Source organism: Glandiceps talaboti, chromosome 20 (genome assembly GCF_964340395.1).
Source record: "Glandiceps talaboti chromosome 20, keGlaTala1.1, whole genome shotgun sequence".
In the NCBI taxonomy this organism is placed as follows: Eukaryota; Metazoa; Hemichordata; class Enteropneusta; family Spengelidae; genus Glandiceps; species Glandiceps talaboti.
Window position 1 is genome coordinate 16959211 of NC_135568.1, and position 72089 is coordinate 17031299.

Genomic DNA, 72089 nt, shown 5'->3' on the forward strand with positions numbered 1-72089 from the left:
ACAATCTAAAACACAACGACCCCTTATCCACAATTTTGAAAATAGCATGACCCTCCCACTGCCAATTTCAAAAACAAGGTGACCCCCCCCCCTTTCAAATCCACCCTCCCTCCCCCCAGGCCGAAGAAACTGACAGTCCCTAATAAATATCACACATGAATTTAAACGAGCGATAAACGTACATGTACATGCAAATATACAGGCAAGCATGCATGTATAAATACATATATACGTACGTAAGTACACGTACGTACGTACGTAAATGTATACGCACGCACACACATACACATACATACATACATACATACATACATACATACATACATACATACATACATACATACATACAACTAATGTCGATTACGCTTTGACAAAACTAAATTCAGCAATGGAATTTCTCACCAATAGCTGTTGCTGTTTCTGCATCAGGATGTGCCAAACCATGAAATGCTGTTGGTGCTATGCAGATTGGTGAATCAACTTTAGAACCAAGTATTGTTGTGGATATATCTATTGTTGAAGCCCCTCTTAACACACGTGGTTGTAGGAAATATCTACAGAAGAAAGATACGTTATCGGTAACGAGGTAGTCAGTGTAATATATGTGAATCAAATCTTTGCTAAGGAATATTTTTCACAAGTAGTCTTCTTCATCGTGTTTACTTGCTGAAGGGAACAGGTTCTGTGGTAATGCATTACTGTGATGAAAAAATCAAGAAATAATTTGTTTGTGTTCATTATATAACCTCAATCTCGATTGTGATACCTTCATTGACGTGCGGTAAAGTTAATGGGCGTCCATACATGGCTTTCATATAAAACAGTCGTAATGCTTCTGATTTGTAATCATATGTGAAGTGTTATCGACTTGTCTTTGGTGGTGACAATTATTGACCAAATTCAAGTTGTAATCTTAGTCGCACACAGTCTATCTCAGAGGTACCAGAATCTCAGGATACGTATTCAGTGGATAAACTCACAAGCACTCAAAATATTACTTTTGGTGAAGAAGATGTATGCTTAAACCAACAATACGAGAGCTTTGGATTAGTTTTCCTTCACAGTTCAGACTAGTTCTCCGTAGTAATTCTACTACAACGCAGATCAGTTACCGTAAGTTAAAGACGTGTTGCTCTCCTCTGCCCCACTAGATTTCTCCTCGTATCCATTGGCCTTCCAGCATACACCCTACATTCTCATTTTATTCAAATTCAAAGCTTCATTCCGTAATACAAATATGGTTAGTAAATAACGTGTTTACAGTAAACTTCAATACCTTTCCTTTTTAGGAAGTGTTTATGAACTACAGTTAATTTATTTCAGACTAGATAAACGGTTTTGGAAATACCCTTTTCCACTATAGTTGAATTCATTAAAAGTTGTGATTTATCACTTGTAGTGACACTTGCAACATTCACTTAATTACAAGTAATAACATGGCCTAGCTTGTATTACTACCTCATTAATCAATTAGACCTCACACGGCCAGGTAGCCTAGATACAATTACTATTTGTTTATAATACAATTATATACTTTGTAACAGAAGTGAGCACATATGTAACAATGTGATTATACTGTAGTTACGTTTTCGACCTTACAGTGTGGAAGGATACCCATGTCATTTAGTGCACTAAAAGCTAACATCTTTTATTTAGTACCCCATCCCCACTTTCCGACGTTAGAACGTAATAATTTTGAGTAGTTTATAGTGACTATGTTCCCCATATATCCTAGGTACTTCGTCCGAATCTGAGGAACGTATCTTGGGTACTTATAGTATAACTATAGTACCAGGTCGGGGATTTATCTCCTAAAAACGGATCGAGACGGATACGTTGGAGGTCAGTAAAAGGATAAGCGAACCCTCTTACCTTTTGTAGGCAGTTCTGTTATTATGAACTGTATCTTCCGCATAAGCACCGGAGCTGTAATACACCCACGCTTTAAACGACATGTGTCGTTTGGCGTATTCCTCGAAGTCATCGACACATACCATGTATTTTGCATCGCCCATGGTCCTGTTCTAGATGTTGTTTGTATATATATACGTATACCAACAATACCTGATGCAGTGTTTCCGTATATGTGGACAGCAATGCGTAAACTAAATGTAAAGTTAAAAAACAGAGAACTATGCACTGGATATTAATTATTCATTAGGAATGACTTCCGGCGAAAATATCCAATCAGAGACAGTCAGAATTGAATTGAATTGAATTGAATTTATTTTCACCGGAAACATAAGATAATAACATTACAGAGAGGAAAATACAAATACAATAAAAGAAAATGCTCTGGTGAGGACCATGGAAATAGTTTACTAGAAACTAATCTAGTCCATGGTCCTTATCCTGTCAAAATATAGAAGGTAAAGATAGGTGTGTCTTTATACCTTTTTTAAATTCATGTCGCTTGTGTATATTCTTAAGTTTGTTTGGTAGGGAGTTCCAATGTTTGGGTAATGCATATTTGAAATTCTTTTGACAAATTGTAAGATTAACTTTTGGAATGGGAATGTTACAACTGAGGGCTGATCTTTTAGGGTAGCTATGGGATAGACGGTTAGTAATGTAGTGGTTAATATTATGAGCATAGCGGTTATTTTGTAAGTCATAGACAAACATGCATGTTTGGAATTTGCACAGTTTATGGATATCTAATATGCGGAGTTGATTGAAAAAGGGCGCAGAATGTGTTTGATAATCAGAGAAAGTGATAAGTCGAGCTAGTTTCTTTTGCAAGATTATAAGTGGTTCGAGTAATGTACGATAGGTGTTACCCCACATTTCAAGACAGTAACTAAGATGGGGGAGGATTAAAGTGTTGTAAAGTAAAACAAGGGTCGACCTTGGGGCATAATGGCGAATACGAGAGATGATTCCGATTTTGGGACTTATAGTTCGGGTTACTTTTTCGATGTGAGATTTCCAGGTGAGAGCTGGGTCGATGGAAATACCTAGATATGTGGCCGATGATACACACTTAATTGGTGTGTCGCTAATACTTAGGGTTCCCTCGATGTGAGATATCCTCTGGGGAGTTTTGATAATCATATAGTTAGTTTTGTCAACGTTAATTGTTAGTTTGTTAGCATTGCACCAGTCGTTAACTTTTTTAAAATGATCATTTATAACATTAAGATTGATATTATTAGTTTTCATGAATTAGAATAGGTTAGTGTCATCTGCAAATAAACGAAAATTGAAGGCGTCAGTAGATTTGTTGATGTCGTTAATATATATGAGGAAGAGGATTGGTCCAAGTATTGATCCTTGGGGTACCCCACACTTAATTTGTTTTGGATTGGAGTTGATACCATTTATGCTAACGACCTGTTGTCTATTTTTAAGGTAATTTTGAAACCAAAGGAGCGGAACACCTCTAATGCCGTAATAATATAACTTTTGGATAAGAATATGATGGTCAATTGTATCGAATGCTTTTTTGAGGTCGATAAAAATGCCAAAGGTGACGAAGCCCTGGTCCATTTTGTCAGTAATATCAGATATGAGGTCAGCAAGGGCAATTTTCGTATTAAACTTGTTGCGGAAACCGTATTGAGTACTGAGAAGAATGTCAAATTTATCTAAAAATGATACTAATTGGTCTTTAACGATTGATTCAAATAGTTTGCTAAGGACTGGTAAAATTGAGATGGGCCTGTAGTTGCTAACATCAAGGGTCGATCCTTTCTTATAAATTGGGGTGATTTTGGCAAATTTGAGGGCGTCAGGGAATATACCTTGGGAAAGTGAGCTTGTATTACTTATTAAATTCAATATTATTAGGCGATTTTTTCATTTTACAGAATAAACGATATTTTGTTCTTGTTGACTTTAATAGTCCTTTTGTTAACCAAGGCTTATGAATTTTAGTTTTCTTTATTTTTGTTCTTTTTAAGGGGGGCGTGTATTGTAATAATATCATGGAATAATTGATAAAAACATTATATGCGTGGTTTGGTTCGTCACAATCATATACAGGCTGCCAGGAAACATTGTCTAACTCAGAAAGGAAGGTCTCACGATTATATCTGGAAAGGTCGACATTTTGAAAGGTAGTATTATGATTGAAAATGTGAATAATGTTTGTAAATATAGCAAAGCTTGGATAATGATCACTAATGTCGGTAGCTATAGTTCCAGTTTCAACGAAATGGTCTGTAATGTTTGTGATAATGTGGTCTAGTGTTGTGTCCGTGAAAGTGGTGATTCTGGTCGAAGTGTCAATGGTTTGACTAAAGTTATAACTATTCAGGAGAGTCATATAATTAGTACTGGTGTGTGTGTTTTCACTAACATCAATGTTTAAATCTCCCAGAATTATACACTTCTTGTCTCTAACAGACATATAACTTAGGCACTTCTCCAGGCTATCTAAAAATTCATGAATTGGTGTATTTGGTTTACGGTATATTACACCGACAACTATCTTCTTCTTTTCAATAAGTGTATCAATGAAAACAGACTCACAGTGACAAATATCAAATGTGTTGATGCGTATAAAAGACAATGAGTTATGAATATACATGGCTGTTCCACCACCTTGTGAATGTGGACGGTTGCAAGTGATAAGTTGGTATGAGGGAAGATTGTATAGAGAACATTCAGAGTCATTACGTAACCAAGTTTCAGATAATGCTATAATGGAGAAATTCTGAGTATGAGTCAAAAATTCTACCATTTCATCAAAATGTTTTCCTATGGATCTAATGTTAAAATGGATTGTGGAAAAAATATTGGTAGTAGCAGGGTGGTGACATATACCTCTTATTGTGTTGAATTGTGTAGAATAATATGATAATAATGATATTTATAGTTTTCCACCTCGGACCGTAATCTTAGTTACGGAGTTCAGAATATAACCCATTTGCATTACATTTTCATGGTGTTGGTGAGAGTCAAAACCATTCCATACAATGTGTCACTAAAATAGACGTTGCATGCCGCCCATGCCTTTTAGGCCACTGACACTAATCTAGTTGCGTCCACAACTGGTAACCTAGCTATGGCCACGAACAGTCCCGATCTTGTGCAGTGGAAAATGATAATGCTTCACCTTGTCTTTGGTATATTTTGACAGTAAAACTTGGAATTGATATGTATATGTTAGGCATTCGATTTACTGATAGTAAGGTGATGTTTGTGGAGCGGAGTAGCCACTAATGCGAGAACTTGGGATTGAAAGCCGGGGATTTAGGTGGACAGCCCGCCCAGTTAAATGGGCCCGTGGAGAACACTGCCTACCCGTAAACCGAAAGGGGTCGCTACGGAATCTGTGCATTCAATAACACAATACATACTATAGCTATAGTATTTTCAACACCATAATGTGCAAACGAATCGTTGTCAAGTAAGGGGTCGTTATGTAGGCTTGCGTAGATCATCTGAAAAAATCAAAACTGTACACAACTAAACATTTCTAAGTAGAAACATGGAAATAGTCACGTTCTGAGGTTGGTGCGAGACTGCAGTTTGTAGCGCCGAATCGTAGAGTTGCGTTGTCAAGTACAGGGATAGTGGTACTGAATCGACTAGGGTAACGATTGTAGTTTTCGCTGCGTAGATGATCTGAACAATACAAAACTGAACACAACTAAAATGTTCATAGTAGAAACTTGGTTGTGCTTTAGAATAATGAATGAAAAACATAAGAAAAATCAAACTCTAATGATGTTTGTAGTCGTACCGAAACGACCAAGGTAGTGGTCCCGAAGCGACCAGGGTACTGGTACCGAATCGTCAAGGGTAACATAAAAGTGGTACCGAATCGAAAGCCTGTCAAACACTTATCCATGCTATCTTGTCAGCCAAGCTGGATTACGGAAATGCACTCCTTTATGGTCTCCCTAATAACGCTATTGCTCTGCTTCAACGTACTCAGAACACTGCTGCCAGAATAGTCACTCGGTCAAAGAAATTCACTCGTATCACACCAACTCTCCGTGACCTACAGTGGTTGCCTGTCCACTTCAGGATTGAATTTAAGATCCTTCTCCTGACTTACAATGCTCAAAACAATAAAGCCCCAGGATATATCTCAGAATTAATCGAGGAATATAAACCACAACGCTCCCTTCGATCAGCTAAAAAAAGCCTGTTAGTCCAGCGTACATTTAACAACAAAACCTATGGTGGTCGCGCCTTTACAATCTGTGCTCCAAAGCTTTGGAATGACCTACCACAGGATATACGCCAGTCCACAAGCCTGGAAATCTTCAAAAAACGACTGAAACATCACATGTTTATGCGAGTATTCTGTGTAAATTGAACACCATCTAGCGCCTTTGAACAATTTGACTTTTTGGAATTTGGCGCTATATAATTTTTTATGATGATGATGATGATGATGATGATGATGATGATGACCAGGACCGAATCGGTCTGGTCCCGAATCTTCCAGAAAGCTGTTCGTCATGTTGCACGTCACTGTTCTGTCACTTTCTACCTAAATACTCGTAACTTCATGTGCTGTGACTGTGATCTGCATGTATTGGAGTGTGTTTTGACTTGATGTGGTAACCTACATCATGTTTCCGGAATTGTAATAGGCCTACACAGTAGTGTATTATGAATGCAACTCTCACATGCTTGATGTACTTTGGCGAAGGTCAACAACCCGGGGCCACATCTAGCATCTCGGACGCGATATTGACAGTCAGGTTTGGGACTTTTCTGAATTAAGTGTGTAGTGTGGGGGCATATGGCAGATTTTTGGGTTTCGTGTGAAATTCATGTTAATTTTTGCCAACATATCTCATTGTGTTCCCCATCATCTGAGCAATTAAAAAATATATGTTGGCAATTTTTATTTCAATATTAAGGGTAATTTTTGCAGCAGTTTCATAAATGATGTAAGATCATGGTTTTTCTGTATATTGATGGCAAATTAAAATGTGTGAACTGTACGATTGCTTTATATCTGTATAAATGTACTTATGGGCATCCTGTAGACTATAAACTTGTAGACAGTTGTATAATTTTGCATTTAATCACAAAATGATAAATTCTGGCTTCTTTATTTGCATATCATTTGCATATTATGTATGATGCTTCCAGTTTATTTGATTTCCTGTATTGTTTGATGTTGGTGATTGCTATTCTTTCAAAAATGTACGCCAACCATGAATTATTTCAGTTACTATGATATGAATACTGTGGTTGGTTTTTATCTTTTAAAGCACTAGTAAGTCCACACCTTGACTATGCTTCCCCTGTGTCTTCCCCACATATATACGAGTAGGGATATTGCATTTTTGGAAAAAGTGGTGACTTGAATTATGAGGACAGTTACGCATATTGAAACTGACAACTTTAGAAACTAGATGAATTGGAGCTGATTTGCTTGAAGTGTATACACTTTTCCATTTACATATTCTCCTTGATCCAGTTATATTTTTCAAAGTATCTACTTCGACAACAAGGGGATATAGATTGAAATGATTTAAAGACAGATCCGGATTGGATATACCAAAATATTTTTTCAGTCGACATGTTGTAAACATGTGGAACAGTTTACCAGAAAGGGTTATTGTTATTACTACACCAATTAAATCATTGTAATTACTTAGTAATTATTTTAATCCAGATTGGATATACGTAAATATTTTTCCGGTCAATATGTCGTAGACATTTGGAACATTTACCAGAAAGGGTTATTGTGACTACATCAATTAATCATTTTATAGTGTGTATTGATAACACCTCAGAACAGTAAGGGGTCTATAAAAGCATCAATGGCTTCCTTCCCCATGTACATTCATGGGTACATGCATCGTAAAAAAATAAAGGCATTCATTTATTGCATAGAACAACCCTTGCCAAATTATATGTCCTTTTGACCAATTTCGGCGTATTGGTGTGACGTGTTATCAAGTGTACATACACACATTAAAAATATTCCTTTTCAGATCTGGCATCTGGTTTTAATACGTATCTACACATGTAGTATTGAATCCTGGACAGGTACATTCTACACAGGATATAGAGTCCAAGTTTAGGTCTACACAAAATTTGAAATTTTACCTCTCAATATTAGCATACAAGTTACATAAATTGGACCTCTTGCAAATATTAGATAGAAAAGAAACATCACTCAGTAAAACACCTTTAGAAACCTTCAGAATGTTTTACCCCCACTTTTGACCAATTGAGATACTTTCTGGAGCAATGGAAAAAGTCAATATGGCAGCTACTTTAGAACGTTTTTGTTATTTGTTCTGTATGCAGTTCTCCCTCTACGTTCTGTAGAAATATCATATTAAAAAGTAAATGAATCGTTGTTAAAGGCATTTCATGAGTGCTTATTAATTTCCCACTTTGCAATGGTGTCAAAATGAGATAGGCTTAGTCATCAAGTTGGCATGTGACTACTTATTCCCAGCAATGAAGGTTATTTGTGTATGAGACGTTTACGTTGAGGATTTGAATGTCAGATTTTCTTTGAGTACTAAAACACGTGGAATGATAGCTAACAATGCAATAAAATTTGATTTAAGATACTATTTTCTGGTGGGTTGGGGTTGGGTGGTACATTAGAATCTGTCTCTGCTGTTACTTTCAACCTTTATTCATGACTGACCAAGAGGAAGTTTGTTGCGTAATCGAATGGAAGAGTGCCTTCACGCTGAATAACTAAACTAAATATGCATATATTCACATTGTTCCTTTGAAATATTATAAAAGATATTCTTCAGATACTGAATTTATCATCTTTATTTTATACTACACTGTCCCTGATTTTGTTTTATTTTAGAATTTCGATGAAATAACGTAATCAAATGTAACAGCGGAGAACACGTCTATTCATGTTGTTCCTTTGAATTGACATGTAACGTTACCCAAATAGCTATACTAGTAGAAACGTAGACAATGCATACGACATAATGGCGCGAGTAGTTTTGAATAAAAACAATTGGGTCTATTCACTTGAATACATAACTTTGTATAGTAACCATTCAATTGATGCTATGCTATTTATCAACAATATGTTTATATCAGATGTAAACTGAATGCCTTCAATAAAGGCAAAACTTTAGATTGCTGTTCCTTCACGCCTTGTCAGCATCGTGTGAGGACTACACGGAAGTTTCCGTGGCTTACAACCCCGTAAATCATGTTTTCACTAAATTTCCAAAGTAAATTTTTCGTATTATGTATTAATCAACCCATACAATGCGTATTTATATTGATTAAATGTTATAGCAGGAAATTTGTCAAATTACGGTCAATGCTAATGATTGTAGCTGTATCACAAGTCAGTTGTGATGCTTGAAACAACATAACATTTTCAGGACTGAAATTGTATTTTACTTTATATTCATTATCTGTGTCAATATTTCGTATATATATCAATCTGACCTTGCAAGTTCTCAAGTTAATGATTGTGGGTACATACGTACATGTACGTCTGTGTTGAATTTACCGAGGCTGACAAAATAGGTTCATAATACTCGAAACAACAACATTTTGAAGACTATAATTTCAGTTTATATCCACTATGTGTGCCAAACGTAAGGTGATCGAATCACCCTTTGTGTTACTGTGGCCTCCAAAAACACAACGTTGAACCATTGTCGACTAACGGTACTGCTGAAGTGATCCGCTAGGCTGACATAATATTATAACAAATGTAAACAGCACCTTTGGCTTTGCTAACATGTGAGTGCTCAGCATATTCCGGAAATCCGAAAAAAGTCGAAGAAAGCAGGCTGGGAGGTACAGATTTACCCCCTCCCATTGCTATATTACGCATTCAGTAAATCGACATTTGTTCATACATTCCTTTCATTATGGGACAGTATGAACATATTAGTGTAAAGAAAGAAAGAAATTGCAGTGACCCTTAAACTTGAACACGGACCATTTCACGCTCGTACAGCCATATGTTGATCAACTGAGCTAGTACAGCCGTGTGCACAACCCTGCCCTCGGCATGTGAATGTTACAGGGGTGTGCAAGGTTCCTTGTTTAGACAAACCACCCGCAAACATTTTAATATACAAGATTAACTAACCGGATAAAAACATTTGTCACTCAAGGAGCATGTATGAGCAAATACTTAGCCTATCGAGTCACGGATAAAAATCATGACAGTCACAAACCATTAGCGGTCCAAGTGCAACAAACCCGCGGGCTTGCCTGGCGAAAACGGGTGTCATAAAAGTTGTTTGCATCTCTAAAGCTGTTTGAAGCGTTACTTATAATAGCCTAATAAATTGATAACAACTGATATAAGACGGAGATAAGGTTTGCCTCAATTGCAGTCCATGCAGACGGCCGAATAGAGGTTTTACAGCTGTTTACTTGTGTTATGTAAGAGCCCATCATCACATGTGTAAATATTGGTATTCTTTGATAACAAGTCCACTTGCTTGGCTAATGGCTTGTCCCAGTAATGATTTTTGCTGCAAGATCAGTCAGATCATTGGTGGTTCAAATAATATTAAAAGAAGTTACTGTGGCTCATAGACTATAGGCACAGCTTGTTTAACGAATGTTTCGTTTATAGAAATTGTAACACTATTTACACAGAAAAAACACCTATGCATTCATATTTTATTTTCATGATAGTTGATGAAACAGTCTTTCAGTTCAAATTTCCAATGAACAGATATGACGAGAAAGAAAATGAAAATAGATACCATTTCCCAATAAAGTGCAGCTCAATCAAATATCCTTTGTTGATCATTAAATGAGAGACAACCATTTATCGTTGCAAATCTGTAATGGAAGAAGACAAATATATTTCAGATGAGTTTTATGTCCAAAAACACTACATGGGGACTGGCATTTACAACCCACCAACCACGTGTTGCCATCTAAAAAAAATGTGATATAATGTTCGACAAAAGTTCTGTCACCTATTTTTAGGTTTGTAGATATTCAGTACTTAATGCATGTTTCACATTTTCGGATTCTCATACTATATTCAGGAACTACTTGAAAGAGTGTGTAGTTGGAAATAAACAAGATGAGAAGTGGAGATAAGAGAAGAGAGGAGAGTAGAGGAGGGGAAGGAAGGGAAGGGAAGGGGAGAGAAGGGAATTGTGGGATGGGAGAGAAGAAGGGAGGGAGACGAGTCGACAGGACAATAGGGAGGAATGTAGAGAGAATAGAGTAGAGGAACAAAAGAAAATAAATATTAAATACAAGAGGAGAGTGAAGCAGAGAAGGCGAGATAATGTAAGATGAAGAGAGACGGAGAAAATAAAGAGGAACGCTAGGGGAGAGGAAAATCTAGAGAGAGACACACAGAAAGGGATGGGAAAGAAAAATATTTATGCTCGCCCATTATTATTAATATGACAATTAATGTATTAAAGTAGTGTATTGTACGTTACTTACTAGATCAATTTATAAACCTCGTTTCCCCATCCACCACCTTCACCGTCAGTTTTACAGGTGTTGTAGTGACCATACTTGTCAAAGGTGTTTTCAGCATCAGCACTTGATGCGCACCAGCCGCCATCTTGAACAGCGAAATAGTCATAGCCGAGGTCATTGGCCACTTGTGCACATTTCTCAATGGGGTTAGCACGTGACGAGTATGCACCATTTAATCTTGGGTCTGTACCTTCCAATGTCGCTATGGCTCTGTTTGATGTGTCTTTGTAGCAGCCGATGGACTTGTATTGACTGTGGGTGGACAATAATTAGTATGAGCAATTAAGCAGTTTAATATCATTTGAAAATGTCAACAATTAAAGATGGGTGATGTAAAATATAAGTTACATCTACTAATCAATATAATGAATACATTTTACAAATACAGTCGTTCTTACCGTTTGCAATTTATTCTGTAAACATTATTCGCCCATGGACCACCCTCCCCATCATCTCCACATGCACTCGAAGTCCCATACTTGTCATAGGTTCTACATGCGATGGGACTAGATGCACACCATCCGCCATTTTGGACAGCAAAGCAATCGAATCCCCTGTCAGTTGCTACGGCAGCACACTTCTCTAGAGCATTTTGACGGGTCTTGTAGCTTGATCCGTCGAGTCTTGCATCAGAACCTTCCATTGTCGGGATAGCACGACTGCCAGGAAGTATCTTAAAAACAACCAATTGAGCTGTATTCTGAATATGCAAATAGGTATTATAATTAGAGGCTAACAAAATTGAATGTAATAAGGCGTAATCAAAAAGTTGTTTGGTTCTGGTTACCCGATCCCACCTAGTTTTTCACGCTGACCCTAAATTTTGTTTTACATATTCGAGAAAAAAAATAAAATCGCGAAATCTCGCAAGAAATAGTGGACGCGGAAACTGACATCAACTTAAAAAGACAATATAAATCTGTTTCTTCCAATCTGTAATGGTTGTACATCGTATGAGATGAAACCAATAACATAGAGATCATATGGAAAACAGCGGAAAACATAACTACCTGAACTAGACACTCACAAATCATGTCAAATGAAATAAAAAATATACCTACACACCTCACCTATTCTAAAATTGAGTGTAATTCGAACGACACAATTTTTGTTACGCCTAAATAGTATGTATGCAGTGAAGGTATATAAGTATGATAGATACAATGTTGTCAAATATTTCCAAATAATTTGGGCAATTTCACCCCTTTTCCTACATTGTGATGTGGTCAAATTACAGATTGCTCGAAGGCTACATAATACATGAATAGTATGTCATCCATGTTATACATGAGTGTAAGATTTAATGACCATGTAACTAACATTTCTTTCCATTGTTTTCAGTAACACCTAATATTCACTTGGAATGAAACTATGAAAGTTATGAACAGACTTACTGACAACAGCTGATTGGGCAAGACTTAGGGATACGCCAAATACGACGAACAAGACAGCAATCTTCATTGTTGCTATTCAGGTGATTATTGGCTGAAATTATCTGGCTCTATCGAACAGAGAAAACAAATTATTTTAGTGACGAAAACCAAGAGCACATAAGTTTAAATTAATCCATATTCTAACAGTATACATTGTGCCATTTGAGTCTACATCTGTTTTAGACGAAAGAGAACAACCGCCATCCTCCGGCAAATTTTTTCACATTAGTTCTTCTGTGTAGACACACTGTTTGTATACCAAATTTTGCAAACAACTTTAGTAAGCGAGGTCTCATATACTCGATTGCCTTTGGTGAAATTGTATTCTTCTTGTATAAGGAGTTATCCGTAAATCGCTAGTGTTTTGTACGATTGAAGCAAAGACTATTAGGGGAATGGACGGGACAGTGCCAGTGTAACTTCGTATGAATGATGTGTTGAAAACAGACTTACTAGTATATTGAATATACACTTTTTTCAAGGTAAACCAAACTACTGTAACAATTCGAACGACTACAGACAGTGCGACGAAATTTAAATGAAGTTAATATTATTCCAAAAAATAATTACAGAAACTACAGTAACAACGCATGATGCACACACTGGTCTTCTCCATCGTTTTATACAAAGCTGAAGCTTGGACACTGAAAGTGAAGTCACAAAAGCGCATTGAATCGTTCAAATTATGGGCCTCTTGAGTCTTGACGGATGCTCAATATCCACTGGTCAGCTAGATGAATGAACGAAAGCGTCCTCGATGATATAGAACGACCACCCAGCCTTCTAAATATGGTACGTAAAGCGCAGCTGACATATTTCGGGCATATCGCCAGAAGCTAGAGATGTGGAGAATTTGGAAAAAAATAGTGTTGTTTGGAAACTTTAAGACGGAAGGTGCTCGCGGAAGAGAAACGCCACCAACCAAACGGGTCGACAACATCAAAGGCCTGACCAATATGAGCCTTGACGATGTACCAAGTGGCGCAAATTCGTGCAACATGGAAGGAGGTACGTGGTCACGAGTCACAAGCAGCCAAATCGGTTTAGTAAACGATGACGACGACGACGACGACGACGACAGTTCATTTGAAATAGCAAAATAGGCTGGGGTTCCACTCAATTAAATCACCCATGAAGAACGATCAACGGTGGTATTGTATTAGAAAAACGTTCATAATTTAACTTACCTGATAATGTTCTCAGAAGTGACGTGCAGGACTGGAGAGGTAATGATAACTTAGCTGTGAGTACCGGTGCTTTATATCACTCTGAAGCACCCTTACATTTTGAATGTTGACCTGAGAATAGTATTCATTTCAAAATGTTCTGAAAATATACACGACTCATCCGGTCATCAAATGTCATCAACTGTATTACGAATATCAATATCAAACAACACAGTCCTTAGACAGAAAGTACAGATTATTTGAAGATTGAATTATACAAAACAACAAAACTATAAGTAATTTGGTCAATCATTCTTAACTTTATGTCACTTTGACTTTGACTTCCACTGCACTGATTGTATTTTCAAAATTTTCATCGTGCACAATGGCATCAAACTCCGAACTGAACATAGATATTGAGACTTGTGATAACTTTTGCATTCGCAAATCCCATTCCAACAGCATATCGAAGTTTCAAAACGTCTGAACATTTTCGATCTGAAGCCTTCCTCATATATATTCGCAATAATGTGTATTTTCAATGAGCTGTACTTCGTCTTTCTTCATCTCTCAGCCTATCAATGCCATCTAGAAATAGCTGCACATTTTCAGCCATAATCAACGTATGTCGGAACTGAAATAACTATAACATGGGAGAAAGCGATGCTTTTGTGTCGGGGGAATATAACATAATTTGTTGTCCATGGCAAACATTGTGTACACATCTTTTTTTTTCTTTTTCTTTTTTTTTTTAGAAAGAATACACATTTAAGAGCTAGCAATGAAACAAAAATTAATATATTACAATTACAGTGGAAAACAAGGTTTCAAAACGTCTGAACATTTTCATTCTGAAGCCTTCCTCATTATATTCGCAATAATGTGTATTTTCAACCAGGAATGTACATTTAGTCCAACTCATCACCTTTAATCACGTAACTGTTTGTGTTTTGGAATGCCTGAATTGTTCAATTTCATAGACAACCTTAGATAGATCATTAGTTGCAGTATGTTTACACATCATCAGGTAACCAATTAAAGTCAAGTTTAAAAAAACAGCACTGTTAAAGTTTTGAGGGTTTTACTGTGCGCGTAGTTTGCTGGCCCACTTCAGGCCATTCTTTCCTTTCAAGCAGTAGCAGGGGCACAGGCTTGGCGGCCATTTAGTATGGCCTTATTCTTATCAGCAAAGTCCTAGTACTCAGTAAAACGGGCGCCTTTGCCTTTGCCGCCAACCCTGTGTTTCTCAGTCTTTTTGTTGTTGTTTGTAGTTGGCAATTGAGAAATAATGCTGATATGTATGAGTCTGCGATTTTTGTTGTTACTCTATCAAATAATACAATCCTTCGACAGAATGTAGGCACTATTTGAAGTGTGAATTGTAGAAATCAACAAAAATACAAGTAATTAAGGAATAATGCTGATAATCTTATGGCTGTGATGTATCTTGTATCACATCTTCTTAAAACTAGACAGCTATTTCCTTGGAAAGAAAAGAGTCTTTGCAATGCCATGTTTTCGTAAAATGAATGATTTTGATCGCATTATTATGATTTCAATAAAATGTATTTGCCACAACAAACACCACATCTGTGTGATTGTGGTATGCTGAGTTTCAACAAATGTAAATATCAGTTCAACACATTATGTGGATTCTTTGCCCAATTAGACATAACACATGAAAGCGATAAAATATAAGCAAAAACTTACTTTATCATTGCATTTATGAGTTGATGACAACCGTTAATAACATAAATTTTGTAAAGTACAATAGCTGTTTCCATGGAAACATAAAAAAGGCTTGTGGATGCAATGCTTTTCTACAATGTATACTTTTGAAAACAATTATTAGAATAATTTAAAAAATATGTTTTGTCTAAAAAATCATCATAGCTATGTTTTTTCTTTATGCTGGGGTCACGATATCAGCCATTTCATGAGCATATGTTCCCATGGTAACCAAAATCACTAATTTATATGAAATGTTGCTAATTTGATATAGCAAATGAACAAATACCAGATTTCAACTGAATGACTACAGAAAAGGCAAAACAATAGATGGTTGGATTTACACATACTGTTAGAATGCCAAAATCTAAACTATATGTAGATTATACATATTGTACTATATTGTGGTTTTTATTATATTAAACACGTTAAGTTAATGTTCAAGTACCCTTGGATTTTAATGTTGATGCAAAACTATTATTCTTTTGACAATGATCTAAAAATACGTGACACATCACGATTAATGTCCTCACCAGTATTTAGCAATATCAAGCAACACGAGCCTTTGCACACATCATTCAACCGTCCATCCATCCATCCATCCATCCATCAATGCGCGCGCACCCGCCCATGCGCGCACACACGTACGTACATACATATATACATACATACATACATACATACATGTGTATGAAGTTCTTCCTAGGAAGAATATGACACCATCGAATTATTAGCCGGGGTACATGATAAATGCCATATGGGCAATACACGCCTCCTACGTCGGCGTGTATTTACCTGGACGGCATTTATTACTTGTATACATACATACATACACACACACATACATACATACATACATACATACATACATACATACATACATACATACATACATACATACATACATACATGTGTATGAAGTCCTTCCTGGGAAGAATATGACACCATTGAATTATTAGCCGGGGTACATGATAAATGCCATACGGGCATTTATTACTTACTGGATGACATTTATTACATACATACATACATACATACATACATACATACATACATACATACATACATACATACATACAGAAAAACTTACTAGGGTACAACTCCTTTTTGACTGGCTTGTTTGTTTGTGTAAGTGTTTATGTGTATGTATGTATATATGTATGTAGTATGTATGGATGTATGTATGTATGTATGTATGTATGTATGTATGTATGTATGTCTGTCTGTCTGTCTGTCTGTCTGTCTGTCTGTCTGTCTGTCTGTATGTATGTATGTATGTATGTATGTATGTATGTATGTATGTATGTATGTCTGTCTGTCTGTCTGTCTGTCTTTATGTATGTATGTATGTATGTATGTATGTATGTATGTATGTATGTATGTATGTATGTATGTATGTCTGTCTGTCTGTCTTTATGTATGTATGCATGTATGTATGTATGTATGTATGTATGTATGTATGTATGCATGCCTGTCGACACATCTAAAAGAGTATTATTTCACTTCAAATGAAACCTGCAATATATCTTCCGTGTGGTAATGACAACTCACGAAACAATGATAAAATATGACGCTGTGCAGTCAAATATGCCAGTCAATGTCATTGTAAACACACACTCTACACTTAATAGAGTCAAATTTATTTCTACTTATTTTTTTTTATCAAAAGTGATATTTCAAAATGCATTCATCTTGCAACTGAAATTATCATGGCTTGATCTTCATAATTTAATCAGTGAATGTGCCATACGCATTTTCTGTCGACATCTGCATACAATGATAAAATAGGACGCTGTGCAGTCAGTGAATGTCATTGTAGTAAATGTTAATGTGTTATATACGTCTGTTTTTATCCATCTGTATGTATGTTTCTCTGTTTGTTTGTCTGTCTATCTGTCTATCGACATGACATCTAAAAAAAGTATTGTTACATTTCAAATGATACCTGCCACCACCTCTCGAATGGGTAATGACAATAACAAACATACATCTTGTAGACTACACTATTTATCATGTGTAATTTTCATTTCTTGTCAACATGAATAATTCAAACGTATACATCTTGCACACAAAATGTGTCAAAGTTAAAACAGAAAGGAAGTGAAAAAAGTGTGGTGTTATTAGTATAATAAATATTTTTTTTGAAAGTTCAATTGACCCAAATTGACAACGTGGCGAGGGGAGTAGTTCAATTTCTCAAAACAGCCAAAAAAACACCAACAAAAGAATTATACTAGTAGTGACCTATTTCGTGAAAAATGTTGCCTATAGTCAGCTTTCAACACCAACATGAAAATAGTATAACACAAAATCATAAATTGTAGTTCAGAGGCAATTTGTTTTTTCTCTCTCCTGACCCCAATCCTCACATATCAGGAGGTTAATCCCTCACCGTTCAATTAACGCCTTGCTTTTACATGCGCGGAAAATCTGCACCCATAACCTATGGAATTTGTTTTCTTTCACACTAGAAGAATGTATAAATCTCCAATACTTGTAATTATACATGTTTAGTACTATCATTTGTAATAGAACCTGTACCATCATTTTTCCGTGACCCCGACTGCAATTTTAAAGAAACATGACACATTTCACTACTTGCCCTAGTTTGTTTTTACTTGGTTGAATCGTTAGCTCTTCAGACGACTTTATTGTAGACGGCAAGTAGATGCCAAATCGTAAACAGATGTATACGTTTTGACACGATCGAAGCAGTCTGCAGTAATATATATAGGGCATGCCAAAAGAATGGTAAAGAATGATGCATATGTACATGAGTTGGCTCTCGTATAACTCAAATAACACAGCGCCGCCAAGGGTCTACTTGTCAAATGAATATCAAATTATGTTGTGAAGAGGCAGACGGTATATGACAAATTGGGCTTATACAATCCGCAATTGTAACGGGTTTAGTGTTCAATGTCCAATACAAATATCAAGTGACACATGAATAGTTATTTGGTACATTGGTGTTTTGAATATTACGAGTCGACTACTTGCAGACCAGATTTAGTCCAAAGAACCCTTTCCGAAAATTCTCATTTTCTCATTGCAACCCTAGCTACAACATATTTTTTCTCAGCGTCTCCTGTGAGAGAGATTATTCTTGCAGTTGAGCTTTGGGAATCCTACGTACTCGCAGAATGTCATCAAGAAATTTAAAATGAATTCTTGTATTGCAACTATGAGTGTAAGTAATCCACGACCAGTTTCTACGGTGACCCCTAGGCCACAATACAAAATCTTAATTCTTTGGTTAACTTTTCTAAAGTACACACTTTCAATTCTTTGAACTAAACTTTACTTTCCAAAGAATGAACTTTGAATTCTTGAAAGGAAACTTTTATTCTTCGAGAGTAAACTTTTAATTCTTTGAATAAAACCTTTCCTTCCAAAGGAGACACTTTTAATTTTTTAAATAAAGCTTTTTCCAAAAGAACGAACTTTTAATTCTTGAAAGGAAACAATTTTTTTTCATGAATAAACTTTTAATTCTTTGAAACAAAACTTTTGTTTCGTAAGAACAACTTCTAATTCTTGAAAGGAATCTTTTATTTTTTAGTGTATATCTTTTGATACTCTGTACAAAAATTTACATCCCAAGATCAAATTTTTTGCATATTCTGTATTAAATTTTTGTCTTTCAAGAACAAAATATAATACTATGAACAAAACTTTCATTTTCAAAGAGCAATCCTTATTTTCTGATTTGCTAATCACTCTTTAATTCAAGTAAATTTGAAATTTCATGGTACCAGTAACGGTTAATTTCAATATGTGAAACTCTCTGCCTACGAGGGCGCAATTTAAGTTTCGTCAAGTACAATCTTTCTCTGCGTGGGTGTAATATAAACTATTTGTATGCAAACTCTCTTCTGAGACGACAATTTCTTTTACACACTGCCAACTTTTTTAATGGCAGCGGAAGTGAAGTTATCCCACAATTCCATGGACCAGTAATTGCAGCATTACACATACCTGGTCGGCGACATCAGCTAAGACGAGAGACAGCCATGCTATGGTGCTATCAGACCTGATTGAGGGGGCCCTGTCTCCCTGGCCCTGCCTGTCACACTACTATCTGTGGATTGAGATAATATTACATGAGAGATACGATGGCGTCGATGTCACAACAAGATCCCAATTTACCATCCTTCTTTCCTGAAGTCCCTATCTTTTCTGACGTCGACGTAATCGTATTTCACTGGTATTTCTCATGTTACACCACAGTACAACAAGTACAACGATGGACGCATGATAAGAAATGTGAGAAATCGTAGCCTAAGTCCCCTCGGCTTTGTCCGTTCTCAAACACACAGGCAGTAATCAGTGAGCGAGGGAACACTAAATGGTACGATAATATGATAAGTCTACCAGTGGAAATTACGACTCCCTTAGGATCGCGTAGACTGTAGTGATGTTATTACACTGAACCTGATTGCATAAACATGTAAATGTCGTTGACCTTGTGTGTCACATGTCTGTCATCAATACTAGTATTATGATCAAATTAGGCTGTTATAATTGTGCAACTACATATTCCAAAGACAGGCATTCACAAAATAGATTCATTTTATGGAAACTTATGGGATGGGAGAATCGGTGCGTGGAAGGATACCGGCCAATACAAAAAAACAATTCCACAGCATAGGGTTTTAAATACTTTCTCAGCTCTACGTTGTTGTTTAATAAACTTATGACATTGATATTTCTGTATTTCCATACACATTATTGTTGCTACAGTTCTTTTGTTCCTATAATTTAACTTCCTCAACACATCTTTAGAGGGTGATTTGACATTAGTAATTTGAAGTACCCCCCCCCCCCCTTTCCGGCTACACATATTCTAATGTGTAATTGTACAGTCTCCGACTCCATTCAGATATGTACAGCATGTGTGGTACACTAAATAAAAATCATAGCAATGAGAGATTTCTGTACAAATATATGTGGGCTTTGCGAAAAAGGTCTCACGTTGGGCTGTACTTGAAATACTTAGCCACCAGGGTTTTAGCTTTCAATCGTGATTGTGGGCAGAAACAGTATCCCCATGAGAGGTAGAAAGAGAGAGAGAGAGAGAGAGAGAGAGAGAGAGAGAGAGAGAGAGAGAGAGAGAGAGAGAGAGAGAGAGAGAGAGAGAGAGAGAGAGAGAGAGAGAGAGAGAGAGAGAGAGAGAGAGAGAGAGAGAGAGAGAGAGGAAGGGAGGGAGAGGGGGAGAGGGAGGGGGAGGGGAGAAAGGGAGAGAGAGATAAAGTGAGATAGATAGATAGATATATATATAGATAGATAGATAGATAGATAGATAGATAGATAGAGAGAGGGTGAGGGATTACAGACTAGAGAGAGTCATCACCGAATATACAATATAAGTCGCGAGAATTTTTTTAATTTACTCGGTAATCGAACGTTTAATTCGATTGAAATCATGAGTGTAATATCCCCCCCCCCCTTCAGACCATCGGAATTTTCACCCCTCCGCCAAGAATCCTCCATTGTTTTAATACCCTCCCAATCCCCTCCCGCCGTAAATTTTGGCTCCAGCCAAAATAAATTCCATGGCATCTGCCGATGAACTATGCACTGAAATTTAGACAACTGTGTTTTCATAATAATAACTGCACGTTATTGCTACATTATTTCTTTTGTCCCTTTCAAGTCAACTTTATATAACCACATACAAGGTGCCCTGAATATGTGTATTGCTTCATATACGTTATGTACTATTATTGTTCTTAAACTTCTGAAATTAAATAATTTTGTATTTCTATACACACTTTATGTCGCAATGTTTTTTTGTCACTTTAATTCAACTTTACAGAAACACAAAATATTATTAGTATGAGAAGTAATTAGAAATGTTTATCTCTTTTCCTCTAGCTGCGATAGAATTAACATGACAAGTTCGAATTTTAGAATTCATTATCTTTCCGAATTTTACAGACATGCATACTTACTACTAACGCTGAGTGAGTGACGTCTTGCCTCATTCATCAATGATAATTTGACATGTTTTGACAACCGGTCATGTCAGACGGGCCCTTAAGGGCGGAGTCATAATTTACGGCAGGGAGGGCCTGGAGAGAAAATATTTTGGTAAAACATATTTGCAGCACCCCCGTTTGCGATCCCAGAAAAATGTCTTGTTCCCCCGAAGTGAACCAAAGAAATGTTGAAGGCTCCCCCTACACATATTTCAATGTGTGGTTATACTGTTCCCCCACCCAACTTCCAGCATCCTAGAGATATACAATTGTATAGTACTAGTACACTAGATTAATATAAAAGTTGGAAATCAACTTCAGCGTCCACAAACCAAGGAGAGATTTCGTTACATAACAGATGTGGGCTTTACAAGAAAAGGTCTCACATTCGGCAATACTTGCAGATACTTAGTCAGCAGGGTTTTATCTTTCAATCATGATTTTGGGCAGAAATAGTATATCCCAATTATAACTAGTGGGCGGATGAGGGAAGGAGTGTCCCCCTCCCATGGTGAGCAGTTCGAACTCGTAGGGGACCATTTAGTGACATGAAATTTCGAACTATACACATTATCGATATATAGGTAAAACGAAGTGTACAATGTAAACGACTGCTCCTGGGACAGACAGACAGACAGACAGACAGACAGACAGACAGACAGACAGACAGACAGACAGACAGACAGACAGACAGAGGAAAAGAGAGAGATTAAGACACACAACACATTCGAATAGCTTCACCCACCCCATCACTGAATATAGTAGCAAAGACGCAGAAATTTTCAAATTTACCTAGTAAGCAACCGCTAGCTCCCGAGGCTTAATTTGGTTGAAATCATGAGCAGATTATTTCATGCCCGCTCTCAATCAGAATTTTCTTGGCCTCCTGTCTAACTCACAAGTTTTTCATGGCTCCCTTAATTTCTCCAAAGGCCCCCCTGCAACTCATTCTGACCCCCAGCCTTAGAGGATATCGGTTGGGAGAGTATTTCAAATTACTAATGTCGAATTACTTTCTAAAGATGTGTTTAGGAAGTTAAATTATAGGAACAAAAGAACTGTAGCAACAATAATGTGTATGGAAATACAGAATTATAATGTCAGAAGTTTATTAAACAACAACGTATCATGTGTCTATTGTTGTACTTGTAGGTCACCGTACTGTGGTGTAACATGAGAAATACCAGAGAAATACGATGATGTCGACGTCAGAAAAGATAAGGTAGGATGGTAAATTGGGGTCTTGTTGTGGCATCGACGCCATCGTATCTCTCATGTAATATTATCTCAATCCACAGATAGTAGTGTGACAGGCAGGGCCCGGGAGACAGGACCCCTCAATCAAGTCTGATAGCACCATGGCATGGCTGTCTCTCGTCTTAGTTGATGTCGCCGACCAGGTATGTGTAATGCTGCAATTACTGGTCCAAGGAATTGTGGGATAACTTCACTTCCTCTGCCATTAAAAAAGTTTGCAGTGTGTAAAAAAAGATTTTGTCGTCTCATAAGAGAGTTTGCATACAAATAGTTTATATTAAACCCACGCAGAGAAAGATTGTACTTGACGAAACTTAAATTGCGCCCTCGCAGGCAGAGAGTTTCACATATTGAAATTAAACGTTACTGGTACCAAGAAATTTAGTTTTGACTTGGAATTTCAAATTTACTTGAATTGAAGAGTGATTAGCATAACAGAAAATAAGGATTGCTCTTTGAAAACAAAAGTTTATTCACAGTATTATATTTTGTTCTTGAAAGACAAAAGTTTATTACAGAATATGCAAAAATTTGTTCTTGGGATGTAATTTTTTTGTACAGAGTATTAAAAGATACACACTAAAAAATAAAAGATTCCTTTCAAGAATTAGAAGTTGTTCTTACGAAACAAAAGTTTTGTTTCAAAGAATTAAAAGTTTACTCACGAAAAAGAAATGTTTCCATTCAAAAAGTGTGTTCTTTGGAGGGAAAGGTTTTATTCAAAGAATGTTTACTCTCGAAAAATAAACGTTACACTTCAAGAATTCAAAGTCCATTCTTTGGAAAGTAAAGTTTAGTTCAAAGAATTAAAAGTGTGTGCTTCAGAAGGAAAAGTTGAGCAAAGAATTAAGTGTTTGTATTGTCGCCTAGGGGCCCCCGTAAGTTTCAGTCTTGTAGTGAGATTGTTGCCTTTTGTGGTATGTACCTATTAGTGCGGGGGCATATGGCAGATTTTTGGGTTTCGTGTGAAATTCATGTTAATTTTTGCCAACATATCTCATTGTGTTCCCCATCATCTGAGCAATTAAAAAAAATATGTTGGCAATTTTTATTTCAATATTAAGGATAATTTTTGCAGCAGTTTCATAAATGATGTAAGATCATGGTTTTTCTGTATATTGATGGCAAATTAAAATATGTGAACTGTACGATTGCTTTATATCTGTATACATGTACTTATGGGCATCCTGTAGACTATAAACTTGTAGACAGTTGTATAATTTTGCATTTTAATCACAAAATGATAAATTTTGGCTTCTTTATTTGCATATCATGTGCATATTATGTATGATGCTTCCAGTTTATTTGATTTCCTGTATTGTTTGATGTTGGTGATTGCTATTCTTTCAAAAATGTATGCCAACCATGAATTATTTCAGTTACTATGATATGAATAGTCTGGTTGGTTTTTATCTTTTAAAGCACTAGTAAGTCCACACCTTGACTATGCTTCCCCAGTGTCTTCCCCACATATATATGAGTAGGGATATTTCATTTTTGGAAAAAGTGCAGCGTCGTTTCACCAGGATGATTCCGCAGCTTGGTGGCTTGAATTATGAGAACAGTTACGCATATTGAAACTGACAACTTTAGAAACTAGATGAATTAGAGCTGATTTGCTTGAAGTGTATAAACTTTTCCATTTACATATTCTCCTTGATCCAGTTGTATTTTTCAAAGTATCTACTTCGACAACAAGGGGATATAGATTGAAATGATTTAAAGACAGATCCGGATTGGATATACCAAAATATTTTTTCAGTCGACATGTTGTAAACATTTGGAACAGTTTACCAGAAAGGGTTATTGTTATTACTACACCAATTAAATCATTGTAATTACTTAGTAATTCTTTTAATCCAGATTGGATATACGTAAATATTTTTCCAGTCAATATGTCGTAGACATTTGGAACAGTTTACCAGAAAGGGTTATTGTGACTACATCAATTAATCATTTTATAGTCAGTGTGTATTGATAACACCTCAGAACAGTAAGGGATCTATAAAAGCATCAATGGCTTCCTTCCCCATGTACATTCATGGGTACATGCATCGTAAAAAAATAAAGGCATTCATTTATTGCATAGAACAACCCTTGCCAAATGATATGTCCTTTTGACCAATTTCGGCGTATTGGTGTGGCCTGTTATCAAGTGTACATACACACATTAAAAATATTCCTTTTCAGATCTGGCATCTGGTTTTAATACGTATCTACACATGTAGTATTGAATCCTGGACAGGTACATTCTACACAGGATATAGAGTCCAAGTTTAGGTCTACACAAAATTGAAATTTTACCTCTCAATATTAGCATACAAGTTACATAAATTGGACCTCTTGCAAATATTAGATAGAAAAGAAACATCACTCAGTAAAACACCTTTAGAAACATTCAGAATTTTTTACTCCTACTTTGGACCAATTGAGATACTGTCTAGAGCAATGGAAAAAGTCAATTACTTTAGAACGTTTTTGTTATTTGTTCTGTATGCAGTTCTTCCTCTACGTTCTGTAGAAATATCATATTAAAAAGTAAATGAATCGTTGTTAAAGGCATTTCATGAGTGCTTATTAATTTCCCACTTTGCAATGGTGTCAAAATGAGATAGGCTTAGTCATCAAGTTGGCATGTGACTACTTATTCCCAGCAATGAAGGTTATTTGTGTATGAGACGTTTACGTTGAGGATTTGAATGTCAGATTTTCTTTGAGTACTAAAACACGTGGAATGATAGCTAACAATGCAATAAAATTTGATGTAAGATACTATTTTCTGGTGGGTTGGGGTTGGATGGTACATTAGAATCTGTCTCTGCTGTTACTTTCAACCTTTATTCATGACTGACCAAGAGGAAGTTCGTTGCGTAATCGAATGTAAGAGTGCATGCCTTCACGCTGAATAACTAAACTAAATATGCATATATTCATATTGTTCCTTTGAAATATTATAAAAGAAATTCTTCAGATACTGAATTTATCATCTTTATTTTATACTACATTGTCTTTGATCTTGTTTTATTTTAGAATTTCGATGAAATAGCGTAATCAAATGTAACAGCGGAGAACACGTCTATTCATGTTGTTCCTTTGAATTGACATGTAACGCCACCCAAATAGCTATACTAGTAGAAACGTAGACAATGCATACGACATAATGGCGCGAGTAGTTTTGAATAAAAATAATTGGGTCTATTCACTCGAATACATAACTTTGTATAGTAACAATTCAATTGATGCTATGCTATTGATCAACAATATGTTTATATCAGATGTAAACTGAATGCCTTCAATAAAGGCAAAACTTTAGATTGCTGTTCCTTCACGCCTTGTCGAAAGAAAAATTCTGCGGTACCAGACATGATATTGCATATCCATTAGTTACTACATCAATAAATAAAACGTAGCTTTGGAACTCATTTTTCATATCCTCTTCTGTAAAAGTTGAGTTTGCTGTATTTTCAACCCACTGTAACTTTCACTAGAGTTTAGTTCACTATACGAAATGTCATATTTGACCATGTCTTTCCACCGGGGTAAATCTTTAGCAGAGGATGTGTAAATGTGGGGAATATGAGACGAAGTGACACTTTTGACTTAATTCACCTCCGGTGACCTCTCCCCTGGGGCTGTGAACAGTCAAAAGTATCACTTTGTCTCGTACTACCCCTTGACAGAGATGGTAGTTAGGTGGGTCACAGGTAGGGTAAAGGTGGGTAAATTTGACTTTTCGTATAGTTAACCTCAACTGAATCTCTTCTTTCGTGCCAGTAAAATCAGGCAATAATTTTGAAAAAAAATATTAATCAGGTCTACCACTCAATTAGTTGTTTTGTCAACTATTTTTGTCCTTGTTACGACGTCTACTCAAATAAAACCTACCTAAGAGTACCCATTCATTCTCATTCAGGCTACCAGCCTACCATTCACAGACACCACCACGATCTAGGTTAGTGTAATCTGTTCACCTTATGAGATTCGCCAAGTTTTATTACAAAAGGGCGATGGATATATTCACTTGTTTCAAAGATGGTAAATGTAATTTGCTAGTTAAACTTCAGTAATTGTACGTGTATTAATGTCGTACAGCTCGGTGTAGTTTTAGTGGAGATTCGACTAACCCTGGGCTTCGCATCACCGTTTCATAGCTGACCCCCACAGGCTACCTGTTCCGAATATATGCATGAACCGTTTATTGTTTCGATACTGAGAGGTATGACATGCAAAAATATACATGTACTAGTATACAATGATATTTTCTCTATTTTATCGATTAAGTAATATATCTATTGCGATCAGAAGTGCTTATTTTTAATCAGCTCACACATCCATATAACACCAGAGGATTAGTGCATTCTTAAGTGTACATTCTTAAGATCTAGCCTAAGTACTGACAATCATTAATTATCACTAATAACTCATTACAATTACAAGCTATACGGTATTATCAAACTTGATGACACATGCACCTTGTTATCATTAATGTATGTACTAAATTACATTTTATTTAAAGTTTGCATTCTTAAGATATAGCCTAATTACTGCAAAACCATTAATTATGTAAATAACTCATTAATATTGCAAAGGATAACAATAGGGTTGGATAGGTAACTGGATAAACATTCTGCTAATGAACACCTATACATAGTTTATCCACTTGCCTAACCATCTTTGCAATATATATCCTCATTTGGAAGTTGCTATGGGTGTGGCCTTGTTGCTAGGGCCAGGCATATGTAACACTGTCCAATTTTTGTATGTTTATCCACATATGGCCCTTAATTCTATGTTTGCCATTGTAAAATCTTTAAAATGATTGGTCTGCAAGTCTGTTAAAAATTAAAAATATTTTTTTTTAAAAGATAGTAAGTTTATGAGTACCTGTTGGTGATACTTTCAATTCATAATCATATTTTAATATTATGCATGACGTAGAAATGGCAAGTAAAGTCAGAAGGAACATTTGAATTGTTTGTTTTATTGAATTTGCCCAAATTTCAGCGATAAACAAATAATTTTCATTCAGATATGCACTCATGGGTTTCCTAACCCTGCCATAGAGGGCGTCAATTTAATTTTTTTCATCTAATTGAAGACATTTAGGGTCGTTTGGGTCATGAGAAACATAATTAAGGCTGCCCTTATATATACCTACCAATTACTGTTATCTTTACAATATACATAATGTCAGATCTTGTGTTGCAGTAGATGGTTTTATATCAGATCATTTTATAAGTAAAGTATGTTTAATGCAAGGGGAAGTTTTATCTCCTATATTATTTTCTATGTATATTAACGACTTAGAAGTGGTTTTCTAAACAATGATTGTATACCTCTAGAGTGTAAATCTCTAAGTTTATTCTTGTTGATGTATGCTGACGATTTAGTTTTATTTTCGGAAAGTGTACAAGGATTGCAACAACAGTTAAATTACCTTTTGGATTACTCGATAAACTGGAATTTAGATGTCAATATTGAAAAGACAAAGATTATGGTTTTCAGGAATGGTGGTAGACTGAGAATTAATGAGCAATGGGTTTACGATGGACAATTTGTTGAAGTTGTTGATAAGTTTACTTATTTAGGAATGTTGCTGAGTTATAATAACAAGTTTTCTTGCACGGAAAAACAATTTGCGGACCAGGGTAGGAAGGTACTTTTTGCATTACACCGTAACACCTCTTCACTATCCCTGAACCATGAAACTTTGTTATTTTTGTTTGACTGTTACGTTGGTAGTATTCTCTCATATGCGTCAGAAGTTTGGGGATTACACAAGGGTCAAAATATTGAAAGAGTTCACCTTGATTTCTGTAAACACATTCTTGGAGTAAAAAAGTCGACATGTAATGTTATGGTATACAGTGAGCTTGGTAGATACCCTCTTAAATATACCAGAATTTACAATATGATAAAATATTGGAGTAAATTGTTAGTTTCCAGTAACTGTATTTTGAAATCTTGTTATGAATACATGTACGACAGAGTTGAAAACTACAGAGAAGTTAACTGGGTTTCGTTCATAAAGCAGGAACTGCTATCTCTAGGTTTTGGTGAAGTTTGGATAAATCAGTGTACAAATGAAAGTCATCTTGAAATTATAAAGCAACGCATTTTTGACCAGGCACAACAAAATATCAGAGCTCAAATTGAAGCTTCACCAAAGTGTATATTATATAAGCATTTAAATGATTTGTTTTGTATTCAATATTATTTATGCAAATCCCTACCACTGCATTTAAAGAAGTTAATCGCTAAATATAGATTGTCGTCACATAGTTTAGCCATAGAAACCGGACGCTATCAAGCTACAGCCAGGAATTTGAGAAATTGCCCAAAGTGTAACAATGACATTGAGGATGAGTACCATTTTGTTCTTAAATGTCCTTTCTACACCGACCTTTGCTCCAAATACATTAAACCATATTATTGGAAGAAACCATCTATGTTCAAACTTGTACAGTTATTCTCTGTCCGTAATGTAAAGCAAACGTATAACTTAGGACAATTCTTGAGACATGCAGGAAATTTAAGAATACTGTAAGGTATTATTTGCAATATATATACTTCTGGGGTTTTTGTTTTTGTTTTTTCATTCTCCATATGTTTTCCTGTGTACAGTCATGTATATTTTTCTTGTTTTTTTTTTGTACGTTACTGATGAGCAGTAATGCTCAAGGTGAATAAATAATGTTCTGACTGTTGCTGTGGACATGGTCTTGTTGGTAGGCATATTTGCATACATGTTTTGATATTTTTTTTTGCCTGACTAACCAAAAATGTTGTTATCTTTACAAAATATACTGGCATTGTTGGCTGTTGCTAAGGCCATATCAATGGAGGTTGACTATAATCACGGATTTATGGGTTTTCAATGCCTAACCAATGGTTAAGAAGAGGGTCTTGGGGCCAAATTTTATTTTAGCTCCCTCAGACTAATTTTGAAGTTAAAAATTGCCAACATGTATTTTTTAATATGTGGTCCTATTATGAACGTAACCATATATGTTTCATAAAATTAACATGCATTTCACACAAAAAACCATATGCCCCTGCACTATATTGTGTTGGAGAAATTGAAATATATTTTCAATGACTCTTACACTAGAAACATATGACTAAATTGATTGCATTCAGAAACGAACAAAACATTGGTACACTGGGAAACGTTTCGACTTCAGTATATGACACTGTTAGTAAACAAACAAACAAACAAACAGACAGACAGACAGACAGACAGACAGACAGACAGACAGACAGACAGACAGACAGACAGACAGACAGACAGACAGACAGACAGACAGACAGACAGACAGACTGACAGACTGACTGACTGACTGACTGACTGACTGACTGACTGACTGACTGACTGACTGACTGACTGACTGACTGACTGACTGACTGACTGACTGACTGACTGACTGACTGACTGACTGACTGACAGACAGACAGACAGACAGACAGACAGACAGACAGACAGACAGACAGACAGACAGACAGACAGACAGACAGACAGACAGACAGACAGACAGACAGACAGACAGACAAACAAATATGAACAGTGGAAAAATAGACGAAAATGATTTAAACTGTTTTAACAAAGGGTCCCGCTTAGGCCTAAAAATGTGTGGTTCAATGATTAACTTCATTTTTAAAATAGGTTGGGTAGGGAGATTCTTTTATTTTTATTTTTTTCTGTGTGAGTATCTAGTTCAGGTAGTTACCGTAGTTTTCCATATGGTCTCTCTGTTATTGGTTTCTTCTCATCAGATGTACAGCCATTACCGATTGAAAGAACTTTTCATATTGTCTTTTGAAGTTGATGTCAATTTCTGCATCCACTATTTCTCGTGAGACTTCACACTTTTCGCGCTTTTATTTTTTCTCTCGAATACATAAACAAACTTTTAGGGTTGGCAGTGAAACACTAGACGGGGTCGGGTTACCGGAACCACAAGTACACCTTTTGTGTTAGGCTTTATGACACTAGCCAGGGTGCATTGAGTGTATACATGTTTACAGTTTTCAAACATATTTTATACATGTTTACAAGTAATTGCAAAATTCAGAAACGAACAAAAACATGTAGTCCCTATATGTGATAAATGGACTGTCATTTATTGTGGCTACAGGTAAGAGTCCCATAATTCTGAAAGGTGTCACATGACCAGACAATAGTAAGCAGCGACCCTTGACCGCCACTATGTCAATGAATACAAATACCTTCACACGTAGGGAGTCAGACATATTGCTTTCAGTACATTGAAGACATCAGGTAAGTTCGTCCTATACGTGCATCTAGTTAAAATATTCAAAGCGTAAATGAGTTCCAGCTAGTGAGGTTAAATTTTAGAGCCTATTGCCTGAGAGAAAGTTATTTATTGCAAAGCCTTACGGTCTGTATCAGCGCTGATACGTTGTTATTGTATTTATCTTGTTATTGTATTTGCCAACTGTTCTGCCGTTTAAACTATATTTAGGTCATTATGCCATGCACTGGCCAGGTTCAACAACAAAGTATGGAACATATACTCTGGTCGATACGTCAACGTTAAGGTAGGAGGCCTAGGTGTCAAATTCGAATTACGTCAACGACGCAACTTTCGGCGCAGACTGAAACGGGCGCTCCTGTCAACATTCGAACGCGAAACAAACCCGTGTTTGGAAGTGAAGTGAAGTGAAGTGTTATATGTTTTTCGATCGCTGTACGTACTCCTGAATTGGAGATTTGGGGTGAACGGAAGGTAATTTCGTATGAGTTGCAGAAGTCCTTGCGAAGAAATTTAGCTTAAGTTTACAACCATGACTTAAAGATGAACTGTCTTATAAATTTTAGACTTGATGAAATGTATCAACAACCACACTCCCTATATTGCCGGTCAAGCAAACACATTGACGTGCGAAACAGAAAGGTTGGATTCGGCCATATCAAAAGGATACTTCTTCTTCACTGGGCCATGACCGTGCAACTGGTCGTGGACAATAGACAGTGAAAACAGTTAATTCTTCTTCACTGGTTAATGACCGTGCGACTGGTCTAGGACAATAGACAGTGAAAAAAATACTTCTTCACTGGGCCAAGACCGTACCATACCACATACCACATAGTGAACCTTATAATCAAGTCAATTCTCACCACTCATCCGAATGTACCGATAGAAACATCTATGGTAATATCACCATATATACTCCGCTATTTTTCCTTTAGTGCTCAGTAAGTCGTGGAAGACCTTTTCAACGGTTCTATTAGTTCATGTATTCATTCCCAATGGAACCATAATACATCCCTGTGTTAGAATATACATTCACTGTGACTGACCTCATTTACATAGTTGTGAATTATTCATTATACCTAATATGCAAATATACTGTTATAGTGCCCTCAGGGGATCACTTTGAAATAAAGTACACCTGGATGTATTGTCTTCTCCAGTAGTGTTTTACAAGCTCACTGTGGTGTGATCACTTTTATTCATCCATTAATATCTCCTCCATCATGAGTAATCCCAACAACCCAACAGGTTATGGGCCCAGTGCAAGTGTCCACGGACGTTATGGGAGATTGATTTTCGATGGAGATGAGCGAAAATTTGAACAGTGGAAGGTAAAGTTTCTTGGGTATTTGAAGTTACAAAAACTCAAGGATATTATCATAACGCCAGAAGGAACGGCTGTTGATGCAGACAAAAATGAAGAAGTCTATGCAGAGTTAATTCAGTTCTTGGATGATAAAAGTCTGTCTTTAGTTATGAGAGATGCGGAGAATGACGGTCGTAAAGCATTTAAGATTTTGAAAGAACATTATGCTGGGTCAACCACACCTAGAATTATAACACTGTACACTGAACTCACGTCATTGGTTATGCAACCTCATGAAACACCAACTAGTTATATTATTCGAGCTGAGACCACAGCGGCAGCACTCAAAGATGCAGGTGAAAATGTTACCGATAGTCTATTAATTGCTATGGTATTAAAAGGCTTGCCAGATAGCTATAGGCCATTTGTTGTAGTTATTACCCAAAGTGAGAAGACATTTAGTGAATTCAAAGTTGCTTTACGAAGTTTTGAAGACACTGAACGTACTAGATCTTCTACTTCATTTGATGACTCGATCATGAAGACTGTGAACAGTAACAATCCTGTAAATCAAAGTTCATTCGCAACGACCAAGGCCACAAGTGATATTATATGTTATAGGTGCGGTCAGAAAGGCCATATAGCTCGGAAGTGCGAGAAAAAGTCAAGTAGATGGTGTAGTGTCTGTCGAAACTCCTCACACACGAACAGAACATGTCGCAGAAAGGGGAAAGAAATGTATGGTAAAGACAAAGTTAACCAAGTCACAGAATCAAATGATGAACATACTTTTGCATTCCATGCAAATGTGTTTACTGGAGGCGTGAATAGCGTGATGAATGATAAACTGTTGGTAGATTGTGGTGCTACTGCACATATAATTACTGATGAATCGAAATTTATCAATTATGACGCATCATTTAGACCAGATAAACACTTTATCGAACTGGCAAATGGAACGAAGTCTAATAATGTTGCTCTCAGGCGAGGTGATGTGAAAGTTCCATTATTGGATGTTAACGGCAAAAACAGCTTTGCATTACTGAAAGATGCCTTATACATTCCATCATACGCCCAAGACATATTTTCGGTACAGGCAGCAACTGAACGGGGTGCAAGCGTGACATTTCAGCCTGATTCAGCGGAACTAAGACACAAGGACGGTACAAAGTTTAACATTGAGAAACGTGGTAGATTGTATTATCTGCCAACACATTGTGATACTGTTACTTCTAGATCTGATAATGTTAACTATACTTGTGACTTGCAGGGTTGGCATGAAATACTAGGTCATTGTAACCATGATGATATTGTAAAAGTTGAAAAACTTGTTGATGGTATGAAAGTGATTGGTAATATTTCTAAACCTGATGATTGTAATATTTGCATACTGGGGAAAATGACAAAAGGTCGGAATAGAGGACCCCGTGCTCGCTCAACTGTCCCATTAGAGTTGGTTCATACAGATCTGGCTGGGCCCATCGACCCAATTTCTAAGGGAAATTTCAAATATGCGGCGATTTTCACAGATGACTATTCAGGATTAATGTTTGTTTATTTCCTGAAAAGTAAAAGTGACACATTAGCTGCAACGGAACAATTCCTAGCAGATTCTTCCCCGTGGGGAAACGTAAAGACCCTAAGGTCAGATAATGGTTCCGAATTCACTTCAAGGACATTTAAGTCGCTTCTGAGAAGGAACAAAATAAGACATGAAACCTCTGCCCCCTATTCCCCTCATCAGAATGGGACCGCTGAGCGGCATTGGAGAACGTTATTCGAAATGGGGAGATGTCTACTTATTCAGGCTAACCTGGATAAAGATATGTGGCCGTATGCAGTAATGGCGGCAGCCTACATACGAAATAGATGCTATAATAAACGTATAAATCAGACGCCATATTTCGCTTTTACTGGGCGTAAGCCAAATTTAGGCAACATGAGAGTATTTGGATCAGAGATTTTTCGAGATGGAAACAATGTAATTATGATTTGATGCATATATCTTGTATTTAAGTTTTGTAATGACAAATGCATAAGATACAGGAAAATGAGATCAAGAGGGGGTGTTAGAATATACATTCACTGTGACTGACCTCATTTACATAGTTGTGAATTATTCATTATACCTAATATGCAAATATACTGTTATAGTGCCCTCAGGGGATCACTTTGAAATAAAGTACACCTGGATGTATTGTCTTCTCCAGTAGTGTTGTACAAGCTTACTGTGGTGTGTTCACTTTTATTCATCCATTAATATCTCCTCCATCATGAGTAATCCCAACAACCCAAATACAAGATATATGCATCAAATCATAATTACATTGTTTCCATCTCGAAAAATCTCTTATTTTCTTGTGATGTTAAATATACATATAGTCCTGCCAAATTAAAATTAATGGATTTATAGTTTGTTTTTCAGTAGATGTATTCAACCAAAAAAAAGATTATCTTTCAGCTGTCTCTCCAACTATATAGTACTAATATTCCCCAAATTGAGAAATGGAAGAATTTTCACTATGGCACAGCACTAAAATAAAGTGTCAACAAAAGAACTATTTTTCCTCACTACATACTGACGTTGTATTCATAGTATTACTACATACTGATTTTAAATTGGATGGACATTTTAAATGTTGACCAATTAAGTAAGGGGGATGACAATTTCAATTCTAGAATTTAGACGGACGTGCTGACCCCATATTTTTTTTTCATTGATTAATAGCTGGAATAATACATTGTACACATGCAGCATATACAAATAATCTATCACCGACGTTTATCCTTTTTTTTGAAGTTTTCTTATATTTTTCTTTAAAAATCGTAAAGCAGCAGGGGATAAAATAACAGCATTTTATGAAAAAATATAAATAAATTACAAACAAATATGTCTGGACATAATATACATTGCACTAAAATATGTAAGTTCATTAAGTGCTCAAGGGATAATATTTAACTGTCAAAAATTGTGATGTAGTTAATTGTTGTAAATCTACTTGTTTTGACCCAAAACAATATGTGTAAATACAAGAAATGGTCATTATCTTGAAAATAAAGGTAGTGACATAGTATTTTCTTTGCATTTTTTAGATATCACTGCTTAGGTATGCAAAGTATAAGAAAAATATATTCATTTGTTTGAATTTGACACCCCCCCCCCCCCCTTAACGCGCGTCTTTGACACGGCAACGCGTGTCTACGTCACTGATTCTGCTGGGTTCGAAATATGATGATTCAAAACGTTCAATATTGACATTACTTTCCTCGCCTTTCTTTGATATTACTAGGGCTGGTATAATTATTATATATCATCCAATATGTCTCATCATTAAGCCTGATAAGGGATTTGTTACTGCTCGTCGCTAGACAAAGGCCCGCGTATATTCCTGAGGTCAACGAGGAAAAATAGTGGGGAATAGCATCTAAAACAATTTTACCGTATACATGTTTAATAGTAGCTGTTTGCTGTAGAGAAGATATGGACTTCAAAGCTAATGACATTGATTTGAATGAGGTCAAGGACCCGGATGAGAGCTTGACCATTGCAGTGAACACTGGAGAAGAAGATTTTCAAGATCAAGTCCAAGATGACGTAAAAAGAAAAGAAATGGAATTGAAGTATGCAGTAGATGATAACCCACCCTGGTATGAATGTATCGGGTTTGGATTTCAGGTATGTAGTACCATGACTACACAATGGCTGGTCATAATCAGGCGAACGACCTCGCGAAGCCATGCTTCTGGGGGAAAGTACTTAAGTGACCTTTGAAGAGGTGTCATTTTGAATAAATTTACACAGAATTATGAACATGTTCTATCGTCTACCTATTGTTGTCTTAATAATTGTGACAGTGCATCTTCCAAGAATAAATATTTGTTTTATTAGTTTCCAAGTGAGCAAAGACATCGAAGAGATTTAAAAATATCTTGTTTTTTGTTCGCAAGCGTACAGGAACACCGTGACGTGGGTCATGAAAGGGTATCAAGCTAGCTGCACATTTCAAGCAGAGCAGTGGTATTCTGAAATTAGGCTCAAAATTAGCACTTTGGTACAGTCTTATTAAAATAGTTTGTGGTGAAATATTCAAAACAACAAAACAAATAAAGTGAATAAAAGAAATGTGGCCGATTCCTATATCAGAGTTTATGTCATGTTTATAGCATTAAATACAATTATACAAGTTGAAGCATCGTGACCAAGTGAAGGCTACTGTATGACCAGTGAATCTTGCAAACTGCAGCATGGCACACGAAAGTAGCACCTTATGGTGACATCACATTGTTTTCGAATCAAGTATGGGGAGAAGTTGTAAATAACAAAATCAGAATTATTTCACAATGTTGTGAATCATATCGCTTTTGTCTTGCATTGAGTCTTGCATTAACGCTGGAAGCAGCGATCGTGTAATTGATTAATTGATCGATCCATCGATCTATTGATTGATTGATTGATGGATTGATTGATTGATTGATTGATTGATTCATTGATTGATTGATTGATTATGTGATTGAATGCTTGATGGATTGATTTATTGTTTGATTGATGGATGGATTGATTGATTGATTGATTGATTGATTGATTGATTGATTGATTGATTGATTGATTGATTGATTGATTGATTGATTGATTGATTGATTGATTGATTGATTGATTGATTGATTGATTGATTGACTGATTGATTGACTGATTGATTGATGGTTTGATTGATTGATTGATTGATTGATTGATTGATTGATTGATTGATTGATTGATTGATTGATTGATTGATTGATTGATTGATTGATTGATTGATTGATTGATTGATTGATTGATTGATCGATCGATCGATTTTTGATTGATTTTTGTGGTGATATAAAACTATATTTCCTTCTTTCTCTGGTTAGTTTCATCAGCTGTATATAACTCTCTCATTATTGACTAAATAATGACATCTTATCCATTCCTCTCCTCGTATCTAAATTAAAACACCATTCATCCTATAATTACCGAGGGGACCAGTTACACCGAAATTGCTTTATCTCTTCTCTTCTTGGCGATTATCACACCAAACAAACACTCGGCGATGTGCAAACTACTTTCTTTCTTCCTAGTTTGTGCATGACTGAGTATTTGTCTGGTGAGATCATCTCCCAGAAGGAAAAATTGTCATGGTAACCTTATTTTACTTCATTTACACGCTTGGTTAAAGTACTGTAACTGTTTTATTTTTTTCTTCAAATTTTACAGCAAAGTTTGGTAGAAATAAGCGGATATCTTTTAATGCCGTTCCTTTTGATGAGTATACTATGTGTACCGGATGAAGACAAAGGACTTTTGTTCAGCCATCTCTTCAGTGCCATGTGTTTTGCTGGAGCCGTGGGAACATTTCTTCAGTGTACGTTTGGTACAAGGTAAGGAATGAATATACAATTGACGTCATAGGTCATGGGTCTTTTCTCATGAATATAACGCGAATGTAAATTAATTAAGTAATTAAGTGCCTATGGTTCAAGTTATATATTTATATAGTACTAGCTCTAGGTTATATATTTATGTATTGCTAAGTTAAAGTTATATATTTATGTATTACTAAGTCCAAGTTATATATTTATGTGTTTCTAAGTCCAAGTTATATATTTATGTATTACTAAGTCCAAGTTATATATTTATGTACTACTAAATCCAAGTTATATATTTATGTGTTTCTAAGTCCAAGTTATATATTTCTGTACTACTAAATCCAAGTTATATATTTATGTATTACTAAGCCCAAGTTGTATATTTATGTATTTCTAAGTCCAAGTTATATATTTATGTATTACTAAGTCCTAGTTATATATTTATGTATTTCTAAGTCCAAGTTATATCTTTATGTATTACTAGGTTCAAGTTATATCTTTATGTATTACTAGGTCGTAGTTATATATTTATGTATTTCTAAGTCCAAGTTATATATTTATGTATTACTAAGTCCTAGTTATATATTTATGTATTTCTAAGTCCAAGTTATATATTTATGTATTACTAGGTCGTAGTTATATATTTATGTATTTCTAAGTCCTAGTTATATATTTATGTGTTACTAAGTCCAAGTTATATATTTATGTATTACTAAGTCCAAGTTATATATTTATGTATTTCTAAGTCCAAGTTATATATTTATGTATTTCTAAGTCCAAGTTATATGTTTATGTATTACTAGGTCGTAGTTATATATTTATGTATTACTAAGTCCAAGTTATATATTTATGTATTATTAAGCCCAAGTTATATATTTATGTATTTCTAAGTCCAAGTTATATATTTATGTATTACTAGGTCGTAGTTATATATTTATGTATTACTAAGTCCAAGTTATATATTTATGTATTACTAAGTCCAAGTTATATATTTATGTATTATTAAGTCCTAGTTATATATTTCTGTATTACTAGGTTCAAGTTATGTACTTATGTAATACTAAGTCCAAGTTATATATTTATGTAATACTAAGTCCAAGTTATATATTTATGTATTACTAGGTCCAAGTTACATATTTATGTATTACTAGGTCCAAGTTATATATTTATGTATTTCTAAGTCCAAGTTATATATTTATGTATTACTAGGTCCAAGTTATATATTTATGTATTACTAAGTCCAAGTTATATATTTATGTATTACTAAGTCCAAGTTATATATTTATGTATTATTAAGTCCTAGTTATATATTTATGTATTACTAAGTCCAAGTTATATATTTATGTATTATTAAGTCCTAGTTATATATTTATGTATTACTAGGTTCAAGTTATGTACTTATGTAATACTAAGTCCAAGTTATATATTTATGTATTACTAGGTTCAAGTTATATATTTATGTATTTCTAAGTCCAAGTTATATATTTATGTATTACTAAGTCCAAGTTATATATTTATGTATTACTAAGTCCAAGTTATATATTTATGTATTACTAAGTCCAAGTTATATATTTATATATTACTAAGTCCAAGTTATACATTTATGTATTACTAGGTTCAAGTTATATATTTATATATTACTAAGTCCAAGTTATATATTTATATATTACTAAGTCCAAGTTATATATTTATGTATTACTAAGTCCAAGTTATATATTTATATATTACTAAGTCCAAGTTATATATTTATGTATTACTAGGTTCAAGTTATATATTTATGTATTACTAGGTTGTAGTTATATATTTATGTATTACTAAGTCCAAGTTATATATTTATGTATTACTAGGTTCAAGTTATATCTTTATGTATTACTAAGTCCTAGTTATATCTTTATGTATTACTAAGTCCAAGTTATATATTTATGTATTACTAAGTCCAAGTTATATATTTATGTATTACTAGGTTCAAGTTATATATTTATGTATTACTAAGTCCAAGTTATATATTTATGTATTACTAGGTCCAAGTTATATATTTCTGTACTACTAAGTCCAAGTTATATATTTATGTATTACTAAGTCCAAGTTATATATTTCTGTATTACTAAGTCCTAGTTATATATTTATGTATTACTAAGTCCAAGTTATATATTTATGTATTACTAGGTCCAAGTTATATATTTCTGTACTACTAAGTCCAAGTTATATATTTATGTATTACTAAGTCCAAGTTATATTTCTGTACTACTAAGTCCAAGTTATATATTTATGTATTACTAAGTCCAAGTTATATATTTCTGTATTACTAAGTCCAAGTTATATATTTATGTATTACTAGGTCTAAGTTATATATTTATGTATTACTAAGTTCCAGTCATGTATTTATGTATTACTTGTACTGTTGTAATCAATCTTCTCAAAGAGATGTCAGTTTGCAGTGTTTCATTATGCTGTGTTTCTGTCGCGTTTTGGACTGTGTATATCATATCCCAACAGATGTGGTTCCCAGTAAAACATATTTTCCCGCACGTGCAAATAACACATAAATGAAAGTAATCGAATAAAAGTACTCAAACATAATTACGTTATGTCGTTTATTACAGATTACCAATCGTACAGGGTAATGCCTTTTCCTACTTTGTACCAGCTGTGGTTATTATGAATCTACCACAGTGGAAATGTACATTGCCAGGTAAGAGAGATGGATGAATAGATGGAATAAGCGGATGGAATGGAGGAATGTGGATGGATGCATGATTATATGGAATATGGATAACGAGTGTATGGGTGGGTTGGTGGGTGGGTGGGTGTTCGATCGACTTTACGTTATTTGTGAAGATTCCATGTTTATTTTTATATTCAATTCAGAGAAAGAAAACGTCAGACTAACTTTGTTCATTGTTTTGTCAGATTTGAAGAACTAAAATGACGAACAGCTCCCTTTACAAAATAAAAATAGTGCCTCAACTTTTATTTGAGTAACATTTTCAACATACATTTACTTTTTACAACATTGGTGACATAGCAAAGCATTAGTTTAGAATTTTAAAGGTTGGACAAACCTGTCTTGAGTATGACAACAGTGTCGACAAGCTAGACTTTGATTCAATCAAAAATATTCCCAGTCCCATATTCTGCTACACAAATCATAAACGAAACAAGCCTAACTACATTCGTTGGGGGCGCTCAGATGGTCTACACTACACAAACTTCTGTGTACTGTATAGTGTGTACACTACAGGAGAGTCACCAGTCTGAGAATGAAATTACCCACGTTTGATTATTATTTCAGAGCCTGGCTTAGTGAACGGAACTAGAAATTCTTCAAACTCAGACGTTACGTCATCGGACAGAATTAATGAGGTAACATTATACAAAGAAAAATCATCAAATGACTCGTTTTAAACTGATCCCTACGTTCTGTCCGACTAACAGTTCTTTATGGTCCAGACACCATGTCACCTCGACCACAGTCAAAGCTGCACTAGCCTCAGCTGAGTTTTACTTGTTCGGTCAGACAATCAAAATTCACTGAAAAGTGTTAAAATACAAATAACTAAACATTGTACATGTTGATTAGAGGTTGATTTTATCCATAAGTAGTACAGTAACAGGTTGAAATCATGATTGCATTTGGTCGCTCATTTTTTGGTGCGGACCAAAATAACTTTGATTGGATTTATTGTACCATATTAAGTGTATAGCTATGCAAAATGTGTTTACCAACAGGTATAATACTAGTACTATTCAGGGTGTATGATGTTACAAGTAAGTCTTTATGACAAACCAAACAGTTTAAGAAATCATTTCAGTTGCAGTTAGTATAGCTTTAACGTAAACTACTTACTCTATTGATAGTACTTTCTATCTTTGTCGACACAGTCTAAAAGTATCATGTAGAGGAGATATAGCGGTTTTTGTTATGGGTTATGTTAGCATTTCGTACTTACAGATATGACGTTTTGTAGAACTGCACTGAGCATGCGTCACAACAAACTAATTGATACATCCTTCGTATTGCCCTCAGAGCTGTTGATTTATATTGAAAAAAAACAACAGAAAAATATATCTAGATTGAATTGTATTGTGTGAATTTGTGTGTTGATGAATTACAACAAACATGATATGGACCCCAAAAACATATGAAACATTTTATTTTTAACATTCGGAGTGTCTAGCAGACTACGAGTTCAAATAGTACGAAGAAAAATGTGTGTGTTATCCTTTCTACAGTGGGATGAGGGGGGGGGTGGAGGAGTTCATCAGATATTTTAAATGGAGGCCTATGACAAAATTAAATATCTCGTGTTGACTTTGGAAGACAGAATCTTTGTTTACTTCTACAGCTGCAAGGAGCCATTCTAGTGGCAGGCTTGTTTCAAACTCTTCTCGGACTTAGTGGATTCTTTGGTTTTCTACTGCGATTCATCGGACCTTTAACAGTGGCACCTACTATTTGTGTGCTTGGCTTGGCCATGTCCTCGTCAGCTATGAATGATTCCAGTAAACATTGGGGTATTGCCTTTATGTAAGTTATACCTACATTTCATTATATCTGGCAAATGTTCCTCGATGTATTTATTGTTATAAAACTTCCAGAACAAAGTATGTACTAGTAACAGTTCTCAAACAAAATTCAACAAATTAAATATTCTATTAGTCAAGGTCGGTAGCTTTAGATCATCACGAAAGGCATGTACGTCACAACTTTGAAGTCTACTAGCGGTGAGTAGTGATATTACAATGTTTTTAAACTGGCGAGCAAAATTACTGGAACGACTGATAGGTCAGTCAAAATTCTTGGTCAGGAATATTTTTTTACAGTCAATTTCTTCTCTCATAATATTTTATTATCCCTTGAATACATGTTTGAATCCTTCATATTATTTATCTTCAGGACACTGGCTTTGCTGTTTTTATTCAGCCAATATTTAAGTAAAATAAATGTTCCATACCCTACGTTCAGTAAACGCACTGGTTGCATTAGAGGTTACTCCAGGATATTTGCTCTCTATTCGGTGAGTGTAATTTGCATATACTACGTTTTGACATTCATCATACCAGATTTAAACTGAATGCCTCCTGTAAGGGCAAAACCATAGATTTTTAGGCTTGCACACATTATTCGAATATAAAATTCTAAACTATAGCTATTATACATGATGTACCACTTAATTGAAAGATGAATTGTATGAAACTAAAAGAAATTTGAAGCGTTAACATATTGTCTAATTATTTCAAAAAAAACATTGATTATGCAAGTGTACCATTTAGATTATAAGTTACAACATCAAGCTTAAAATGACACATGCACTTATTTACCATTGACCATTGATACATATACAAAATTATCTGAAATTTGAAGTTTGCATTCTTAAAAAATAACCTTACTACCGAAAATTATTAATTATGCAAATTAGTCACACAATTAAAAACTATATCAACAGGCTTTATAGAATGCGGCTTTGTCATGTTTGATGTGTGTGCCAAAGTATATGGAATTTAAAATGTGCATTCTAAAGACATTGCTTAATTATTAAAGATCATTAATTATTCAAATTACTCATTAAAAGTAAAGGCTATGTCAACAACGTGTGCGCATTGTTATGGATGGCATATGCACCAAATTATATGAAATTTAAAGCTTGCATTCTTAAGATAAAGCGGAATTACCGAAAGTAAATAATTATGCAAATTATTCATTAAAACTGTAATCTACATCGACAAACTTTATAGGACATATGCGCTTAGTTATGGTTAACTTATGTACTAAATCATATTGAAATATAAGTATGCATGTTTGAGATATAACCTAATTACCGAAATTCATTAATTATGCCAATTATTTATAAAAGCTTTAAGCTGAATCAACAAACATTATAGGATATGCACTTTGTTATGGTTAACATAAGAACCAAATTATATTGAATTTGAAGTATGTGTTCCAAAGATATAGCCTAATTACTCATTGGATGTTTACCAAAATCTAATCAGTTCTTCCCATTAGCATAATAAGGAAGATATGTAGCAAATTGCATTATAATTGAGCCTGCCGTTTATTTTAAATTATGACAAAGACAGACAGACAGCCAGACAGACAGACAGACACGCACACACACACACACACACACACACACAAACACACATCGTCATTTCAATGCATCCCCTTACAGGAGTTAAAAATGAATCGCATTTCATTAGTCGTATAGTATTTTGATAATGTGATTTTATATTGAACGTTGAATTCTTCTGTGTGTACATGAACACAAAATTAGTTGAGGTGGCCACTTACATACGAATCGTACACATGTATCTGAAATGGAGAAAATATTGTTATTTTCCAAGACAGGGTCAACCATCATCATACATCATTTAAGGGGCATTTTTCAATTATTGCACAAGATTTGCAAATGAAGACTGCTTGATTTCACTCAGAGACATGGAGGACTGGTGTTATATAGGTGAATCGTCCAAAGGGAATAAAATAGTGGGAACATGCAAAGATTATTTATCAATATTAGACAAAATTGTCAAAAACATGTATATAAATATCAAATTTTGTAGTTTCAAATAATTGGTAATTAATAGTGTGTTGGTTGTGTTATTACCTGAGTAGGTCTAATGAATCCATATTTTCGCGCTTACTGTTACAAAAATCTAACAAACATTTAATTAAACAACAACAACAACAACAACAACAACAACAACAACAACGACAACAAAAATATACACAATTGTGTTGACAAGCATAAAAGTCATATTTGTCGCCAAATACGGCAAGTTGCTGTGCCCCCTCCAGGCGACAAATGGTAATGCGAAAACTGAATCTGTTGATTAAAATTTCTCATTAATATATATACAGTATGTTTAAAGACACAGTCAAGCATATGTAATTACTGATCATTAATCTAAGTCATATCTTACGTGTAATTATAAGCCTAAAGAGTGAGATATTTAAGCAATAAACCACCCTCTGGGGAAGGTATATCACTCAGTTTTGACCAGTGAACGAAATATATGCACGAGCGATTGAGTTCACTGGTCAAGACCGAGTGGTATACCATTCCCAGGGGTGGTTTATTGCTACTAATTTATACAAGTATATTGAAAATATCAGAAACAAGATAAGAACTAACGTTTTCTAGTTTCATATGTGCCCCATGTGACTTATTTGTATACATAACAACAACGCTGCTTTAAACATGATATGGTAGATCTTGGCCTCAACCATGACATGAACGTCGTGCAGCGACTGGGTTTATTTTATCCGGTAGTCGTTTCTAGGGATAATCTGTACATTGATCGGCTCATTAGAAGTGTACAGTGATGAATAAACAACCTGTTTGACTCAAGGTATAAACTTGAAGTAGTTTATTGAATACAGCATGCTTCATGCCCGGTCGACATCGCGACTCGGTAAAGTGACATGGCGGCAGGTTGATATTTGCAATTTATTTATATTACTGGAAGAATTTCGGGTTTGAGGTTTTCCCTCTCGGATATATGACTGGTACTCTAGGACAGGATTCCAGACAATTATATAAATTAAATATCATGTTTTTGACAGACAGGACGAGATGGACAGGACAGCTCACTTGTTTCCACGCCAGCCGAGGCTAGACGGTACTACTAGTACTTGAACCGATCGTGTGCATACCTTGACCTTAGTTGGCGATGATTTGTACAAATACGCGATAACTTGGCTGCATTCGAAATTTCCGTCGTAATTTCCCATAAAATATTGTCTCATTGAGAAAATCCTCCTCTGACAATTCGCAAAGTTCACTGTCAGTATCCAGGCGGCCGACTACAGCGCTCGCGCAGACGAACAACAGTGAACAACAAAATTAGGACGTGTGCCAACCGTGCACTTTTGCTCATTTCAGACATGCTAGTTCGATGTCTAGACCAATCAGATCTTTCCATATGCGCCTTCAATATACTGGTATAATACAATGCTCGATAATTAAAACTCTTTATTTATGCAAATGATTCATTGATACGCATTTGTTTTGTACTTACTTCTTAAATCAGCTCTTGCATTTACCATAAGATATACTAGTGGCAACGTTCATAATAATTGGAGCAGTACTTTTTGAGATATGTTCACAGACACATGCAGAGGCAGACAAACAGATAGACAGACACACAGACAGACATACACACAGATGGGCTGAGAGATACTTACATAACATTACCTCCCCTTACGGGAGGTGAAAACACAAAACATATTACTTCTATATAGTCCCTAAAGTCCATTATATTATCACTTATGATTTTCAAATTCTTGCATTAGCTTAGTTCAAAACAACTGTATAAAAGACGCAGGTCATGCCACTAGTCCTTTGACAGAGTTATAGATAGAAAAGTTATTTCACAATTTATGAATATATTTAGGCTCATTTTCTTCATCTCATTGTTTTTGGTTTCACAAAATGTTATATTATTATTTTGTATGTCATTACAGATACTCTTTGCGATATGCATCTCGTGGTTCTTTTGTTATATTTTAACTTTAACGAATGTTTTTACGGACGATAAAACTGATCCGGCGTTTGGAGCCAGAACTGACAGGAACACAATCTCATCGGATGACCTTCCATGGATATGGTTCCCTCTTCCATGTAAGTTATCCGGTTATTATGCAAATCTGCCAGTCTTCTGTCTCAAGTGCTAGGCTTCTGACCATGACTGGTTCATTATGTATCATGATAACGTTGAGGTACTGGACATTCACTATAAATTAATAGTATTTATGTAGGTGGATCATTAATTTTCATACAAGCATTTGGGGAATGGTCAGTATATTTTGTGCAGGCATTGACGGGAGGGGGGGGGTACTATTTATTTTTTTAAATCAAGAACAGAAATGAAAACCCATGGTAATATAGTCGTGGTCATCACCAATCCTCATCACAATCTCCACGGCCATGATTCGTCTTTGTCGTCATACCGCCATCATCATGATATTCAAGAAAATAACTTTCCGACGACTCAAAATGTTATCGTCGTTGCTGACATTCTTCATCTTAAATGTATACAATTTCATTACAGTCAGGTGGGGTTCACCAACATTTAGTGTTGGTGCTGTAGTTGGTATGTGTTGTGGTGTACTTGTCTCAACCATAGAGTCCATTGGTGATTATTATGCAGTTGCTAAACTAAGTGGCGCACCATCACCACCATCCCATGCTGTCAATCGCGGTGTTTTTACAGAAGGATTTGCTTGCATAATAGCTGGCATGTGGGGTTCACTGGGACTTACGTCATACTCTCAAAATATCGGTGCCATTGCCATAACCAGGGTAAGTCTATGCATGTACTATTATATAACAGGGGAGCCCCTTACATCTTTCTGCAAAATGTAAGACAGTGGCCTTTGACCTACACTGTGACTTCCAGGGTAAACCTTCAAAATTAAGCCATATGTCTTGCATTTATGTGTGGGCCATTCCATTCCATATCATATGTTGTACGCAATCGTGATCTACTACATTATTCAGAAAACGCTAAAACTTCACCAGCTGAAACTGGGATTTTTTTCATCAAATAGCCACAGATATATTCACTAAAGTTGGTCAATTACTTACAAAAATATCTGTTAATTGGTGGTCAATATTATCTGTAGGTATTGTAGTGGCAAGTTTAAGAGCAAAAGTTTGGTTTTGAATCTGTTACCATGGTAAACCTGGACTAGTTGTAAGTAGAGTACTAATAGACAAGCATAACATATTCACTAAGAATATCGATAACACACACTCAATGTTAGTCAATGGTCGAAATTGTCTATTAACAGTGCATAAACAGATCATGAAATCCTGATTATCGTTGAGGGCGTTGGTTTTTGGGTGCAGGCCCAAGTATCATTTTGATGTCATTGATCGTGTATACAGCTACATAAATTTTATTTACCATCAAGTGATGAAATACATTTCAGGGTATACGATATTACAAGTACGTTATTTTATAACAAAACATTTTTTTAAAAACAAACAAGAAAAACATAATAAACATTCCAATTTGAATTAGTGCAGCTGTAATTCAATCAGAATCCATTCAACTGTCTAACCCATATTATAAGGATTACATATTCTTTTGAAATATTGATCTTTGATCTCCAGGGTCAATTGTCAAAATCCAGCTACTTTCTGCATTTTCACAGACAATTTGTGATATATTTATTTTGTTGCCTCCGATTTCTTATAAATCATATCTCCCTTTAGTCAGATAGAACTAAAGTATTTGAGGAGTATTAGCATGGCTTCTACAAAGACATTTATTTGCAAACACATTTTTCTTTTCATTTTTACCACAGGTCGGCAGTCGACGTGTATTTCAGTGTACAAGTCTAATAACATTCTCATTTGCATTGTCTGGTAAATTTGCCGCCATTTTGTCATCCATACCGGCGCCAGTGTTTGGGGCAATTTTGTGGGTCAACTCTGGTGAGAAGGATTTTCTGAACATAATTGAAAGTTAATATGCAAATTTTCCCTTCGAAATAAGCGACTTTTATTAAACTTTTTATTTATAGCGTCAACGGCTGTTTGAAAATCTCACCATGTTGGGAGGTTACAGTTTGTATATAGATTTTATTTACAAAATATTTCTACAAGCTACAAAGTTGGCCTGTCACAAGGTGTGCTAAAACCATCTACTTGTGATTAGTTTCTCCATTCTTATCGGGAGGAGGGGAGCTCCCATGGACGATCATGATCATACGGGGAGCGTCCTCTGGAAAGGAGTGGGGTTTTTTTTGTGCTCACAAGGTATGGGAAAGGGCATACTTTTTCAGCAAAGTAAGATATCCAGTCAGTACTACAAATTGTAAATTAAAAATTATGATTTAATGGAAACCATATCAGTGTTTGATTTCGTTGACAATGTCGTGTTTTGATGTCTTCATGAGACACTTTCTGTGACACTGCATTGTAGTTATTACCAAGTTTGGCGATATTAAGATGAAAACATCACTATAATTACAACGATGAGTCCTGTTCTTGCAATTGAGACACTTCAAACCAATCCATGGTATCTATTTTGTGCGATACATTTGGTGTGAGTTCTTAGATTTTTGGTATGAGAACAGTTTGGGTTTGGAGCTCGGGGGTCTCAAATGAGTATCATTTTGTACACAGTTGCTCCCCCTCGATCTGTCATGGTGTAATTTTTTTTAATTTTAGTTTAATTGTAAACAAATCGTTGGTAACGTCGAGACAAGGCCAAAGGGATAAACAAAGATTAACATATATTTGAATATTAGTGACAAGCAAGGTGACATACGTATTAGTCTTTTTATTTTATAAAGGGATAAAGTTCTCAGGACAAACTTTCTTATCTATCCGATAGGCATGATCTTTGCAGTCGGTGCAGCGAATCTACAATATGTGAATATGAATATTCCGAGGAATTTAAGTATTTTTGGGGTTGCCATTGTGACTGGTGTGATCATACCTGAGTATTTCAAGGAAAATGCTGACACCATAGACACAGGTAAGAAATAGGGTAATCATGGATGATATTGCAATTTCATCTTGGGATGAATTCTATCGAACCTTTTCGTTTTGCCTGTATTGCATAGCAAGATGGTAATTGATACTGAAAATAGAGGGAGGTGGGTGGATGGGGGGTCTATCTTACATATACCTGTATCATAATTGTAAACCATCAGAATCATTACATAAATGACTGACACCATACATACACATCATTAGTCTTGAGTAACGCTTACATCACGGTTATTTCAGCAATCATAACTGACTTTTTTGAATTTTTCAAATTTTGCTCGCAGAGTATTGCGTATCAGCACACATACCGAGCTAAAAAGAATTAATGTAAATAACAATAGAATCTGATTTATACATTTAATGTAAGGTTGAGTTTTGTGTTTAATTCTTGAACTTCCGGAGTATAATAAATAACAATCTTCGTTGCGTTATTGAGACACGACTAGCGACTGGCACTTGCTTTTGGAAGTGATCGTTGTTGTTTGTTTGTTTGTTTGTTCGTTTGTTTGTTTGTTGGTTGGTTGGTTGGTTATTTGATTCCTGTGAAACCTTTTACCACGATACCTAATTATGGATTCACCAAGTGACTGGATTGTGATTTCAATATATTTAATTATTTATTCGACTGAACGAAGAAAGATATTAGAGAATAGTGTCTCTAAATATGTAACTTGTAAGTCAATGGTCTTCAACTAGATCGTCAAACCAACAAATTAGTTGATAATCTACTTGTATTTTGATATTTTTTCCCGAAAACACAGGTGTCTCTGAGATTGACCAAATCCTTTCTGTGTTATTGACTACGAAAATGTTCATCGCTGGCATCACAGGTTTTATTTTGGACAACACAATACCAGGTTTGTTTACAATTTAAAAAAAATAATATCATTATGTAATAAATACTCGCTATCATATGACTCGCTGTCATAAAAGTTCTAAAATTAATGCAGAGCGAGTTTTGTAAAGGACACATACTTCAAATGTGAATGGTCATTTTTGTGATATATTTACACTAAGATCGTGAATCGTAGAAGTAGTAATACCAATAGTTTAGATGACAATAATGAAGGTCAAGGCTCACTGTTAACATAATGGAAACAATTCATTTTTGAAATATTGAAACATTAGTGGGAACATGTATGCCTGTCGATAGTGTATTGAATTTAAAAATAACGATGTATATATATATGTATGTGTGTATATGTATGTGTACATGTGCGTACGTACGTACGTACGTATATGTATGTATGTATGTATGTACATACGTACGTATGTACGTATGTATGTATGTATGTATGTATGTATATATGTATGTATGTATGTATGTATGTATGTATGTATGTGCATATGGGTTGATGGATGTGCCATGTGGGGGAGCTAACATTACAATCTGGTTTTCATGCGAGGCGAAATTATCATAATTACAGCGCATGAACTTTATAATTAATGATCTTTTTAGTTTATTCGTCCATTCTCGCACCATATCTCTCTATAGGTCTATGGTTGTAATTTCGAGAAATAGCTCTGAGGCTGAGGGGCCTATAGTCGCCCATGCCTCACATACAAAGAACACCAGAGGGTGCTATAGGCTTATAGCATTAGATTTATTTGGCACATTAGGGACATTTAATTCAATTATTCAATTTCTTTTTCCTACAGGTACACGTGAAGTACGGGGATTAATGGCATGGAATCCAAAATGTCGACAAGGAAAAGACCATATGCAGGGATCACTTTCTCTCTACGATCTTCCTTGCTGTATGTCTTACATGAAACGATGGAGGTGGACTCGATATCTACCACTTTGCCCAACCTTTGGTACAAAACATGAAGCCGAGATTTCATAACTTTTTTCATGAGGACTTTATGTTCTGATCCATTATCATACAGTTTGCAATTTATAACTTTAATTTTACCACTACTGATACATTCTTTAATATTTACAATTAATTTCAATCAAACGATGCGCATTTTTATAATCAGTAGTATACAGATTGAATCTTTTAACACAGAGACTTCAATATTCTAGGAAATTCAAAATATTGTATGTATGTATGTATGTATGTATGTATGTATGTATGTATGTATGTATGTATGTACGTACGTACGTACGTACGTACGTACGTACGTATGTACGTATGTATGTATGTATGTATGTATGTATGTATGTATGTATGTATGCATGTATGTATGTATGTATGCATGTATGTATGTATATGGGTAGGTAGGTAGGTATATATATATATATATATATATATATATATATATATATATATATATATATATATATATATATATATATATATATATATATGTGTGTGTGTGTGTGTGTAGGCATCATGCAGGTGTGTATGTCGGTAGGTAAGGAGGGAGGGGATGGGTATGGATGGAGGAAGGTGTGTGTTTATTGTTACAAAAACTAATTCTTACTTCTTTTACATACAACACTTACATTAAGAGCAACTTATATTTTTCGTATTATAACAAATCGTGGTCTATTCTATTGTTAAGTAAAATGAAATGTTTATGCATACAAAATTCTTAATGTTAAAGTTTCACTCTGAGACATACATGATAATGTATCGTAATAATTCTGCATACGTACATAATTAATTTTTCCTTTTATTCAATTGCATATAATTATTGTTGGATTGAATTTACACAGTAGAGACTAAGACAATGATTCGTATAATAAAATATCCCCTTCGAGGCAAACACTATTTTGTATGACAGTAGTACTGGCTCAAGGTGATGGAAATTTTCTCTAGTATAGGATCAGCCTTTCCTGTCTACCTTTTGTTCACCATTAGGGTACTTTTTGTGCAAAAACCTATTCATTAAAAACAAAAGAAAATATTATTGTTTTTTAGGATACGGCACAGCAAGAATCTCCAACCCCTCATTCTGTATCTGTATAGTTACGGTGTAGGTCCTGGGTAAGGAATAACACACCGGGGGAGAGTATTTAGCCAGAATGGTTTTTGACAGTGACTGCCATTTTAAAGGCGTCACAAGATTTAGCGCACACAGTACTATTGTCCAGATGGTTCCAGTCTACTAGAGTTTTTACAAAGAATGACTGTTTGTATTGAGCAGTTTTACAATTGTCAATTTCAAAGCACTTTGAGTTGTTAGTAACTCTTTGTTCAACAATGTTAGATGAGATACAGTCGGCAAATTTCCTAGCTTTTATAGATCTTTTGGGTCTTACGGGTTTAAGATAGTCCGCTGGTTGAATTGCTGGTACTGGGCCCTCAACCACCCTGTATAGAATAATTAGTCTGTTTGTTGTGCGTCTATTCTGGAGTGATGTAAGTTCGAGGCTTTCTACCATTTTGGTTACACACCCTTCGTCCCTACTCCTGTATTTCCTTGTGATGAAACTTACTGCTCTGCGCTGTACCTGTTCGAGTTGGTAAATGTTTTTTATGTACGTAAGGGTCCCAAACCACTGAACCATATTCTAGTATGGATCTTACTAGTGAGATGTAAGCTATTTTCCTACATGACTGTGTACAATGACGAAGGTTTCTTCTCAGAAACCCCAATGTCGAGTTTGCTTTCTTTGTGATATTTGCAATATGCGGAGTCCATTTCATGTCCTCTGACAAAGTGAGACAAGATAAGGATTTTAAGTGACCTTCTGCAATATGTAGTTACTGTAGTACTGTTACTCAATGTATATAAATGAGAAGATTTACTTCGAAGAGACATTGGTGCCAGAAGGATCAGGTCGAAGGGGCATGAATACCATACACATATACATGTATGGTATTCACTCACTCTCTGTCTCTCACACACACACACACACACACACACTCTCTCTCTCTCTCTCTCTCTCTCTCTCTCTCTCTCTCTCTCTCTCTCTCTCTCTCTCGTAATTTTGTTGTACTTGAAAACTATATTGAGTTATCAGCAAAACCATCCCAAGCGCATTATCTGAATTTTATTCTAGACTTTTAAAATTTTAGAATGTGCATTACTAAATAGCCAACATTAACTAACCAGATGAAATCACTAGTCATTCATAGAATATGTATGAGCTTAGCTTGTCATGGTTACAAATATCTTGCTTCAAGATCAGTCATTAGCAGTTCATATAATATTGAACGGAATTTGTCACTGAAAATACAAAAACAATTATATCGAAAGATCTGTTAATGTGGCTTATAGGGTATAGGCACAGATTGTAACGTTTACAGAAATTGTAATACAATTCACACACAGAAAACAACACCTATATATTCATATTTATTTTCACGATAGTTGAAGAAATAGCCATTCGGTCCAAATTTCCAATGAACAGATATGACGAGAAAGAACGTTAAAATAGATACCATTTCCCCAAAAAGTACAACTCAGTCAAATATACCTTGCATATCATTACATGATGAGACAGCCATTTTCCGCTGTAAATCTGAAAAGGAAGAAGACGAACATATTTAGATTAGTTTTATGTCCAAAACAGTACATGGGAACTAGTATTGACAACCTACCAACTTCTTGTTGCCACTGTAGAAAATGGCCATCTCACAGAGTATGCTGAAATGTCCGACAAAAGTGCTGTCACACATGTTTACGTTGGTAGATATTTCAATACTAAACGAGCGAGGCGAGAAGAGGCGAGAAGAGAAGAGAAGAGAAGAGAAGAGAAGAGAAGAGACGAGACGGGGCGGGATGGGAGAAGAGGCGAGAAGAGGCGAGAAGAGGCGAGAAGAGGCGAGAAGAGAAGAGAAGAGAAGAGAAGAGAAGAGAAGAGAAGAGAAGAGAAGAGAAGAGAAGAGACGGGGCGGGATGGGAGGAGGGAGGAGGGGAGAGGAGAGGAGAGGAGAGGAGAGGAGAGGAGAGGAGAGAAGAGAAGAGAAGAGAAGAGAAGAGAAGAGAAGAGAAGAGAAGAGAAGAGAAGAGAAGAGAAGAGAAGAGAAGAGAAGAGAAGAGAAGAGAAAAGAAAAGAAAAGAAAAGAAAAGAAAAGAAAAGAAAAGAAGAGAGGAGAAGAGAATGCGATGGGATGGGATGGGATGGGATGTGATGTGATGTGATGTGATTAGGGGGAAGAGACGAGTCGACAATACAATGGGGGAATGTTAGGAGAATAGAGTAGAGGAGAGAAACGGGAAGATCAAAAAAGGAAGATTGATACAAGAGGAGTCTGAAGAAGAAAAGTGATTGTGAGAGATAATGTGAGATGGATAGAGGCTGGAAAAGAAAAGAAGAACGCCAGTGGAAGACAAACTAGAGAGAGACACAGGACTGGATAGGGAAGAAAAAATGATTATTACAAAATATGAAATTTATGAACTGTAGTATATTGCACTTTACTTACTATATTAATTTATAAACCTCGTTTCCCCATCCACCACCTTCACCGTCAGTTTTACAGCTGTTGTAGTGACCATACTTGTCAAAGGTGTTTTCAGCATCAGCACTTGATGCGCACCAGCCGCCATTTTGAACAGCGAAATAGTCATAGCCGAGGTCATTGGCCACTTGTGCACATTTCTCAATTGGGTTAGCACGTGACGAGTATGCACCATTTAATCTTGGGTCTGTACCTTCCAATGTCGCTATGGCTCTGTTTGATGTGTCTTTGTAGCAGCCGATGGACTTGTATTGACTGTGGGTGGACAATAATTAGTATGAGCAATTAAGTAGTTTAATATCATTTGAAAATGTCAACAATTGAAGAAGGGTGATGTAAAATATAAGTTACATCTACTAATCAATATAATGAATACATTTTACAAATACTGTCGTTCTTACCGTTTGCAATTTATTCTGTAAACATTATTGGCATATGGACCACCTTCACCATCAATTCCACATGCACTCGATGACCCATACTTGTCATAGGTTCTACATGCGATGGGACTAGATGCACACCATCCGCCATTTTGGACAGCAAAGCAATCGAATCCCCTGTCAGCTGCTACGGCAGCACACTTCTCTAAAGCATTTTGACGGGCCGTGTAGCTTGAGCCGTCGAGTCTTGCATCAGAACCTTCCAATGTCGGGATAGCACGATTGGAAGTATCTTTAAAACAACCAATTGAGCTGTATTCTGAAAAAGCAAAGAGGTATAATGATAAGAGACTAAAATATTTGAAAATAATAATTATTATTATTGTTATCAATGAATGCGGTGTGGTTAGTGGAATGATTTTAGTACAATATATATAATGTTGCCATATTATTTGTACAATTTCGTCACCTTTCCTAAAATATAATATAAATTCAGATCTCTAATATGCAAGGCATAGACTCAAAATATAGTTTTAACCATGGCTCCAAATGGTTGATTGATGGAGAAAACTATGCATTAATATAGTTTGATCAACAGCGCAAACTTAGTATCTAATATTACTGCCTTATCACCATGTAGATTAATGTAAATAGAGATGATTTGGAATTCCGTTGATGTTCACGTGTAAATTAATTATGTTAAGCAGACTGACGTCATATTTTGAAGTCAATATGACTTCATTGTCTAAGACTAGAATTTGTTTTATGTTAAACATGTTTTAAAAGTAACGGTTAATACAATAAAGTGCCAGAATAAAGTAGATCAAGACTTGGCCTAGTTCGAGAAAGAAGTGTGTTTAGAAAGCTTTAGACCTCGAAATGGGAAGTAAACTGGCAAACCATACAATTCGGTGTGATTGAATAATTCCTGCTGTGGTATCCGTAAGATATGAGAAAGAGTGGCATGAGTGTTTTACTGCTGTATGATCATTCGCTGATATCGATTTGTACCAAAGAACCAGGTAGTGAAACTATCACTGTCAATAGAATATTGGTGCCTTCGTATATGTAAAGGTCGTATCCTTGAAATAAAATCTGCATAATGTAAAAGGTTATTTAAATTTGCTATTTCAGAATATTTAGCGGGTGGGGTTAAGACAGCTTTGTAGACATCATGCGACCTCCTAAGTAAATATAGAATACTGGTGCCTTCGTATATGTAAAGGTCGTATCCTTAAAATAAAATCTGCATAATGTAAAAGGTTATTGAAATTTGCTATTTCAGAATAATTAGGGGGTGGGGTTAAGACAGCTTTGTAGACATCATGCGACCTCCTAAGTAAATATAGAATACTGGTGCCTTCGTATATGTAAAGGTCGTATCCTTGAAATAAAATCTGCATAATGTAAAAGGTTATTGAAATTTGTGTTACATTACTATCACGCGATACATTCACCTGAGAGCATTGCATCATAACCCGCTTGAGTACTTTCGACAATCGAATATTTCAAAAACAATGATAAGGCGTTGCAAGTAGTCGATGAGTTGTGGTCGATGATCAGGCCACCCGAGGGTTTGGCACCTGATTTTGGTATACGTCGGTCGGAGTACATTAAACTCATTAAACTCAGGGTACAAAATGTTGGGTGGGCTTAAGATTTAATTTAACAACCCATTTGTCTACTACAGTAGCACTAAATGTTATTTGTGAAACTTTTTTCTGATAAAGTCATAAATTGGGGTACTGCACGAATTACAAAACGGACAGGCAAACAATGTTATAACTAGCTAACAAGGTGGGAATATTGATATCTAAAGTTGTTCGCAATCTTGGTGTTTCCATAGATTCGGCGGCTACTATGTCTGATCATGTTATTAATATTTGTAAGGCTGCCTCATGCTCTGTGGAAAATTGGCAAAATTCGCACTCTTCTTGATCAAAGTTGTACTGAAAAACAAGTTCATGCTTTTATTACATCACGTTTAGATTATTGCAACAGTTTATTATATGGTCTCCCACTTCAACAAATTCGTAAGCTCCAAATTATTCAGAATTCAGCAGCAAGACTTGTCGTTACAAGGAAAAAAGTTGAGCATATTACCCCAGTTCTTCATTCATTACACTGGCTACCAATTCAGAAGTGCATTAAATTCAAAGTACTCTGTATTGTTTTTAAAGTTCTTACATTTCAGGCTTTTAATTGTCATTCCGTGTCTTTGTATTTTTATCCTGTTTCATATCATGTTTATACTTGTGTATATGTATATTTTAAAATAATTTTATACTTTTGTTCAGCGCATTGAGATTGTTTTAATGTAATGCGTTATTTATTATTCATATATATATATATAAGAGTGTGTGTGTGTGTGTGTGTGTGTGTGTGTGTGTGTGTGTGTGTGTGTACTAAATGCAAGGGCACACATCCAATTACGTGTGATAAATGCATAATTGCTGAAGACGTATTAAGTGGAGAGTATGTATACTTAAAGGAAAAGTGTATCGTCCATAATACATATAAATATATGCTTTAATATTACTATTTAATTAACACTTTTCCCCTTCGTTTTCTAAAACACTAGATATTAATTTAAAATGGAACCATGAAACAGACTTACTGACAACAGCTGATTCGACAATGTGTAGGGATATGGCAACCACGACAAACAAGGCAACACACTTCATTGTTTATGATATTGAAGTTATTATTGGTTGGAAGTATCTGGCAGTGTCGAACAGAGAAAAACAAATATGTCAATGAGCGACGAAGAAAGTCAACAGAAAATAAATATAAAATCATCCATAATGATATTCTCACAGTATTTCAAAATGGTTAAAGCGTGTGCATTGTGCCGTTTGAGCATGTTGTCGACGACAAACAAACAAACAAACCGCATGCGTTCCGAGAATGTACGCACTCATAAAAATTGTGTAGCAATTTGTACTTAGTATATGTACATCGTTGTGACTTCCTCCAGCAAGAAAAAAGAAATACTTTGTTATTTCTTCCATTACTTTTCCTGTGTAGACACATTATTCGTATATAAATTTTTACAAACAATTTTACTTTACGACGTCTCATGAATCCTATCGTCTGGGTACAATTTCATTCCTTGTATAAGGATGTATCCATAAATAGCTAGTGATTTGAAAATGAAGAGTAATTGAGTCAACGACAATAGGGAGAACGTACAGGTCAGCGCTAGTTTAAAGTAATAAAATCAAACTTCGTGTCTTCATTAAAAGTGAAGTGTAGCAAACACAAACTGTAAATCGAGCAAACGTAACAAGACGAATGTCGATGAACGAATATCGCCGGTGCGACAAATTGTAAAACTAAAGTAAAAGGAGTACTACTCAAAAACAATCACTGAAACTAGAGTTCACTTGTAATGGCAAAATAGACTCAAATTTTACTCAATTAAATCACCCATGAAAATCATCAACTTAAACCGACGGTGTCGTATTGAAAAAAAGATCTTACCTGATAATGTTCTTGGGCAGGATTGAACAGGGACTGATAACTTGGCTGTTACTACCAGGGGCTTTATATCACGTTGAAGTACCCTTACATTTTTAATGTTGTCCCCAAAATAATCTTGTTTCAGTGACCTTGAAATATGCATGGCACGTATTAACACTAAAGAATGAAATGATCCTTTGACAGAGAGCAGGTATTATTTGAGAGTTAAATTTGTACATATGCATACACAGACAGACAGGCAGACTGACCCACCATTTTTCTCAAAATTGTTGTGCAGGACTAGAGATGTACTGATAGCTCGATAGTTAGTACTGGAGGGTTAATATCACGCTGACTTACTCTTACATTTTAGGAATAAATATTATATTGGCAATGATCCAAAAATATGGCCGACCACTCCTGACAAATGTCATGAACTGTAATAAGAGTAACCCCAGCTTTCAACAGAAAACAGTTACTATTTGAAGGTGAATTGTACCAAAAAACTACAAGGAAATAGGTCTAAATGTGTAAGAATGAAACTCAATTTAATGTCAAATGTCAGTGTCTCAGGTCTTGGCATAATATTTCAAATGATTTATACATTGTTTTGTCTTCAGACCTGTCAAGTGTTGCAAAGATAAAAAATAAATGCTCTGTCCAAATAACCCTAGTTTGTACAAAATATAGAGAATGGACACTTTAAATTGTGACCATGTGAAATGGTGTATCCAGTCAGTCAATGACATCTCAACAAAATTCATCGCACAGAATGCTTAAAATATGGTCTGTGTTATGTATAATAACAGTCTTTCAAGGTAAACTATAAATGACGATATGCTCCAGCTTGTGTACATGTATGGTCATAGCGCAAAAAAACAGTCATGATAGCTTGTTTTAATTGACTAAATATAAACAGAATACAATTCTACAAAATATGAATTTTTCGACGACAGCCTTCCTTGGTTTTTTATTCATAATCACCTACAAACAAAGACTCCGTCCGTCCGTCCGTCCATCTGTCATGTCTGTCTGTATAAATGCCTGCCTGCCTCTATGTAGGTATGTATGTATGTATGTATGTATATGTATGTATGTATGTATGTATGTATGTATGTATGTAAATACCCAATTCTCATCATTATGGCCGCTGTAAGCTACCTCAGCTTGTACATTGATTTTCTGCTTTCATATTTCAGACCTAGTTTTCAGACAGCCTTATATGTATAGAACTAGATTGCAAGCTATGCCAGCAAATTAGAATATTTGCTTAGTTTCAATCTCAAAATTGAAGACTACATTAATGTAATATATCCATGTCATGGCAGATCGAACCCAGGTCAATTTATGTCATTCTATGCATTATACCACTGATATGAAATTTGAACATTGCATAATGAAGATGTTAGAAATTTGCCAATATCTAATTTTTGCTTGTCTTAACATATGGAAGATGTGTAGCAAGTTTCATTTAGAATCGATGCAGTAGTTTTGAGATATCGTGTCCACAAACAGATACAGAGACACAGACAGGCAGGCAGGCAGACAGACAGACAGACAGACAGACAGACAGACAGACAGACAGACAGACAGACATACATACATACATACATACATACATACATACATACATACATACATACATACATACATACATACATACATACAGGTACAGACTGACAGACAGAGACACACGGGGTGGCCAAGTTGTCATTCCGCGATTAAACTGATGATACGCAACCATACGAGATTTCGCAGTCACAGGAGATTTAATTAATCGCAAATCAATATAAAAAATTACCAGTCTTTTGTTTATAAATTTGTATCGATATCAGTACAGTAGTGGAGTGTATACAATTCTTGGCCAATCAGAGGCCTTGATTTCCATCGGTTATATGGAGCCATAACTCACTTTTTCTTAGGGGTGTGACCTATATTACGCTGCGAATTCAATTTGCACGTAACAAATTACACAAAAGTTTGAATAAGATTCGTTTGAGCCAAGCACGCCGTAGTACATGTATAAGTAGGATAGACAACTCGTTCGATAGGGTTATGTGTCAAAAAATCGGGCCCTCGTTTACTGGCACAAAACCCTCCTGAACTCGTTGACTATCTATTACATAGATCATTGTCTGGTACATATTTGAGAGTCTTTAAACACAGTGTTTTTCCCGAAGGTTGGACAAAGGGGTAGATATCGAGTCCACCGCCAGCGTTTTATGTAAGACATACAGCAAGGAAGATCGTACGTAATATTGAAAGCTTTGGACTAGAGCCTCTAACATTGTTCATTCGTTGCCACCAGAGATAGCGTGGTAACATATAAGGAATGACGTCACCTATGTCACAGCTGTCCTCATTGGGCCAACATGTATACAAACCCTCATTTACACAATCCCCAGTTTCAGCCACTGATATCGAGTTTGACCTGAGATCGCAACCACCATATCTCTCAAAGTATTATGTTGTTCGATATGAACCTGCACGTACGTACGTCTAATGAAAATACGACGCAGTGCTTCTGATTTACCATTGGATATTGTTGCACTACCTTATCATGTGATGGACTGTGTTGAGTGTGTATGATCTAACCGTGGTCTTGTTGTCATGGTGTCCACAAATCCCTCAAATCTAGGCAGGAATATTAAAGTGTCACACTGTATAGGATATGTCAAAAAATAAGGCAGTAAATTTTACAGCCTTGCTCCCTTGATTAGCCTCTTGTTTCTCACATAAAGACAGCAACTTTATCTCGTCACAAACTTGTTGTCAAATCTTTATCTGACCATAGACGCAACTACTGTAAGGCTGTGAAAAATATTGTGATGCACTCGCATATGACATTATCAACCATTCGTTGTGTGTAGCTGGATGCCCTTGCAGCTTTCCACTCTCCAAAGAGGGCGTCCTACTGCCCCCCCCCCCCCCGCCAATCGTTGGATTTTAAATTACAGTTTGTTTGATATTTCAACTGGATGTCATTGTAAGAATTCTCCCTCTTAATAATTTTTTTTTTCACTTATCCCCGTCACCATCATATCGTAAAAGTGTTTGAATATATCTTCATTCGAGTCTCTTGTCTCTCCTTCCTTCCTCTGGGGTATGTTTGTGGATGTGCTGTATATACGTAGCATAGCAAGTTCATTTTGTAATATTCTTCAGGAACAGATCTATAGAGAACTTCAAACGAATTACCGCTCACGTCCAACATCACACTTTTCATTAAACTATATATTTCTCAGACCCGAATGAATTCTAGTTCCACAATGAATTTTCCAGAAGAATGAACGTCAAAATTTAAGCCTATAATTGGCAAGAAACTAAATCTTGACTTTTTTTCATCCTTAGGCCCCAAATGATGCTGTAAAATATGTAGCTATGATTAGACTAGCACCAGTCCCATTGGATAATTTTTCTCAAATCTGCAAATCTTTTGAACTTTATTCATTGGAAAGGAAAATGTGGTCAACTTTTTTTCCCTGTGTCACTAGTAGCCTCTCAAGAGACTACTGCTCAGACGTTATTGACCCGCAATGTGGTCACTAAACAGTGAACAAAGAGAGAATGACAGGTCCACAGATTACTCAAGCCAATCAAACGAGAAAGTGCTAAAGCCCCACGCACACTAGAGCAATCAACTGAGCAAACTTTAACTTTGTTTTTTCTATTTCCTACCTGATACCAATGTCTTATCTGAGTTTATCAGCTTTGCATTAATTAGTAGCTTGCTAGAACAAACTCACTATTTGCCCAAATTAACGGCATTATGCCGTGAGTGTAAACATCCACTGATCCGACTAATGGTAGTACACGTTAATTTGGGCAAATAGTGAGTTTGTTCATAGACCCTACACCAACAAACACACATCGTACTATAAACATTCAAACATCCTTTGATGTTTGCCGCAGTTGCGTATCCTGTTGGTGTAGGGTCTATGGTTTGTTCTAGCAAGCTACTAATTAATGCAAAGCTGATAAACTCAGATAAGACATTGATATCGGGTAGGAAATAGACAAAAACAGTGAGAGCATGGATGTATTACATCCATGGTGAGAGGAAACAGTATTTAAAACTTTATACTTTATACTTTGAACTATAAAGAAAATAATATTAGAAATCCGGAAAATCGCGAGTACAAAATCAATTAATTGTCCTTTACCCTGTGGTGTAATCGTATACCCCAGAGCACGATGACAAGGGCGATAGGTTAACGGATTATCATAGTTTCAAAGATATGCCACAATGAATTCAAGTCAGAACTTGTTCAGGTGATCAAATTACAAACCAAATACAAATGTATAAGGGAAGATTATGGTGAGGTCATCACCATAGTAACATACTACACTAAACAATATGGCCGTTTGGATTTAACTTTGTTACAGTCGCACATATATATAAGTCGACTCAGAAGAAGTTTTGATCCAATGATACAAGAAGGTAAGGAATATAAATCATTCACCCACAAGAAATCGAGTAATCCGGGGCATGTGTGACGTGAACTTCAAGTTACTGTGTACAGACAAGGCAACTCAATAGTAGTGAGTTTAACCCCAACACAAATACAAACGTCTACATACAGTACGATATGGCATGCAAATGCAAAATTAAAACTACCACAACAAGCTCTATATAACGCGTGCGCTTTGTTATCACCAGTGTATGTATCACCAATTTTACACCAATTGCATTGTGAAGATATATTCTATATTTGCTAATTACCAAACGTCATTGATTTTTACCCCCCCCCCCCCCCCCCACACACACACCCCGTAAGGCGATTTAATGCAATGGTTTTGTCTGTATGTCTGGCTGTCTGTCTGTTTGTGTATCTGTAGAAACGATATCTAAAAAAGAACTACTACATCAGTTCTAATGAAATTTGCTACACATCTTCCACATGATAATGGCAAGAACTGATTAGATTTTGGTTCACATTCAATGAACATTAATTAGTCATTTGAATAACTAATGGTTTTTAGTAATTAGGCTATATCTTAAGAATACATACTTCAAATCAATAAGATAAAGGGCGCAGCTCAATAAGTTTGTTGATCTAGCTTGATGCTATGAGTTATCTGCCTAATTAATGAAATTTTTTAATTAACCTAAAGAATGCACACTTCAAATTCTGTAACATTTGGCAAATACAACAAGACAAGTATGTAATAAAGCACACATTTTATATTCAGTACGATAACAATATCAACAGGACTTCAAAGTAGGATCTAAAACAAATGATATATTTACTATGTAGTGAATAGACCATTGTGCTACTACTCTTTATACCCTTTCGCTGTCAAAATGTTGACTCGGTGTTTGACATGTACATGATTAGCAGTCCTCTACCGGAGCTAATATTAAAGTTTGTGTAGCGAGATATAACCAACTCCTTGTCTGAGTTGCTGTTGAAGTCTTATCATTTATTGGATAGACAGTAATTGTAAGACAAATGGGGATTTAGAAGGTGTGAATTGGGTTGACTTTTGTAGTTCAAGTAAAACATAGACCCTCCACCCATGTAGATGGTCTATGAGTAAAACCAGTCCAGCAAAGTCAGAAACCATAAGCCTGAACATGGAAGTATAAGGGAAGCATCCATGGTCTCAAGAATGAAAAGCCCGGACCAAAAAAGTTTGCCAAAGTTACGAGGAGAACTTATATAAGGAGAATAATAGTTGTGAATGGAGTAGTGACTGCACAGGGTTTAAGGAAGGGGGGCACAACTGTTACCATTCAAAAGAAACGGTAAACATTTGAAAAAACGAATTTTACACAGGTCTTCATATGAGCTACACTATAAGACACGTCTCGTTGTTCCACCCTATCAGGGCTTGTGAATGTTGCATGGCTTATATGTTTCGCAATGAACGCTGTATGTGTCCCCATCCGAATGTGTAGACTTTATCTCAGTACTATCATCACCTAGCCTGGTGAGATAGTGTGTACTTTATCTTAATCTAGTCTAGCAAGGGTGAGATGGACTAATCCTGCCATCCTGTGAACTTGTTGGGCATAAGTACAATAGACACAGGTGGAAAGATAAACAACGCGGATCCACCTTGTTCTTTATCTTTCCACCGGTATCTGTTGTATACTTATCTCAGAACTATTGTTTACTTGTCTATATTTAGGCTTATTAGTCTCTATGGATCATCAACTATGCGACCGCACAGCCTATACTGGCTTCACTAAATTGTTTGTTTTATACATGTACTTTGACACAACAGCTCGTCAAAACCCTTAGTATGGTGCTCTCAAATTGAAGCTCACTTCGCCAGTTCGAATGAAGGAGCACCATACTAGAGGTTCGGATTCGCTTTTGTGTCAAACTTCTCAAAATAATGTAAAAAAAACTGTAAATTTAGTGGAACCAATGAAGGCTATGAGAGAATCTAATAGGCGCCTATAAGTGCTTTTGTAAAGAAACGTATGTGACCTCATTCCTGTTCTTGTTTTATGTGGTCTTGTTGCGAGTCATAGAGTCGAACGGTATATAAGTATGGATAGTTCTAACGTTGCACTCTAGCACTCACACTCTCATACTATCGTAAGGGATCATTCAGGTCCAAGTCGGGAATTAGTCACGACTGACAAGAGATTTCGGCTTGCCAGAATATCACCTACATACCCGAGTGCTTTTGGATGTTTTAATTCTCATCTTAAGTATACTTCCAATACAATGGAATTTACACAACGACTAAATATAGCAAATCACACCCTAAGATCATGCCATCATAAAAGTTATTATATACTTTTCTCTAACCAATCAATGATGTGAATTTCAGTTACATCATGTTTGCCCAGATTCGTCATCGCCAGTCTACTTCTGACCTATGGCCTACAATGCCGAAAAGTAGAATTTATTCTCATAATTCCGAAATACGATATTGCATGCGTACTAGTCATTGAGCTGCTACGCGGCAGTTTTGCTGCCACTGCGTGAGCTATTAGGTAGAGCTTTGTTTGCCTGTAATTACAACCGGATTATCGCGTAAAGATAAGATCGCTTCATCGTTCAAAATAAGACTCTGGTATCCATGTATGTTCTGAACTAGGATACCCCTCCCATTTTACCAAGTATTCCAAAACACCATTTCTGTGCCGTTCGCGCAAAATCTTGTCAATGTGATAATATGTATCATCCCCTGCGTATTCAATTTCTCCTGCTAAACTATCACTATCATAATCAATAGGTATTTGCAAGGATGGAGTATTTCGATAACTTTGTCGATCATCACTCGAGTGCCGAATTGAAGACAAGTCGCTATTTTGACTTTCCTTGCCATCAGTTTCTGTCGATGATAACGTTCACGTAGTTGCATGGCGAGGAGGAACGGGGCCTCCCAAACTTGGTGTATGTGTGTCTGTATCCGTTGTCGTAGCACCGAAAGTTACATCAGGGGTACTACCTTCTAAGGAAGTAGATCGAACTGAATCCTTTTTGAGTCTGTTATGGTGTACCAATTTAGGATATAACTTTCCCGAATGAACGTATCGCAATCGATAATTGAGTGGTGGAATGAAATCAGCAATTCGATATGGACCCCTATAATATTTGTGAAACTTTCTAGCTCTCCCTGGTTTCACTGCTGGGTTGTATAAATAAACTGTATCCCCTATTGTGAATTCGTGTTGTATTGCTCTTTTGTCATATTGCGCTTTCATTCTTTCCTGTGCGACCTTAATGTTGTCCATTGCCAAGAAGAAAACTTGCCAACATTGACATGAGTGTTCTTCAACAAAAGCTTGCGGCATCGTCATTACCGGGTTTATCAGAAATCGATCTGTGTGCTACTGAGTTCGTTGACACGTACAATAACGCGATGACCTCAGTAATCGACGATGTTGCACCTGTCATCCAAAAATACGTTTTGGATAAAGTCCGTGCTGCGTGGTTCACGGAAGAATTTTTGTCGGCCCGCCGAAATCTGCGTCAATTGGAAAGGCAATGGAAAAAAACTGGTCTTGTTGTCCATGAGCAAATATTTAAATCTGCACGAAATCTGTACACGGCAAAGTTGTGCGATGCACATTCATCCTATCATCGCAATCGTATTACTGCTGCTGATACTAAATCCCTGTTTCGTATAATTGACGACATCGCGGGCAATAAGAGTGAACTTGCTTCAACTAGACCAGACGTGGACTCAAATGAATTACCAGACATCTTCGCCAAGTTCTTCATTTCTAAGATCGAAAAGATTCGTGAGGCTATGTCATTTGTTCCACCAGTTGGCTCTTCTTTAAACGTTGGTTTCAGTTTGTTCTCTTTTGAGACAGTATCTATCGAATTTGTTGAGAAGCTCATACGGTCGTTACCTGCTAAATCCGCAAGTCAAGATCCGATACCAACAGTACTTGTAAAGCAATTGTTACATCAAATATCCCCAGCAATTACACATATCATCAATACTTCATTAATGTCAGGTGAATTTCCACAATCATGTAAATCTGCAATTGTACGCCCTTTGCTAAAAAAGCCTAGACTTGACAAAAATGTCTATAAAAACTATAGACCAGTTTCCAATTTACCTTTCATCTCAAAGTTGATTGAAAAATCAGTTTTAATTCAAATTAATTCGTATCTGTGCAGCAATAATTTGTATGCAAAAAGTCAGTCCGCCTACCGAGAGGGCCACAGCACCGAAACTGCACTCATTCGTGTCCAAAATGATGTGCTGCGAGCCCTCGATCGGCGGGAGGACGTTATTTTGATTCTACTTGACCTATCAGCTGCTTTCGACACCATCGACCATAACATTCTGATACACAGACTCCGCCATAGGTTTGGCATTCAAAGTACAGATTAGACTGGATAACCTCATATTTACAGAAAAGAACAATGAAAGTACACATGTACGTATTGGTTCGGTGGTGTCGGAAGCACAGTCACTTGATTGTGGGGTCCCCCAGGGTTCTGTCCTTGGACCAGTATTATTTAGTCTTTATACAGCGCCACTGGAGGACATCATCAGTAAACACTGTTTAGAAAGTATGTTCTACTTAATGATGGCAAGACAGAGGTAATAAAATTCTCCTCGAAGTTTGGAAATGGGGACGGGCCACGGGAGTGCGACATACAAGTTGGGAGTGCCATAGTTCATTCTTCTTCGATTGTTCGAGACCTTGGTGTCACACTTGATGCATCAATGACAATGACATCTCACATTTAACTTGACGACCGCCATAACATGGAGGTCCTACTGGCGGCTTATTCACATTAGAATAATTATAGTTCTGGACGACCCATGATCATGGTCCAGTATTTGCGCAGGGCATTCGTCGCATCAGAACAGGCACAGCTGGTATATATAGGCATGGGTGTCACCGGTGTTGCCAGCGCCTCATGTAGAACTTCATTCTGTTTCAACAGCGTAGAACCTCTGTAGAATTGTCTGAAGTATGAACAGTTTTCAGTACCCTGACGTCATCGTTGAACCGTTCTACCACTTCTGCTGTTCGGGCGAAAGCCACGGCCTCCTGGAAATCAACCGGATCTCTGTTGACTACCGTACTATGTATAGTCGGTATTAACCCCTGTAAAAATAAACTAAAAAGTTTCTGTTATAACGATAACACACATCACATAAACGTCAGGCATATTTTTCTCAGTTCTTGGTTTATATACGCCACCGTGGTGCTCTGTTTTGGAATCGTCTGATGAACACTGCACGCAGATCTAGATTGTCCCAGTTATTCGCCAGGTCGTCAGGCAAGGACGTGTACCATCTCTCCGCCTCACCAGACATAAGCAGGCTGAAAATATTCAGACGTTGAATATTGTTAAACTGCTTAAGGACGATATATGCATCACATTTACGCAACCATCAAATTCTGCATTCTGTTGACAGTATGTTGTAGCTCTTGGCGAGCCGGCCGTGCGTCTTGGTGTCGGCCTTGGTTGACCTCTGCTCTGTTGTTTTCTGGCTGTGGAGATTCACGCTGGATATTCGGTTCTGCTTCTGCCATAATTGTAGGTGGCCGTTGACAAGGATATAAATGTCATCTTCTTCTCAGTCTTCTACCAGAACGTAATAACATTAAGTGGACCTGTTGGATTTTCCACCAGTTTTGCGAGTCATAGAGTTGAATAGTATAAGTATGGATAATTCTAACGTTGCACTCTAGCACTCACACTCTCATACTCTCATACGGGATCGTTCAGGTCCAAGTCGGGAATTAGTCACGACTGAGAAGAGATTTCGGCTTGCCAGAATCACCTACCTAAGTGCTTTTGGATGTTTAATTCCCATCTTTAAGTATACTTCCAATACAATGGAATTTACACAACGACTATAAATAGCAAATCACACCCTAAGATCATGGCATCATAAAAGTTATTATGTACTTTTCTTTAACCAATCATGTGAATTTCAGTTACATCATGTTTGCCCAGATTCGTCATCACCAGTCCAATTCTGACCTATGGCCTACAATGCCGAAATGTACAATTTAATCTCATAATTCCGAAATACAATATTTTAATCACTTGACGATACGTTGTAAAAGTAGTCATGATAGTAACAAGCGTCAGTACAATTTGTAGCCCTTCATGTTCAAATATCGTGGTGGCTTTTGCTACATATTTGCCGAGTCTAGTGCCACCCCGGTGTCAGTAGCCCGCCCTCACTTGAACGGCTACTGCCACCGCGGTGGCACTAGCCGTTCCAGTGAGGAAAGGCTGGTGCCACCACCTGAGATATTTCTCGTCCCTGGACATTTACCAACAAATAAATCACACCGAACTCCACAAATGCTTCCATTCTACCTTAAAACACCAAATAGCAACATATTATTTCATTTCTCGTGCTGCGCACAAACCATCAAAAAAGCCTCCTTAGCGGCGAATTGCCGGCGATCCGTTACTGGTGTTAGTGATTGCTGTGCGCGTAACAGTACTCATACTACGTGCTTGCGACATAGCGTGCAGTGTAGTCCTTGTGTCCGAAAATAGTTCTGGTACATTTAACCATTTCTATGAACAGCTATTCTGAAATGAACATTGAACCATGTATCCATGGCTTCGATTCTATTACCTTACGCATCTGTCAATCTATAGACGCTTCAATATTCCTGTTACAGTTCCCCGGGTACGTTTCATACATATCAATCAAAGGTTATCTAGGGTCAATGCGTCTTTTCCTGATTGGTTATGTCTGGAATTGACATGGACCTGACTATTACTCTTTCAGAATATATAGGTAAATAGACCTCAAGTTTCCATTATCAAATGTTTGGGTTTCATCTTTTAAAAATTAAGCAAATGATTTTACGTTTAGGAAAACAGTACATGACAACAATACATACATTACATGGCTTGCTAAGAAGAAGGGACAGAAGAGAAGGATTGAAGGTCAAGAAGGGAGAAAAATGACTTGTATCAACCCACAATGGTGAAACATATAGAATAAGGCTACTCTCACAAAAAGATTGTAAGGGGGAGATTTGAGGGGTACTCGAAAAATATGCATAGTGTGGGGTGGTATCTGAAAAAATAATGTGATTCAATGGGGGGTATCTAAAAAATAAATTGACTTCATGAATCCTCATACATGGGAAAATTAACCTTTTAAAAGTTGGTCTGCCTTGTTCAACAATAACACCAACAAAAACACCAAAGATGTTAACAAATTAACACATGTAACAAACAATGGCCTGATTTTAAAATCCTTCAAATTGCACATATGAAATAATACACCAACGTAAGAGTTGAATGGCACTTGTTGTTTTGGTAAAGAAATACCAGTATCTTAAATGTGTAGATAGCAGCTTCAAAGTTGAACATATCCAGGACCAGAGTTACTGTAAATTAGCCATTTCCTCTGCTATGTGCAAAAATCAGTTTCAACAATCATGTCAAAATGTATGTAGAGCAAAAGCCCTCCGATTCCAATGATTGCATGAACTATCACAACACAAGGAATATATGTCATATTCATCAGCTCTTTCCATCACACAGCTTTTAAATTTACTAATAATACAATGCGGTATACTGATATGCTATACGGTATTGCATGTCTCAAATTTCTATTTCCACTTTACTGAAAATATTTTGTTTAATATGACCATCCTTCCATTGTTCCTAAGTGATATCAAACTATTTTAAGTAAACTGATTTTAGTACATAGCATAGATGACAAATATGGATGCAGCATTTTATATATTAAACTCTCACAAGTTTAAAAGAAAAGTATATCTCAGCCTGCTGCCAAAGTAGAATGTCAATGATAAAAAGTCAATTGAGAGGAACATGCAACAAATGGAGAGGTTTTTTTTATTTGCCCTAGCAATAAATAATTACAAATGTTACATAGTAATAAACGAAAACCTCTAAAACCTTGGTTCTTTCAGATTGCTGTACTAAATAGATAATGATTCAAGCGGTCAACAAAAAGAAGGTAACTTTGACGAATCATAATCTCATAACCGCCTTTTGTTTATAACGTTTTGACAATTGTGCCATTATTGGACGCCTTTTAGGTTATGAAAAGTGGCAAAGAGACAAAGCAACCAAACATCAAACTTCTTGAAACGCGAATTCTATTTACAAGTATTGTTGATTTGATTTTGTTATTTTTCGTCATCACGGTTAGAATATGTACATTATTGATATGTGTACGGTGTCCCATAAATGGACTGTGTTCATCCTAAGAATTGACATTGCTACGAATTAATTCATCAACACAGGGAATGTGCCCATCTAATGTTTGGGAGTTATTTTTCTGATCTTCAGCTCAGTCAATGAGATCCAAACACAGGTATCAATTAATACAGTGCCAAATTCACATAATGTTGCTACGATATATGGTAGTAGTTAGGAATTCAATGTGGTGGCAGAGATGGGAGTAAATCTTTCAAACATTGTTTCTGAGACTAATGTATTTGAAACATGTTTTCGAAATATTCTAAAAGGGGAGGGTCATTTAGAGAAAGGGACTTGGGTCATTTTTTAGCACAACAGAGTCAGGTAGTCTGGATGCCGACGTGATTTTAAGTAAACCATGTCTGGTCATAGCCCCTCAATCAGCACAATAAGTTGTTCATCCAGTCAACAAACCCCAACTACTATAGCGACATAAACAGTGTAGAAGTAGCATCTTGAGATGACAAATATACGATATTTGGACATAACTTAACTGCCCCAATAAGCACTAACTTTATGAGGGACTGTGTTATTGGTTAGAATTTTGTGATTGACTAATTGCATCTCATGCATCTCAGGACTTCTAGAGTAAAGACTTTGACAATACTGTGAGTGGAAGTGTACAATCATGTAAATCACAACAATACCGTATAGGAACTAGACTAAGTCAGGGAAGGGTCATGTTTTACACAACAGCCCGAGCCTGATTTCGCCTGGCCACCCCCTTAACGTATGACCAAATTATATTATATTTGAAGTATGCATTCTTAAAATATAGCCTAATTACTAAAAAAAACATCAACTATGCAAAAAACTAAT

The 72089-nt window shown here is 36.0% G+C and overlaps 3 protein-coding genes across 3 annotated transcripts in view; 1 reads left to right on the forward strand and 2 right to left on the reverse strand.

Moving 5' to 3' along the window:
* The window catches only part of LOC144450622 (2-Hydroxyacid oxidase 2-like), a 20896-nt gene extending 18881 nt beyond the window's left edge, over positions 1–2015 (reverse strand). Inside the window, exons 1-2 of the mRNA XM_078141267.1 lie at positions 1873–2015; positions 403–554 (exon numbers count right to left, since the gene is read on the reverse strand). Of these exons, the coding sequence (XP_077997393.1) occupies positions 403–554; positions 1873–2015 (295 nt within the window). The remainder of the gene's footprint in view (positions 1–402; positions 555–1872) is intronic.
* A 29182-nt stretch (positions 2016–31197) lies between these two features.
* Positions 31198–51391, forward strand: LOC144450623 (solute carrier family 23 member 2-like). The gene is made up of 13 exons (XM_078141269.1): positions 31198–31228; positions 35991–36208; positions 37763–37926; positions 40518–40606; positions 41207–41277; positions 42261–42442; positions 42812–42932; positions 46382–46538; positions 46969–47219; positions 48230–48359; positions 49264–49407; positions 50183–50278; positions 51081–51391. The coding sequence occupies exons 2-13, from the start codon at positions 36014–36016 to the stop codon at positions 51266–51268; spliced, it is 1788 nt and encodes a 595-aa protein (XP_077997395.1). The 5' UTR covers positions 31198–31228; positions 35991–36013; the 3' UTR covers positions 51269–51391.
* A 2273-nt stretch (positions 51392–53664) lies between these two features.
* Positions 53665–57875, reverse strand: LOC144451062 (uncharacterized). The gene is made up of 4 exons (XM_078141822.1): positions 57779–57875; positions 55183–55480; positions 54746–55036; positions 53665–53838 (listed from the first exon to the last, which is right to left on the reverse strand). Coding segments are annotated over exons 1-4 (657 nt in total). The 5' UTR covers positions 57846–57875; the 3' UTR covers positions 53665–53837.
* Positions 57876–72089: the final 14214 nt, after the last annotated feature.

Coding starts and splice junctions, on each gene's coding strand:
- LOC144450623 (XM_078141269.1), top strand. CDS start 36,014: ATGGACTTCAAAGCTAATGACATTGATTTGAATGAGGTCAAGGACCCG. Junction 46,539..46,968: donor GATATGGTTCCCTCTTCCAT/GTAAGTTATCCG, acceptor ATTTCATTACAG/TCAGGTGGGGTTCACCAACA. Junction 49,408..50,182: donor TGCTGACACCATAGACACAG/GTAAGAAATAGG, acceptor CCGAAAACACAG/GTGTCTCTGAGATTGACCAA.
- LOC144451062 (XM_078141822.1), bottom strand. CDS start 57,845: ATGAAGTGTGTTGCCTTGTTTGTCGTGGTTGCCATATCCCTACACATT. Junction 55,481..57,778: donor TGTCGAATCAGCTGTTGTCA/GTAAGTCTGTTT, acceptor TTGCTTTTTCAG/AATACAGCTCAATTGGTTGT. Junction 55,037..55,182: donor TACAGAATAAATTGCAAACG/GTAAGAACGACA, acceptor GTCCACCCACAG/TCAATACAAGTCCATCGGCT.